The sequence below is a fragment of the Mauremys reevesii genome, linkage group 13 (genome assembly GCF_016161935.1).
Source record: "Mauremys reevesii isolate NIE-2019 linkage group 13, ASM1616193v1, whole genome shotgun sequence".
Taxonomy (NCBI): Eukaryota; Metazoa; Chordata; order Testudines; family Geoemydidae; genus Mauremys; species Mauremys reevesii.
The window spans coordinates 10226882-10298970 of record NC_052635.1 but is presented as its reverse complement, the minus strand read 5'-3'; the positions used below and the strand labels follow the sequence as shown (position 1 = coordinate 10298970).

The following is a 72089-nucleotide window of genomic DNA, read 5'->3' as shown; positions in this document are numbered from 1 at the left end:
TGACCAGAGACAACATATGGCAGCCCCTGCTCTGAGGAGCTTATGAACTAAAACAGAGACGCAGAGTTGACAGGATATACTGGGAAATCTCAAGGAGGGAGGATCTTTTTGGAGTGGGGGGGGTAGGTGTTTTGTTTTCTATCTCCTTATCATCCTCCCCAGGAAACAGAGGATGCTTTTCATAAGAGGCATTTACCTACAGATCTTGTTGCCTGGCTCACCATGTGTACAAACCCAGAGCTTGTGTGGATATTTATTTTCTAACAAATCACTGTCTCAACCAGGAAACCCCACTGGCAGCAAATTCCTCATGCAGTTCATATATGCAGACACATAGACAGTTACCTTAAGGAGCGGTACCTCACCTTGGTGATGTGAAAAACATCAGTGTTCTCCTTATATTGCTCAAGGAGCCATGAGATCGGTTTAAATAGCTGATCTTGATGGCCTTCTTTGTGTAGCAGGAGGCTCATCATGGGACCAAGGGCTTTGATGATAGCCTGCTTGAGCTGCATAGATGAGACACAGAATTTATGTTCCTATGAATTCATTCAATATCATTCAATGGGCACACCTTTCCTACTTCCAATGAGTGCACCTTCCCTTGTTCCACTGTAGGAATGGGCCTATCAATATTTCCTGGTAAGAACCAGGACTCGTAGGGTTGGTTTTCAGGATTATATCCTAATGCACCTCACAACTATACCAGGTAAAATATTCCCCAGATTAATATGCATTCTAGGCCAACTCATCCCTGCTGGAACTCCACTGGGGCTGAATGGAGGAATTAATTTAGCCCACTATCCCGCGTTCATCTGCACGTTAGGTGCATAAAACCAGAATCCATGTACACTGCGTACAGACAGAATTTCCACGTTGTGGTGACATTATAAATGTTTGGATTTTAGATGTTTTACATGACACTCTGTTCCATCCAAAAGGACCTACCATTAAATGTCATCATCACAATGAGTGCCAGACACATAGAATTTAATGTTACAATTTCTGCTAAAGGTTTAGAAAGCCAGCAATTCTCACCTCCGGCTCCTCACAGGTCAGCCAGTTGCTGGTCACATGAGCATAAATAGGAAGAATTGGATCGCAGAATTGCGATGCATCCATTCTGCGGAATGAGCACTTTTCCCAGTTAGTGAAATAGAAATTTACTGCTCTTGACCATTTTTCCAGAACTGCATGGAAGGAGAGAAGACAGGCAATGTGAAAAGGACATATTGGTAACAAGGAGAAGTTGCTTTATCAATGAACACACCCAGGCCTAAAGTTTACTACAATTCCATGGCAGCTACTGCTTAGTTCAGGAATAGACGCTGAAATCCAACATCAATTTTGAGCTATTTCTCTTCCCCCACATTCCGTGTCTTGTTTCTCAAAAGGCTTTTTAATTTGCAGATCTCTCAATCTTATTTCAATTACCATCATTTGAAGACAAATCTTTTCTCCCTTCCTTGTTACCTCTTAATTAGAGCTGGTTGAAAAAGCAGTTTAAATTAAATTAAAAATCTTTACGGATAGTTGTTTTTTTCTTTCAAAATTGCAAAGTGTAAAATCATTTCTATTTTTCAAATATCTGAAAAATTCAGTCACCTCTTTAGATGCTCCAAAACACTGGACGCACACTTCCTAATCAAAATTGTCATGGACATTTTTCAGGTTTGTTTTTCATCAAATTTGGGGGGGAAATTATGGAAAATATAATTAAAAATCAAAATATTTCAGCAAGCGCTCCTGTAAATGACTCGTGTCCTCTGCAGTTATTGTTTATTTAACCCTAACACTGTATGATTTAATCCTGAGTTACAGTTTGTCTGAAAGATGTTGAGTGCCCCTAACTGCCATTGGCTTTACTGGGATTTGAAGGTAGTGGGGAGCACTTTGCCCTAAAGGTAGGTGTATCTAGTGTCCTTGCTAAGAAGAATTAGGGCCCAATCCTGTTCTCTATGAAGTTGATGGCAAAATTCCCATTTACCTCAAAGGCACAGGATTAACCCCTTACTGAGCATCACCTGAAAAGCAAAGGAAGAGAGAAGTGGAGAGGAAGAGAAGACAGAGAAAGAGGGTGAAAGGAGATGATGATAAAGAAACTAAGAGGAGAGAATGGGTGAAGGAGTGGGAAATGGGATTTTTAAATGTACAGTATTGAAATCTGCTCCCTTCACCTCCTCCCCCAGGAGACTGTTGGCAGATGGGCAGCTTCAGCCTTTGTGTCTGTTTATTTTAAATTATATCCATGAGTCATAAAGGGCCTGAACTTACAAATGCTCAGCGCCTCCTGCAAAGTACAGCGCACTCTCAACTTCACTGAGTGCCATGGGAGCCAAGGAACACAGCACCTGGTGCAACCCAGGGCAGGGAGCACAGTGCAGGGCCTGTTTGCAAACTTGGTCAGTCACTTCAATTGTACCAAAACCCCCTAAGTATCCATATTGGGCACCTATAGCAAGTTCTGGCACTTACCACCACAAAATGCTTGTCTCATCCTGCTGTCGTTGACTAATTCCAGCATGCAGTCCATATCATACAGGGTCATTCTCACAAAACGGATACACTTAAGTGCTGCAGAGAAAGGCCAGAAGAGAAGGAAGACAGATAATCAGCTGCTCTCCGCCTTCTTAGAACACACTTAGAAACACTGTGGGGCAGGATGCTATGGGCTCCTGGGCCATTTTGCACTGTGTAAGCAGAGCAGGATGGCTTTACAGCAGCCATTGATACCCAGTGGGGGATTCACCCTGAAGAGGGGAATCCTCCACCAGTGCACAGCTGTGCCTGATGCCCAACTCACTCCCAGCGTAAGGGGAGAGTGCACTGGGGCCGGGTGGGAAGTGGGGTGAAGAAGAGCTCCACTGGACCTGATCTTCCACTCATTCCCATCCTTAAGGAACTTCAGTCAGGGGCAGAAGTTACAGCTTGCACCTCTGTCTGGATAGCTCATGATCTGGAAGCCAGAACTAGCAAGAGCAGTGAATCCTGTGTCTCTCCACACACAAACGCATGCACACACTCAAGCAGAGCTCTGTTTAGCTGTAATATTTTTAGGTAGAGAGAGTAATCCCTGTCCTTAAATGAAAGACAATAACTTTGAAACAAAAGATGAAAGTTACCATACCATAGGCTGATGACAGGTTGCCCAGTGTAACTAAAATAAACTCTTCCGGCAGGTTCAGATGACACCGCAGCTCAGACATCACATCATTGAAATAGCAGCGTGCCAGCGTCACTAAGGTGTTACTAGCTGCCACTTTAAGTTCATTTGTTACTTGCTAAAAAAAAAAAAAAATGAGAGCAAGAGAGACTGAGGTGACTGAAGCCGGCTGCACTAGCCAGAGTTGTTTAGATGAGTCAAGTCCTAATTTCTGTGCATAAGTTGTGAATGAACCCACCCAACTTTATGTGGATAGAGTCATTACTTATAAATATTCATTGAATCAAAACAATCTTCAGCCTTTGAGTTGCTTGCAAGCTGCTTGGTTAGACTATTCACTAGTAGCTCCTTGTGGTGGATGACTGGTCACCATAGTCACATGATATTTTGCCGCCCTTCCCTAAGGAGGTAGTAAGAGACAGACTGGGCAGCTTCAATGATATTCAGAGAGCTTTCCTGGAATAAACTGTCCCCAAAGGAGGCTGCCTTCCTTTGGAACAAGAGAGGGATTTTTCCATGGGTTTTCCTGCTGCCAAACTAGATTCTAAATCCAATGCTGCTGGTTTTGGAGATAGCTCAGATTCTGTCTGTCTTAGGGCTTTATACTGCACTTATCGCTATAGGATCAGAGTACCTCCCACATAACATCAGTATAAAAAATGAAATCCCTAGTAGACTTTGGGAAAGATGTGCTCATTAAGAAACCATAGGCCTGTCTCTGTGTCTGATATCATGTGTCTCGGGTTATGATCCTGCAAAGCACTTAAGCACATGTGTAACTTTCACATGTGAGTTTTCCCATCTTATGCATGTGCACAGGTGCTGTCTAGGACCTGGGCTTTGGTCTGGAGGAAGGTGTGGGCCTCTAACAGAAGAATACATTTTCATTTCAGTATATAGTTTACTCTGCCCCACACCCAAAGAGAGTTTTAATTAGTTAAAGCTTTGGATCCTTTGATTAGTAGCTCAGGAGAACTAACTTACCCGAGTCTCTCTCATCTGCTGTGAGGCTAGGCTTATAATTTTGTACACTAGCCTTCTCTCTAGGCCCCCGGTGTCCTGCTCTAACACATTCTCCAGGATATAGTAAATGTCTATTTTGTTTTGCTGGGGACAAACCAGAAAAGAGAACAAACAATTGGGAAAAGTTTTTCTTGATGACCACACAGTAATTTGACAAATAAGCCCCTGCCCTAAAGAGCTTCCAATCCAAACATGAAATGATTAGCCCAAGTCTTATCAGAACAGAGCAGGTCCATGGCCAGGAAGAGAATCCATGTCTCCTGAGTCATTATCCAGAGTCCTATCCACTAGGCCACACTGACTCCTCAGCCAGCATGCTCACACAACTAATCCCTTGGCTTAACTGGTGTCAAACATGCCATGCCCTCCACAATCACCGCATTAGCAGCACTTCAGAAGCAGCCGAACAATTGACATATTTTAATCTTCCTGCAGAGAAAAAAAGCCAGAAGAAGCCTCCTTCACTGCCCCCTTCTTGAGTTTCATTTATTGAAAACAAACAATAAAAAGGAGCCCCTTGCCCTTGCTCTAGCCACTCCAGACAGAATTGGTAAATGTGTAATTACAAAATACCCAACTCCCGCAGTAAGTCCTCAACAGCTCCTAGGGAAATTAGCTCAGCAGTTAGATCTTCATTGACAGTCGCACACTCAAAGGTGTCTTTTATGAGGCCCATCAGTGTAGAAATTCACAGATGATACTAAATATGGGGGAGTTTAGTATCAGCTGGGACAGAAAAAAATAAAGAGGGAAACAGAGAAATTAAAAACCTGAGCGAAGAACAAGATTCTTTTCAGAAAACTGCAAACTAGCACATCTGGAAAGGAGGTAACTGACATAATGGGAGGAGAAAAGTGGGAAGCAACAAGCGCCCTGGGGTGACAGTGAAAAAGCAAGTCACCGTGTCTATGCAAGGGGTGATGGCTACCACAAAGAGCCATGTGGGTTGGGTCTTTTCCACACAGGGATCATGGCACAAAGCAGGAAGACGACAGTTCCTCTGTTCATCTAAGGTGTGACTGTATCTGGATTATTGCATTTTCTAGCACCACATTCCCAGAGAGATCAACAAATTGGAAGTAATTCGTGGGAGAGCAAAAAAGAATGCAGGGGGGGTGGCAGAATTGACTTCTGAATAGAGCCCTGCAACCTGACCCAAATCCTATGGGACCTGACTACAGGCATCAGGCTCAGGTTGGATGAGAAAACAACTGACTCTCTTGGGCTCAGGTCAGCTCGGCTCTCCTCCTTTAGCCCATGGGATCGGCACAACAGGGGGCAGCGTCAGAGGATGAAGCCATTGCTGAACATTGTTGCCGCTGCACCGGCTCCACGAACAGGATGCGGTGGCAATATCCGGTTTGAGGGGAAGGGTTGGGACCAGGATGGAAAATTATTCAACCCTCTCAAGGTGAGGTGAGTGGGCTTGGGGCTAGTTCAGGTTGGGCTTCAAAACTGGGCCCGAGCAGACCTCTACTTCTGAAGACAGACTGAAAGAACTGTCTACGGCAGATGCGGCCAAAGGATGGCTATGAGGGAGACATGATAATACCATACAACTATGTGAAGCGCGTGAACATCAAGGAGGGAGAGGAATTTTTTAGTATAATACATTTAGGTAAAAGTAGGAGTAATGGGATTAAACTAAAAAAAAGACATACAGTTTAGACTTTAACAACAGGAAAAATGCCTCACCTGTGAGACAGGTCTATAAGGTTATGACATAGTCTTCCTAGGAAAATAGTGGAAGTTCAGTCATTAGGGGCTTTTAAAATTAGTTTAGCCAAACCAGTTGAAAATGGCCATTTGGAATGGTTCTGCATTTGCAGGGAAATGGACTGGATGATCCAATAGGTCTTTTCCATCTCTGTCTCCTGGGAGTCTCTAAATCTAGGTAACCTGCATGCCAAGGTCATAAAGCCCTTTGGAATGTTCAGAGCCAATCAGATCTCTCGATTAGCTAAACATTCCAGGGGTGCTGCTTGAAAAGGAGGCTTCTGCAAACTGCAACCAGAACACACAGCTCCACTGGGGAGAAGCTCCTTCCATTCATTTTTAAATGTCAGGAGGATTTGTTTAATTGAAAATTGTCACTGATAATTTATGAATACATAAGCACTACGTAATACAAGTAGCTCTGGATTAGGCAACAATTTTATTCTTTAAAACCAAGAGATTCATAATTAATCAAGTAATTCAAATAATTAAAGTACTAGGAGGCCAAGACAAGCAGTTCAGTTCTGCTCATAAGGGCTAGTGGGAGAGGACAGACTGGGGGAGGGGCTGAAGGGGAGTGGAGACCCAGGGTTACAGGGCAGGAGGGAGGTTCAGAGACACACAGTGATGGGGGAGGAGGTGCAGAGCTACACAGGGACAGAGGGTGGTTGGGTGGGGCACAGAGCCACATGGGGATGGGAGGAGTGGGTGTCTGAGCAGGGGTGGAGGAACACATGAACAGTGGGTGCAAGCACCCATGGGGGTGCAGGAAGGAACACATGGAGACAGGGGCAGATGTGCCTTACTGAATGGGAGAGGTTAGGAGTCAGCCAGGGTCTGCATGGGGGGAGCTCCCTAACAATTCCTCCCCACCCCTCCCAAAAAAACCATTTCATACTTTTCCCACCCATACCCAGCAACCTCCAAGTTCACACCCAGGCTTCTTCCCAGCAATTTACCTCCCTCCCTCAGCTCCTCCATTACCCTGACTCTACCAAGCCTTTGCACTGCAGCTGAGGGGTGACAGAAATATGGTTCTGTAGTGAGTTTAAATGAATTATTACTCAGAGTTCTGTATTAATATGCACAGTAAGGAATCTATTTGTCAAAAAACATTTCCTCAATCCTTTTTGTTGTCTGTATTGATACAGACATACTTGCTGACAGGGATTTTGAAATACATAATTTGAACTGGTGCAATTATATTGTATATTTGCAGAAATGTTAAAATACTGTGCACATCATTTTTATTTTTTTGTTGCAGAATTCTCCCAGTAGAAAATATATAGATAAGGTCCCTTCAGTGCTATAATCTCAATAATATGTCATCATAAGAAAGGAGTGTTGGTTAGGAATAAGAGCAGGGAATCAGTTCACTTGGGTTTTATTCACATTCTTTTACTAACTTGCTAAGTGGTGTTGAGCAAGTAACTTAATTCCCTGTGACAAATCATCTGTAAATGGGGATCATGCTTACCATTCTCACAAGGGTGCTGTGAGTCTTAATTCACTAGTATTAGGTAAGTGCTTTGAGATTTTTGGATGAAGATGCTAAAGAAGGGCACAGTATTATTAAAAAAGATTATTGCTAGTCCTATAGTGTACTTTTACTATATACAACCCATGTACTCCACTGTGTGTAAAAGGACAATGCTCTCTTTATAGAGCATTATATCATCCTGATCTGTAATAACAGCATTTTGCATGATGAGTTCATGCCTGAGGACAGAAAGATTAATACTGATGGTGCACCAGACCAAGTTCTCTACTGAATTACCCCCATGTATTCCCCCAGGAAGTCAGGCAGAATTTGGTGTGGACACATGGAAAGCAGATTTAATTTCCTGAAACTGCCCTACCTCATCCTGTTGCAGTTTCTCCAGCAGAACTCTCACAACACTAGCCAGCTTGGTCTTAGCTATAGAGGCAATCCTGAGGGCAATTTTGTTCTTATTTTGGTCAGCCATATGTGCCAGGAGGGAAACAACCTCATTATAAACACCTGAAATTAAATAAAAGGATTCAGTTGGTTACCATTGATGGTACAAATTGGTGCTGGCCTCTTTAATTCACTATCCAGTAAAGATACTGCAGGTGCCCAAACACTGTGAGGAGAAGACAACCTGGGAATCATGTAAATCCTCTTCCTTCCTTCTGATGACCAGGTTTGTGTGCTGAAGGACCCAATGTGTTTGGGGGGAAATCATAATGAAGAAAAGTTGCTCCTTTCGAGTAGATCCCCGTGTAAAATAATCTTCCTTTCCCTCTTTACTATCAATTGATGAGGTTTGATAGCATACAGAATAATACTTTATGGCCCAAATTTTCAAAACTGGTTGTCTAAACTTAAGCTCCTAAATCCATATTAAGGCACCTACACCCTGATTCAGCATCCTAATCACATGCTTAACTCTAAGCCAACAAAGAGACCTAAAGTTAAGCACATGCTTTAAGAGTTTTGCTTAGTCAGGGCCTCATTTTCAAAAATCCTGAGCACCCAGATAACAAGTTTTTGGGTTCAGTGTAAGGCTACTAGGTGAAATTTAATGATTTGTGAAATCCAGGAAGTCAGACTAGATGATCTAATGGTCCCTTCTGGCCTTAAACTCTATGAAACTATGAAATAGCTGATGTATTAAAAAAATCAGGATTTTATCTCCCATGTATCTCTTAGCTGTGGGTAGAAATTCTCCAGGAGCCTTAATATTTAACAAGAAATCTGAAATGCCATATGTATCTGTCTCCATGGTAACAGCATTCCAAAGCATGAAGGAGGAACTGACAAGATTTCCCCTTCCCTGGAAAGACTGCTTGAGGTTAGGTGATTGCCCATCCTTTATGCAAATTGCATCCTTCAGTTCTAACACCCAGATGCAAACTGAATCCTAACTGTAACCTACACTGCCCATCTAGCTGCAGTAGTGATAGTGTGGGATTAGGAGCACTAGTGTTGCTAAGAAGTGTGACCCCCATGCTTTCTTATCCTGCATTTAAGATATTAGCAGAGCTTCATTTAGACAGCCAGAAGAGAAGTCCCTCTGCATTTTTTGTTCTAGTTTCCCCCATCTCTGAGGATTCCACAGCTAGATCTTGGCTCCATGGATGCAGAAGACACAAAATGATAATAAACATAAAACATCTGGGACAAAAGTAGGGAGACCTTCCCCATAACATTCAATACAAACTGAGATTCTCAGGAAAGTTTCCAGCTCCAGAGGCTGTAGGCCAAGTCCTGAACTGGTGTAAATCAACACAGCTACAAGGAAGACAACTGGTTTACATCAGCTGAGGTTCTGGTCATAGAAATGGAGAACATTACAACTAATCTATCTGTATGCCTATGCTTTCTGAATGTGTGTGTGAATATAGACTGGATCTAGAAAATACAGTGCTGACCCTTACCTCTCTCGGTTACCTCCTGCTCAGTCACAAATTTATTCATGTTTTAGTCTTTTCAACACTTCCTCCAGTCCTTTCTCCAAAGAGCTCCTGTACTGATAGGCAGCTGGCCTCTCAATCTGTCATGGCCAGGATAGCCAGTTCAGATTATGCAAGCACTATTATGACATCAATGTGACTGTAGCATACCACATAATCTCCTGCTGACCAGGTATGTGCTGTAATTACATGGACAAGATCCTCAAAGGTATTTAGGCTCCTAACTCACACTGAAATCAATAGATGTTAGGAACCTAAATACATTTCAATATCTGGGCCCATACATGTAAGCAGTTCAATAGGAGGCTACATTTGCTCCAGTGTAGAATTTCTCATTCTCTCAACATCATTTTGAATTTTGGTTTGGTCCCTCTCTGTTTACCACACTTTCCAATATTGCTTTTACCTGAAAATCTGCTCCTGGTTGAATTTATATAAAATAAAAGCACCAAACAAAGAAAGAGAAGAAACTGCCTTGGAGAATGCACAGTGACCCTTGAGTGTGGTTGGTTGGTTTCCTTTGCTTTTTAATTTGGTTGATCAAAAAGCCTGATGAAACCTTATTGAACTGTATTACAAATATTGATTTTATATTATTTTACAATGAATTGAAATGTATACTTAATTTCCATGTCCTGCCAAACAAATCAACTACATTAATTTTTATTGTGTTTGATACAGTGTGGTGTCATATGTAGGGCCATATGTAGAGCCAACTCTTGATTTTGGAAGTTATGTTGCCTTTAAAGCATTCAGAGTGATGACACACTTTGCAGTAAACCATATGGAAAAAGAATTCCAATGACATTTGTCCCTTGCTATGTATAACTGATTTTGTGCCTTACCCTTTCTGATTTTATCCTTACACGTATATGCTATTCTTTTCTATTCCTCCTTAGTAAGTCGTCCGTTTCACATTTTGTAGGATTTCTTTTTGATTTTCAGCACATTAAAAAACTTACTATTCTTCCTATCTTTCCTTTGGATTGGCAGTTGTGCCTTTAATATTGTCTCCATGAGAAACTGCCAGCTTCCCTGAACTCCTTTATGCCTTAGATATTTTCCTTATGGGTGGCTACCTACCAATTCTCTGAGTATATTGAAATGTGCTTTTGGTAGTCCTTCTTCAGTCATTCTCACTCCTTCCTTTCCTTAGAATCATGAAATCTATCATTCATGATCACTTTCACCCAAATCACCTTCACATTCACAACCAGCTCCTCCCTGTTGGTCAGAATCAAGTCTAAAATGGTTGTCCCTCAGGTTACTACCTCCATTTTCTGAAACAAAGCATTGTCCCCAGTACATTCCAGGAACTTACTGGATAATTTTGTTTTTTGCCATATTTCTTTCTTAACAGCTGTCTAGGTAGGTAAAATCCCCCATTATTATCATCAGGATTTGTGTTTTGAATATTTCTGGGTTTTGTTCTAGAAATGCTTCATCTCCCTCCTCTTCCTGATTTGGTGGTCTGTAATAGACCCCTACCAGGACATCACCCCTGTTTTTTCCCTCTTATCTTTACTCAGAGACTTTCAACTGGTCTGCTTCTCACCTCCTTCTGGACCTCAGAACAAGTGTACAATGCAATACGTCCTCTCTTTTTTTTCCTGCCTGTCCTTCCTGACTAAGCTATAATGGGAGGAAGGGATAGCTCAGTGGTTTGAGCATTGGCCTGCTAAACCCTAGGGTTGTGAGTTCAATCCTTGAGGGAGCCACTTAAGGATCTGGGGCAACAATTGGTCCTGCTAGTGAAGGCAGGGGGCTGGACTCCATGACCTTTCAAGGTCCCTTCCAGTTCTAGGAGATTGGTATATCTCCAATTATTACCTTTACCCTCTATACCAATATTCCAGTCATGAGATTTAGCCCATCAAGTATCTGTGATGCCAGTTAAGCTCAGTTATGACTTATGTACTAAAACTCCCAGATTTTACTGTTTATTCCTCATTATTATTACTCCTTCCATTTGTGTATAGACAGCTAAGATGTTAAGCAGATACCCCCATGGATTTCCCTTTTGTTACTCCTATAATTCTACTACAATTTTCCACATCTGCTTTCCCCCAAACATCTAGTCCTCTATTAAGGTCACCTTTTTTTACCTGATGCCTTTTTTGACCTGCCCCCTCTGAACTTAGTTTTAAGCTCTTCTCATAAGGTTGGTGGGTCAGTGCACAAACAGGAAGCCATTCTGTAAGAAGCTAAGGGCATGGTCAGCACAGAGAATTTGCCTGTCTCTGTCCTGATGTTATGCACACCTCACTATCTACACCTGGCTCCATAAACTTCGGCCTTTCAATAATGCAGCACTGTGTAGGAGCACGGGTAATTGTAATAACGCTTGTTCATTGCAGCTGTTAACATCAGGGCAAGGCATCCACATATAAATCCACTACACATGGACCAGTGATAGGAAGAGTGTTCATGCATGTAATGCCACAGAACAAATTAAGATCAATAACAGAACAACATTATGTGTGGCAAATCCATGACAAACACTGTGCAGGCATCAAGGAGCTCAGAAATTAGCACATCATCACCCGAACACTGCCTCAGCTTGACTTAGATCTTGGGCAACAGTAGACCCTCAAAAGGAGGCCACAGCTTTACACCCATGGTCACTGTGGTGTTAATTGGCTGCATTTTACAAGAGCTGGATCATAGGTTGACTCTGAGTGTGTTTACAGGGGGCCAGGTTTGAACAACACAAGCCTTGTGTGCGCGCACACACACACACACACACACACACACACACACACACACACACACACACACACACACACACACACACACACACACAGAGTGTTCTGCAGCAGTGCAAGTTGAGCTGCAGCAATGAGCAGTGGGATACTGCCCGTAGCAGGTCTTGGGCTTGTAATTCATATACTTCTCTCACTAATGAGGATCAACAGGTCAATCCATATTGATTGCAGTTTGACAAGACACCATCACTTCAACACATTACAGTCAGAGAGGATGATAAATATTCCATTTATACACATTATGTACAAGGCCCAAAATGTCTGAGGATGCAAGAAAACAAGGGTGGTAAATACAGAAAATGCATTACTGCAAAAATAGCCAGCAGATTAACTCCTGCTAACAAGAAGCTTCTGTACAATGTACAGTAAGATACTGGGCTTAACCCATCTCAGTGCTAGGTTGAATTAAAGTTAGTCAAAGTTTTGTCTGAGTAGGGTATGAGGCCCAGATCCTCAAAGGTAATTAGACTCCTAACTTCTGCTGAAACCAATGGGAGCTAGGAGCCTAAGTACCTCTTAGGATCTGAGCAAGGACTGTAGAATTTACCCAATAACAACAACAATAATAATTTGCATTTCTAGAGAGATTTTCTTCTTCAACACATTTTACAAAAACGTTTTCTAGCTCTCTGCTTCAAATAAAAGCCATTATTAACAGACAATTCTATTTTTCTGTCACAGCACAGACAAATAGGAGAGTGAAGGTAACACAATTTATTAAAGGGAATTTAAGCAGGTTTTTTATGGAAAAAAATTAAAGATCCAGCACTCTATAGATGACTCCGCTTAGCTGTGTGCCTTATGGCTGAAAGCAGAATTCCAAGAACATTACTGCGCTTTTTGAAATAGTTTCTCAATAAATGACAACTCAAAATATCTGCTTCCACCTAGTGGTGTGGATTTGCATAACGTCTTATTTATAGTCCGTTTTTAAAGATATCTTTGCCTAAAGGATAAAATACATCAGAATCTACTGAGACAATTCACGCTTCTGCACAAAGCCGCAACAGCACTAAGAATGTATCTACTTGTTAGCAAATAGGATCACTGGGGAAAAGGATAATCTCAGAAAGAGTCTTTTTCTCCTTCACTGTATTCTATATAGGTTTTTATCCTGTTATCGTCAATGCAGTATCTGAGCAGCTTCCCCTAGTACATTAATGATATGACTAACATCTGTCATGGTAATATCTTTTATTAGACTAACTTCTGTCGGTGAAAGAACTGCAGAGTTCTTCAGGTCCTTGAAGGATTATTTCTTTCACCAACAGAAGTTGGTCCAACAGAAGATATTACCTCAGCTAGAGTGACCAGATGTCCTAATTTTATAGAGACGGTTCAGATATTTGGGGTTTAGGTGCCTATCAATCCCACCCCACTCCCATCCCGATTTTTCATACTTACTATCTGGTCACCCTATACCTCACCCACCTTGCCTCTCTAATATCCTAGGAATGACCCAGCTACAACATGATTGCAAATAACATTTATCATGTCCAGTTCATTCTCTCTCATCCTCTTCTCATGGGGAGAATTGTGTGTGCAGTTTTGTTTTGGTAGGGCTTTGATTTTTGGTTTGTTTGGGGGTCAGGTTATGTGTACACATTTCTCTGTATTTATATTAGGGAAGCCAGGTTGAAGTGGAAAAGAACTGCAAGAGATGCTGTTTTTCGACCTTGTGTTAGCTAAGACTAGAATGCAGACTGTAGCAGAAATTGCTGAGAAAAAGGAAGATCTCAGAAAGGAAGATGTATAAACAAAATGCAGTTGTTGATCATTACTGTATGGAACAAAAGGTATAAATACTTGTCTTCCTTGTTTATCTTTTGGGATCCCTGCCGTTGTGCACTCTCCCACTTGCAATAATGCTTGAGAATGAACTGCCTCTGACATGTTGCAACCAACCTAAGAGTGAAGACTGCGTTATTCTTCCACACCTAAAAACCATGGGCTGAATGAAGATACTGGATTTATGGCTTATTGCAATAATTTATAACCCCCCTCCCCCTCCCTGCCACCTTTCCTCCCTTTGACTAGAGGGGCATTAACAGACCGCTTCACCTTGAATGCTCCCTTGAAATATGTGTTCACTACTTGTGCAACGATCTGTTCCATCCTTTAACAAGAGTGATGTTAGAAGCTGTAATTTACCCTAAATAGCTTTTACCATGACTTTTACACTCTCTGCACAAGTTATGGGTTTACCTTCACCTGGGCTCACAGTAAAAGCATTTACATAAAAGGCGGAAATGTTGGGGTAAATTTGGATACACACAGAGAACTGCTTAGAATCAAACAAAATATCAACATTATTACAAACTGGATAGATTTTATCCCCATCTTTGCTGTTGAGGGGAGCTGGCTGTCCAGGATGATACAGTTCCTGTTGTTCCTTTATTCTCATGAGTTGGAGCTTCAGTCTGTCCACTTTTGCCTTAGCTTCTAGTTCCTGCAATCGAATATCTGCCATTCTTTGTTCATGTTCAAAACACAGGTGTTGTATTTCAGAAGCTTCTCCTTCCATATCAGCTTTTTTTTTTGCTTTTGTTCAAGTTCTAGCTGCTGGTTTCTCACTGCAAGTAGTTTTGCCAGGTGGACCCAGCAGCAATAAGGGCCAGGTTCAGTATCTAGAAGTTCCTTTTCAATAATACAACACAAAACCGGCTCGAGCCCTCACCCAGTGACCTGGGGCAATTACACACCACCCCCTGGGTGCCTCTAAGAGGCAATACTTCCCCTCTCACAAGCACAGAGTCTGAGGGTAACAAAAAGCTTTTAATAAAAGAAGGGAATTAACTCAGCATTAATTTGGGAAAACACCACAACTAGGGTTCATAAACACAAGCCATGAGCAAAAGACCCACCCTCAAGTAAGTTGGGCAGTGGCCTTTTCCCCTCAGGGTCTTAAGTCCAGCAATCCAAAAGTCCCTTTAATGTGCCCATCCCTTCTCCATACCCCATTCATAGTTGCTGTCCTTGGCCAGCGTAGCCCCACAGTTCAGAGGTTCATCCGCAGAGTTAACCTCCCATCCTGTGTGGAAGGCAGGGGTGGGTAAGGAGGCACCTGAAATGCCACACTGCTCCAACACTTGCTCATTGCCCCAATGGTTGATTGCCATGTATCGGCAGGGCTCTGCTCTGACCCTCTCCACCACCAATTATCCTGGCCTCTTGCCACACCTCTCCACCAGCTGCCCTGGTAGCTCCTTGCCATGCTTCTCTGCCAGCTGCCCACTCACCAAGAGGTCTTCAAGCCCCTCTCCCACAGCTCTCAGTGACTTCAGCTGTTAGTGTGAGAGCCTCATTGCTGGTACACACTAGGCAGTCTCTTACAATAGAGATGCTGTTCTAAAGTATGTCTAATGCTTTGAACAAGGTATCAATGACTTCAGCTCTGTAGCATATAACAAAACCCACAATTGAGTCTAAATTAGCTTTTATTACACATGGGTCAAATGACATCTAGAACCCTTAAACACAATAAGCCCATTCACCCTACTCCCATTGGTCTTTGGAACCCATGTCCCCTGCCTAGTGAATGTTATTCAGTTGAGGGTGAGTCCCTCCACTGGGAGATACCAGGTACAGTTTTGCTGCCCTTGGTTCACACAACAAGGGTAACAGCCCTTTATTACTCCTGCCCCAATAACAAGGAGACTGGGGATCCAACACCAGCTAGAAGTGATCATTTGGGCAAGCAATCCCATCACACCGAGCACCTAGGCAGGGTGGGTATGTCCATGCAAACAAGATCAGCTTCTGAAGTCTTTTTCCATGGCTCACCACTAGATGTCAGGGGAGCTCATTCAGACTCTGCTTACATCTGTAAATACATCAAAACACAAACATTATCTCTCCACATGTCTTTGGAGGGTTATTTATTTTGCAGGATGTTTAACCCTTTCTTGGCGTGTATCACAATCCCCACGGCACTTTACCCAGCATGCCTTGTCAGACTCTAACTCCCATGAATCTCTCTAGATTAGAACTCCCAGAATCCCTCTACGCAAGCAGGAATGGGGCAGAGCTGGACCTGAAGCCTCTCTTAAAGGGCCACCCAGCATAACATGAGCTGCTCCCATTTGCAGTAGATTTGCTGGTCATTTGTAGCTGGGAGCTGTGAATCAGTCCTTATGCTGAATCCCATGGCATCTATCTTAGGGTTACCACCTGTCTGGTTTTTACCTGGACAATTTGGTTTTTGGCTTCTCTGTCGGGGGCTATTAAGGGTTGTCAGGTGACTGGTTTTTGGGACCTGGCAACCCTAAATGGCACCCAACCCAAATACCTGGTTACTGCAGGGCAGGGGGAGGCACCAGGTCATTAACTGTGACCAGCCTCTGCTCAGCCAGCACCAGCTCCTGCTCAGCTGGGCAGCCTCCTATCTGCAGACGGGCTCCTTGAGAGGATCCAGCATGCGATGGGGGGCGGGGGAAGGGAGGGAGAGGAGCAAGTGATAGGGATGGGGCCTTGGGGAAGAGGCAGGGCAGGGGGCTTTGCCATAGGGGTTCAGTTATCAGCAATTAGAAAGGTGGCAACCCTAACAGCATCCTTCAGGCTGGAGTGCAACGTCACAACAACACAAAGCTAAACAGTAGAGGGCAAGGAAGATATAAGAATCCCTAGTGCTTCTATAGTGCTGTTCATCCGTGGATCTCAAAACACTTTGCAAGGAGGGCAGTATCATCATCCCCATTTGACAGATGGGTAAACTGAGGCACTGGGAAGTGGAAATGACTTGCCCCAGGTCCCCCAGCAAGTTAGTAACAGAGCTGGGGATCAAACTCAGATGTCCCGAGCCTCAAGCCAGTACTTGGTCCACTAGCCCACCCTGCCTCCTTCACACATTGCTCAGTTCTGTAGGTTTGGTGCCCTCTCCCCTCTGGGGGGTTCTGCTGAGCAGTGGTTGCCCTGAAGCATTTCAGATGAACACTTAGGGGTGAGCTTTGATGGTTTAATTAGCACTGAAGCAATTAAAAACCCTTCAGAGTGATCCATTTTTAAAGAAACACGAACAGAAAACCGTTTTGTTACCAATTCTCAGGTAGCTGGTTTGTCTGCCCAGGCTGTCAAAGCCCTATTTGGGGTCTTTAAGTAGGACATAAGCAGCCTGGTACTGTCCCCCTGCAGTCCTCTAAAGGGACCAATCCGGTGTCACACTGGGCCACACTGGTGGTGTGCAGGGGATGGAAATTGCCCCTGCCCTGGGTAGGGGGAATCACAGATTGGTGTGGAGCTGGCGTCAGAGCCCTGCACCCGCCTGACTTCCAGCCCCTGGTGTAAGGGATGGATCAGGGGCTTGGCTGGAACGTGCTGCACCATGGTTATTCCCTGCTTTCCAGAGTCGGCAGAGAGGACGTTAGAGCAGCCCGAAGGCTGCTCTGACTGTTGCCAGGAGCCCAGGTTCCAGGCATCCCAGGGGAGACTTCGAGCAGGGCCCATGGCGCCTGTAAGCAGCCCAAAATTGTGGGCTGTGCAGGAATCTCTGAGATGACAATGCTGCACTTTGGCTGCTAACCTGCTTTCCTCCACCAGTCCAGACGCTGTCCATCTTTCGGTGTCTGGGGAGCTGGCCGCTGTGAAGGAGTCTCACAGTAAAATGCAAGAGGAGATCACGGTGTTACAGAAAAAAGTAGGTGAGGAGCACAGTGCCAGCTGCCGTGCCCATGCGAGGGCTGCAATTAGAGGGAGGTGGCAGCAGACATGGGCCCACAGGGCCAGATGCTCAAGGGAGCTCAGCACACGGCAGCTCCCATTGCGGGATTCTCTGTTGTTCTCAGTGGGACCTGCAGGGCAGGGGATTCTTTAAGCCAATCTCAGGCCCACCAAGGCTGTTGGCTACAACCATCCCCTGTGGATCGCTCTCCATATGTCTACATGAGACCTTGGAGGGTTTGTAAGAACAGGCTGGACAAACACCCATCAGGGGTGGGTTCAGTTTCCTTGGTCCTGGCACTGGAGGAGGGCTAGGTGACCTCTCGGGTCCCTTCCAGCCCCATATTTCTAGGACTCCTGTGGAGTTTTGCCATTTCTGTTGGGAGGAATTGCTGGGATGTTTTCAAGCGATCAGCCGGACAAACCTACCGTGGCTCCACCCTCAGCCCCTGTATCTTCCCCCACCACTAGGTCATGTTTCCTCCAGGCAACAATCCCCCCCTAATCCCCCACAGGAGCTCAGGCCCCACACACCCCCTTCAGATCTTTTATTGCTCAGGAGTGAGAGCTGGACTGAGACCACCCCACTCATCAGCCAGGAACAGCCTTCAGTTCCTGCTGGATTTGAGATGGTGACACATCTATGGCATTTAAGCTCCTCCCCCAGCATTTCACACTCTTCAATGTTGTTATCCCACTAGCGCCCTCAGGGCTAGGGCTATTGTTCAGTTGGGGGAACTGAGGCATAGAGAAAGATGCAGGGACTTGACCAGGGCCACACAGGGAGTCAGTAGCAGATCTGGGACTTGAACCTGAGTCTTCTGAGTCCTAAGCCAGTGCCCTGCCCACCAGTCCATCCTTCCTGGCACTGGTAGAGTACGTGGCCTGTCCCCCACCCATTCACCCCCTTAGTCTGCTCTTGTCTATTGCAGGCGTTCTTGGTGAAGAACTGCACGGTGTCCTGGTTATCCTGGCTGGGGCTGAGTGACCAGAAAGTGGAAAATCAATGGCTCTGGGTGGATGGCTCCCCTCTGAAACTCAGGTGTGTGGGGTGAAAGGCTCCATGCCCCCCCTACCCACCCCTTGCTCCCCGCTGTGGTCTCCATGGGGTTTTGCTCTTCTTCACAGCTTCTGGAGCACCAGGGAGCCCAATGACTCCAGCAACGAGGACTGTGGCACCATGGCGATCGACGGGTGCTGGAACAACATAAACTGCTACAGGACCGACTACTGGGTCTGCGAAAAGCCCTGATTCTGCTAGAGCCTGGCTCAGCCGCCACCCCGCACCCTTCCTGAACCACAGGCTGACCCGTGGGACCAGGCCCTGCCTCCTCCAGATCAACAGTCTCCCCAAGCTGTGTTCTCTTGGTGATGCTCCCTGTCACACAGCTCTTTCTGGGAGCTAGGAGTTGATATTTCTGCAGTGTGTCCTAGTGGGTAGGGCATCAGGCTGGAGCACAGCAGACCGGGGTTACATTAATAATAATACATGGAGATATACCAATCTCATAGAGCTGGAAGGGACCCTGAAAGGTCATCGAGTCCAGCCCCCTGCCTTCACTAGGAGGACCAAATGCTGGTTTTGCCCCAAATCCCTAAGTGGCTCCCTCAAGGGCTGAACTCACAAGGCTGGGTTTAGCAAGCCAAGGCTCAAACCACTGAGCTATCCCCAACATTTACATTAAATGTAAAATTAATTACATTAAATGTCTTTTAAATTCAAATTAAATGCAGTTTTATTTTTTTAAATAAACCTACTTAAATTTACATTTCAAATTGACAACCTATTGTGACAGTCAGCAGCGACCCCCTAACAGCTAGTAGCCTTATAATAGCTGGCAACCATTAAGGGAAATTGGACATCTCATGGACACAGTAGCCTGAATTTTTGAACTGTCTTCCCTTATCGGTCTTGAGGCAGTTGAAGCTGGTCCTAAGCCGGTTTTTGCAGAGCAGATTGCAGAAGTGCAGGGTTTGCTAACCACCAATCAAATGCTAACACGACCGAAGCCTGTGTGTGAGTGTGTATAAAAGATTCCTAGTTTTTGTATGGAATAGAGTTTTTTTGTACCAAGGTACAAAACTCTCCTTTCTTCTGCAGAATAAAGCAACCTTTCCTTATCCCTGTCTGGCTGCCACTGGCTCTCAGCTAAGCGGACCCGACACTATTATGACATCGATGTGACTGTGACATCACATATGCTGCTGTAATTACATGAACTCTCTTCCTGTGCTGGAAAGGACTATGGTCAAGATCCTCAAAGGTATTTAGGCTCCTAACTCACATTCAAATCAATAGATGTTAGGAACCTAAATACATTTCAATATCTGGGCCCATACATGTAAGCAGTCCAATAGGTGGCTAAATTTGATCCAGTGTAGAATTCTCATTCTCTCTAAATCATTTTCAATTTTGGTTCGGTCCCTCTCTCAGTTTGCCACACTCTTCAATATTGGTTTTATCTGAAAATCTGCTCCTGGTTGAATTTATATAAAATAAAAGCACCGAACAAAGAAAGAGAAGAAACTGACTCGGAGAATGCACAGTGACACTTGAGTGTGGTTGGTTGGTTGGTTTCCTTTGCTTTATAATTCGGTTGATCAAAAAACCTGATGAAACCTTATTGAACTGTATTACAAATATTGATTTTTATATTGTTTTACAATGAATTGAAATTTATACTTCATTTTCCTGTCCTGCCAAACACATCAACTAAATTAATGTTTATTGATGACAGTCTTTGCAGTAAACCATATGGAAAAAGAATTCCAATTACCTTTGTCCCTTGCTATGTATAACTTATTTTGTGCCTTACCCTTTCTGATTTTATCCTTGCACGTATATACTATTCTTTTGTACTCCTCGTTAGTAATTCCATCTTTTGAATGATTTTTCTTTGATTTTCAGGTCATTAAAAAACTTCTGATGGAGTCATATGGGCCTCTTACTATTCTTCCTATCTTCTCTTTGCATTTTATCTTTACTCAGAGACTTTCTGCTGGTCTGCTTCTCACCTCCTTCTGGACCTCAGAACCAATGTACAATGCAATACGTCCTCTCTTTTTTCCTGCCTGTCCTTCCTGAACAAGCTATAGCCCTCTATACCAATATTCCAGTCATGAGATTTAGCTCAGCAAGTATCTGTGATGCCAGTTAAGCTCAGTTATGACTTATGTATTAAAACTCCCAGTTCTTACTGTTTATTCCCCATTATTATTACTCCTCACAGAATATCAGGGTTGGAAGGGACCTCAGGAGGTCATCTAGTCCAACCCCCTGCTCAAAGCAGGACCAACCCCAACTAAATCATCCCAGCCAGGGCTTTGTCAAGCCTGACCTTAAAAACCTCTAAGGAAGGAGATTCCACCACCTCCCTAGGTAACCCATTCCAGAGCTTCACCACTCTCTGAGAGAAAAAGTTTTTCCTAATATCCAACCTATAGACATTGTGAGAAAGTTCCTCCTCTACTTTGGTGGGCCCTGCGCTTATTGGCAGATTTGCTCACCTCAGTGATCTTCCCCACAGTCTGGGTCAACTCCTCCTGTGTCTGATCAGGAGTTGGGAGGTTTGGGGGGAACCCGGGCCCACCCTCTACTCCTGATTCCAGCCCAGGGCCCTGTGGATTGCAGCTGTCTATAGTGCCTCCTGTAACAGCTGCATGACAGCTACAACTCCCTGGGCTACTTCCCCATGGCCTCCTCCAAACACTTTCTTTCTCCTCACCACAGGACCTTCCTCCTGGTGTCTGATAACGCTTGTACTCCTTAGTCCTCCAGCAGCAGCACCCTCTCACTCTCAGCTCCTTGTGCCTCTTGCTCCGAGCTCCTCACACGCACTTCCTCTCCTCTGGCTCCCCCCTGCCTGACTGGAGTGAGCTCCTTTTTAAACCCAGGTGCCCTGATTAGCCTGCCTTGATTGGCTGCAGGTGTTCTAATCAGCCTGTCTGCCTGAATTGGTTCTAGCAGGTTCCTGATTACTGATGGGTTTGCCCAGTTCCCCAGGTTACACGGCATCGGCTCCTCAGCATGGGACACTGTGCAGCTACATGTCCCCACTCCCCGCAGGCATAACATCTGTATGGGGCCTTAGGCATATGCCGGCCTCTTGGTTTGGGCAATCTAACATCATGATCCTCTTCTCTTTCAGTCCTCCAACTCTTTGTGGCTTCTGGTGAGCCTTCAGCCCCTCTCTTTTTCCACCTGGGCCCTCCTGGTGGCCTAGTCACCCGAGCTCTAGAGCTTGGTCCTGCTAGTTTAACCCGGGGTGCCTCTTCCTTAACTGGTCGGGTCAGCTCCCTCGCTGTCCTTTTCCTCTCTACCAGTGTAACAACCTCATGATAGGTGGAGGGTTTGTTCTGGCTTATCCAGGCACGAAGGTCTGGCAGTAGTCCCCTCATGTATCGGTCGATGACCAGAACCTCTAGTATCTCTTCCGGACTCTAGGACTCCGTTCGCAACCACTTTCATGCGAGATGGATGAGGTCATAAAATTGGGACCTCGGGGTTTTGTTTTCCTGGTACCTCCACTCATGATATCGCTGGGCCACTTTGCGGTCATTACCCCAGATCTGGCCAGGATCTCTGGTTTCAATCTCTGCCGCCCGTAGGACTGACTCAGGGTCCCTATCACACACAGCTGCTCTAACATGGTCAGGCACAATGTCTAGGAACTGTTCCAAAGTTATCAAATCCAGCAGTTTTTCAAAACTCCCTTGTGCCTTTGCTCCCATAACCCACTTTTTAACAAAACCCATCAGCTTATGAGCACATTCTACAAAAGTACAATCCTTAGAGATTTTAAACTCTCTAAATTTAACTCTGTAAGATTCAGGAGTAACCTTGAACCGCCTTAACACAGAATCTTTAAACCGCTCATAATCTAAGGCTTCTTGTTCCCTCAATTCATTAAATACCTCCCTGGTTTTTCCAGTCAGTCTGGTCAGCAGGACAGGCATTCGCTGACCTTCTGGGATCTGGTACAGATTGCAGAGGCATTCAAAGGTAGACAAAAACTCCTCTATATCCTCAGTATCACTGTAAATGGGACACATCCCTTCCCAGTTTTTCTCATGGTGGTGGGGAAGTGGAGTACCAGGGGGCGATGATTTTCTCCACTCTTCCATTACTTGGAGCTGAAGTTTGACCGTCTCCTGTTCTATCTTGTGAGTCTCCTGTTCAGCAGCCAGCAGCTCCAGACGCCCCTTACGAGCTCTCTCTTCTCTCTCATCAGCCTCCTTCTTTCTCTCATCAGCCTCCTTCTTTCTTTTATCAGCTTCTTTCTCTCTCTCATCAGCCTCCTTCTTTCTTTTATCAGCTTCTTTCTCTAGTTTAGCTATATTTTGCTTCTCAAGCAATCGAAGATCTGCTAGATTCCGTTCATGCTCAAGTTGCAGTTTACTTGTCGTCTTTTGCCCTCTAATTTTTTCTGCATCTTCTGTATCCTCAGGTAAGGGCTGCGCTCTTGCCCCCTGATCACTGGCCATTAACAGATTTCTGAGTTCTTGATTTGTTGCTTTCTTTCTAAAGCTTATCCCCTTTTCTGAACACAAATTTTCCAGGGCTTTTTTGTCAAGTCCCCCATATGCTCTTTGCTCAGCCATTGCAGCAGCTCTTTAACCAGTCAAACTCTCAAAACCAAAATTCAGATTTGGATAGCGTGGGGTTATGACCCAAAGCTTAATTGACGTGATTCTGTGGATCCAAGCACGACTACGCCACTGTGACAGTGCTGGTTCTGGCGGGACCCCACCGAGAGTGCCAATTCAGGACCAATTGCTTAAACAGGGTAGTTACAGCCCAAGGCTGGGGTTCTTCTACCTCTAAGGCAAACCAAACCAGCCAAACAAAGAGGACTTTGGTCTCACCCCACTGGTTAATCGCAAAGGGAAGGATAACTCAGTGGTTTGAGCATTGATCTGCTAAAGCCAAGCTTGTGAGTTCAATTCTTGAAGGGGCTATTTGGGGAACTGGGGTAAAAAATCCAGGGATTGGTCCTGCTTTGAACAGCAGGTTGGACTAGATGACATCCTGAGGTCCCTTCCAACCCTATGATTCTAAGTCACAAACAATTTCCTTAGACACTCCAGTATCACCACTCATTCTGGGGATGCATGGTTAATGAAAACCAACACCCCAATAAAAGAAAACAGTTCTCTTGATCCCAAAGAATCAAGCCCCAGACCCAAGTCAATATACAAATCATGCTGTTGGCCAATCCTTTAGAATCTAAAGGTTTATTCATACAAGCAAAAAGATAGAGATGAGAGCTAGAATTGGTTAAATGGAATCAATTACATACAGGAATGGAAAAGTTCTTAGTTCAGGCTTGTAGCAGTGATGGAGTAAACTGCAGATTCAAATCAAGTCTCTGGAGTACATCCCCCACAGGGATGGGTCATCAGTCCTTTGTTCAGAGCTTCAGTTTGTAGCAATGCCCCTCCAGAGGTAAGAAGCAGGATTGAAGACAAGATGGAGATGAGGCATCAGCCTTTTATAGGCTTTTCCCAGGTGTAAGAACACTTCTTTGTTCTTACTGTGGAAAATTACAGCAAAATGGAGTCTGGAGTCACATGGGCAAGTTCCTGCATACTTTGCTGAGTTACAAGGCATATCTGCCTTCTCTCAATTGGTCAACTGTATAGCTGATGGTCCTTAATGGGCCATCAAGCAGGCTAGGCAGAGCTAACACCAACTTGTCTGGGATGTTTCCCAGAAGCACAGCACAAATATGAAATACAGACAGTATAGAGCCAATACTCATAACTTCAACTACAAAATGATACATACATATAGACACTATAATGATAACCAGCAACCCATAACCTGGTCTTAGACACCTTATATGACCCCCTTTTACATAAGATTTGGTGCCACAACAGGACCTTGGTTGCAACCATGTTCTATATGGTCCCAGATTATATCAATAATGTCACACCAGGATTTCACTCCAGTTGCCTGGGAGGAATTCTCCATTCTGTGTCCTATGGAGGTTACTCCCTATTCTCTCTTTGCAGCTCACTGTGGTTGTTCTGTGAATTAGCTGCTGGTTGTGTTGTTCTTGTATTGCAGGTGTGGAAGCAGGGAAAGAAAGAGAGTGTTTAAGTGCAGGCATTTAAGTGTCAGAGACCGAACAACTATTGAGCTAAGTCTTAGCCTAATATCGTGAGACCTGTAGAAGCAGGGCTCACGTCAGAAGCGAGTGGAAAACAGCAGAATAGTCAGTGTGACCTAGCCTTGATATAACAATGTTTTGAATAGAGCAAGTGAGAAAATACTGGAATAGATAGCAAATAATGTAAATAAAATTTAAATGTTTTTAATTAATGCACATCACAAAGAGGTATAAATGCTTGTGTGATTTTGCTTGTACTTTGGAGAAACTGAGGCAGAGATGCTCTCTGCCAGCTGTATTCTTCGCCTGCAATTGCTTGAATAAAGCTGTCTCTGATTTGTTGCCTCCAGCCTGAGAGTGGAGTTTTGTTTCTTCCACATGGGATATATGTATTCAAAACCAGTAGAGGGAATTTACAATTCTGTACTTACACACAATAAACACAAACTGAGAATATTCTTAATTTGTTAAAACTTAAGCTCTCTTTCCATGCAGCAGGAAAGTGAACATTTACTTCTCCTAGATGATGCCGGACAGTAGTGCAACTTGTGCATTTTACAGTTGCACCTCTTACTGTAATATAAAATTCACCTGTTATCACTATAGGTCTCAGTGAGAACATGCACAACTGGTAAGTTGTGACTCTTACTGATGCATGTTGTCTCCATGTTTAGCACTTCAACATGCAAGTTTTACACTAAGAGAGCACACTTTTGCTGGAAAAAATACAAGACATGCTTTGCTGCCAACTTCCACCTAGGATATGCAACATCTATACTGGTGCATACCTGTTTAACTGGAATATGCATGCTAATGCAAGCTGATTACTGTAGCATTTAATATTTGCACTAGTACAGATCCTGCTCAGAAATATGCAAAACCTTTCTTGGTCAAATGAGTCCTGTACTAGTTATGAGGTTTTTAGGCTTCCAATTGGATTTCTTAGTTCCACAAATCTTTTAACTAATATAAGAACCTAAATTCAATATTGTCTACTCTTAATCAAAAAGGCAATATCTTCTACTTTATTTAAAAACAAACGCTTGAATGATGTTAATGTTATAAAAGGTGTCTGTCAGGATCTGCTGCATGCTTAAAGTGTTTGAGGAGATGAATATCTAATGAATGAATAACTTACTGTGACTATTAAATCACTGTAGGTGATTGACATCATGAGGGTGAATGTGGACAAGGTTTTGGAACGAGAGCTGAAGCTGTCAGAGTTGGATGATGCACTGCGGGCGGAATTTGAGACCAATGCTGCCAAGCTGAAAAAAAGTATTGGTGGAAGAACTGTAAGGTAACCATGACTCGAGTATTTCCAATGCAAATTAATGTGACTAAGAACTATAAGTTGTTGAATACTCCATAAAGGGGAAGAAATTCAAATAACTTTGGCCAATTTCTGCAGCGTTTACTCATGGTGAATAGTATTTAAGATTACAACATCTGGTCCTTAATGAGCATCTGGATGAGTGAAGTAGATGAACTTTCCAAAAGTTGGGTGTCCTGGCCAAGTTCCTTTACACAAAACATTCTCCAGGACAGAAATGTGGCTAAGGAGAAATGAATGTACTAGTTGAAGGTGTTGGAGATCTAGGAGGAAGAAATTCAGTGGTATGGATTGAATGACGACAACACATACAACAGCACAAAGAACCTTTAGTCTCTGACAGTCACGTGTGCTAATTACAGGAAGGCCTGGAAGCCTACTCTTTATTTGCTGAGAAGCCAAGACAGAGTGGAAAACATTAATTTGTAAGGCAGGGGAGCAGTAGCTGAGTCTAGAGAAGAAGCTTTTGCCCTCTTTTAAAAATATCTAAGTGAGCTGTTTGTACTAAATTATGTGCTTTTTTTAACAGAAATGAGCAGTATTGATAGCATTTGTTCTCATTATCATCATCAGTGGTAAGTGTTTAGCTAAAGCACTATTTTGTCAGTAGGACTAGCGAACACGGGGCATAAGCTGTAAAAAGAAGTTATTAACGTAACACACTCTGGTTGTGACTGCTAGTACGTAGGTCATAATATTCAAAAGTTGAGGTTCACACACCCTAGGGTTGTGAGTTTAATCCTCGAGGAGGCCACTCAGGGATCTGGGGCAAAAATTGGTCCTGCTAGTGAAGGCAGGGGGCTGGACTCAATGAGCAGCACAGACAAGATGGGGAGATGGGGAGGAATGGGAAGCTGGAGGCTCCTTTCCCATGGGGGGGGATAGACAAGCCAAGGGATCCCCCTCCCCAAGGCACTCAGCAGTCAGGCTGCCCCAATGGATCTTGCCTTCAGAATCAGGGGTACAGGGATCCCATGTCAGGCCTAACCCTTCCCCCAGGAGCCAGTGGCCAGCCTCCTCATGAGGGTGCCACTGACCAGCGCTCTCCACGATCCTCCCCCTGCCTCGAGGGGCTTGTAGTGAGGGCTCTGCAAATCTCCCTGAAATTAATGTGGAAATGTTGGTCAGTCAGAGTCTGACTGTGATCTCGTTCACACTGGGCTTACCCCCTTTGATACCTGCCAACTCCAGTAGAGATGTGAATGGTCTACACCAGGGGTTCTCAGCCTTTCTCTTTTGAGGCCTTGCCCCAACATGCTATAAAAACACCATGTCCCACCTGTGCCACAACTGTTTTTCTACATATAAAAGCCAGGGCTGGCTTTAGGGGGTAGCAAGGAGGGCAACTGACCAGGGCCCCACGCCACATGGGGCACCGCAAAGCTAAGTTGCTCAGGCTTCGGCTTCAGCCCTGGGTGGTGGGATTCGGGGCCCCGGGCTGCAGTCCGGCACAAAAGGGCTTTGGTTTTCTGCTCTAGGCCTTAGTGAGACTAACGCCGACCATGCCTGGCACACCCCCTGAAACCTGCCTGCAGCCCCCCAGGGAGCCCAAACCCTAGCTGAGAACCACTGCTGTAGACCAGGAGTTCTCAACCTTTTCCTTTCTGAGGACCCCCCAAACATGCAATGAAAACTCCACGGCCCACCTGTGCCACAACAATTGGTTTTATGCTTATAGAAGCCAGGACTGGCATTAGGGGGTCACAAGCAGGGCCATTGCCTGGGTCCCCATGCCACAGGGGCCCCCAAGAAGCTAAGTTGTTCAAGGCTTTGGCTTCAGCCTCCGGTGGTGGGGCTCAAGGCCCCAGGCTTCAGCCCCATACAGCGGGGCTTCAGCTTTCTGCCCTGGGCCCCAGTGAGTCTGACACTGGCCATGCTTGGCGGACCCCCTGAAACCTCTTTGAGGCTCCCCAGAGGGTCCCAGACCCCTGATAGACAACCACTGGTCTACACCATTGAGGGATCAGTCTTAGGCCTATTCATTGAAGCTTCCCTACAGTTTATTCACCTGATCCTCCTGGGCATGAATGACTTGACTTTAATGGAGTTACTCCTGATTTACACCATATTGGGTGAGAGCAAAATCAAGCTGACTCACTCCCGCTTTCCAGTGTGTTACATATAGCACCCTGCTCAACACACCTTGGGCTTAATTGTTTATTGCCTGGCATCTTGGGCAATTGCTTATATTTGTGCAAAATTGAGTGCAAAGTGGGTGTCAGATGCTACCCTTCTAGTGCAATAGAGTTTCACACCCACTTGGCACAGATGTAAATGGCTTGGATTGAATTGAGCCATTCATAGGAAGTCAAGTATCAGAGGGGTAGCCGTGTTAGTCTGGATCTGTAAAAAGCAACAGAGAGTCCTGTGGCACCTTTAAGACTAACAGATGTATTGGATCATAAGCTTTCGTGGGCATCTGACAAAGTGGGTATTCACCCACGAAAGCTTATGCTCCAATACATCTGTTAGTCTTAAAGGTGCCACAGGACTCTCTGTTGCTTATTCATAGGAAGGGCATTCACATTGTGATCTCTCTCGGTAATTTTATGTAGAGGACAGGAATGATTGTCTTTGCTCTCTCTCTCCCCCATACGGCCTCCAAGGAAAGGCCAGACAATCCAGCCTCTTATGCTGAGTGTTAACAACAAAGAAAAGAACTGAACTCAAATATTCTCTCCAGATAATATTATGAGATGCTTCATGGGACCTACATCCCAAAGGACTGTAATGAAGCATTAATATAGGACCTTGCATAGGAGCAAAGACAATTTATCACTCTTCTCACCTCTGCATCACTCATTGACGTGACTCCATTGTCAGAAGCAAATGAAGGTGCATGTGAATCTGTTCAGGAACTTCATATTTTTTACCTACTTTATAATAATTCATGGGTTGCAAAGCAGGACAGACAACCCGTGATATTCGCAGCAACAGCAAGTCATTTATTTTTCCTGGTATGGTTTCATATTCATTAGGGGCGCTGGGGAATTTTCAAAGAGGTATTGGAGCCCAACTGTCATTGTATATTAACATAGATTGAAGTGATTCTTGTTGATATTCCTGGATTCAGGGTTACTTAATTAAAGGGATAACTAATCACAGAGATTAGGGAGGTCTGATAGATAGATAGATAGATAGATAGATAGATAGATAGATAGATAGATAGATAGATAGATAGATGTGTTGTTTAGAGAGAGAAAACTGAATAAAATCTAGTTTAAAAATGCCATCATTACAATGAATTATATTTGCTAAGATTTTTTTCTTCCTGTACCAGATTCCAGGGTTTTCTTGTTCGTGTGAATAGTTCATTGTGACCTGGCTTTTGCCTCAGCACTTTGCTTCAGTAATCAGTAGAACTCGTAAATATAATGGAAACTTGGGCTGATGCTGAAGTTTTCAAAAGTAGAAGGGAGATACGGAGTCCATTCATCCCAGGGTTTATTGGCAAATTTTGACTTTTTAATGAAAAAAACAAAACTTCAAAATTGTTTGTTCAAAAAAATCAATTGGTCAATAAATCCCTCCCCCCCCACCCCTCGCGCTGGAAAGCAGTCATATGGCACAATAAATATATAATAAATAAACAAATAAAAATAAAATCAATATTTATTCAAAAATCCAGTTTTCCATCAGAACAAAAGTTGTGGTGAGAAATTTTCAACCTTCCCTACCGATCTTCCTGAAATGAAGCTGGATTTTCAGAAGATCTCAGCTCCCATTATAGGTGCCTAAATGAAGTGACCGATCTTTCCAAAGATCAGAGCAGCCAGAACCTCCTCCTGAGAATGGTAAATTCCTTTGATGATCTGGTTTCATTCTTTGTGTGTCTAAACAGGAGTTTTCAGGTGCTGATCTTTTTTGAAAATCAGACTGAGAGTATTTTTTTGTGATCCAGCAGCTCAGCACTTAGAACACTAAGCTTCTAAACCTGAGCTGTGAGCTTGAATCTCAGTTGACCATCATGAGTTATTCTTCTTTTGAGATCTCCCAGAAATGTACAAGAATTACACTTGACCAGAAATTCTGTCAATTTTCTTCTTTTAGCAGAAAATTTTCTATCTAGCAAAACTTTTTGTGGAAACTGTTATCTGTCCCCAAAAATGTTCAGCTTTTGCAAGGGAAAATTGCACAATTTCAGCCAAGAACAGAAAATATTTCAATTGGGAGGGAAGGGTGTCAGAAAAAGCATTTCACTTACAAAAATCAAAATGTTTTGGGACTTTATTGGATGAAATGTCACAAGTTTCCACTGAAAATTTCAAAAAAAACCCAAAAAACAGAAAAGTAAGTTTTTCCCATTAACATTTTTCATGGCAGTAAGAGGAAACATTTTCTGACCAGGTCTAGGAAGAACATGTATGGAACCTGAAAGTTACAATAAAGGATGGCAGAACACATATTAATATAGTTGGGTAATTCTGATGTGTCCTGGGTACTCAGAGGATGAGTAACAACTGGCCAGTGTGGTGTATTAACAGGACAAGCTATCATTCTAAGTTTGTGAGGGGTTTCCTGCTCCTGATAGCAGGCTAGGGGAATCTGTAGGGAATTGTGTGGCTTCGGCATTCAGTTTACATAGAGCCAGACTAGGGTACAATGTGGTGAGTTGTGTTTCTCTCCTTAGGAAGCAGCCTGCTTTGTCTCTCTCTGGTTTTAGGTTCTTGTGTGTTAGTCTCAGAAATGAATGTAGTGTTATATTGCTGCCTTCCAGCAAGAGTATTTTATGTTTTTTATTTAACTTCCCTGTGTATAACAGACAGCAGTGGCACAACCTTCCTCTGCATACAAAAGGTTGTAGGGCATATGCATTGGGAAAAGATGTTTGTTTCAGCTCTCTTCATTCTAACTGAATTTTTCTGATGTTTTTCCGATTCTTGCCAGGTAGGACATGACCAACCAAACCTCTGTGACTGAATTCCGTCTCCTGGGATTTTCTGACATCCACGAGCTGCAGATCTTGCACTTTCTTCTGTTCCTGTTTGCTTATGTGGCCGCCTTATTGGGGAATTTCCTCATCATTGTCCTTGTGACCCTCGACCATCACCTCCACAGCCCCATGTACTTCTTCCTCAAGAACATGTCATTCTTAGACCTCTGCTACATCTCTGCCACCGTCCCCAAATCCATGGTGAATGCCATCATGCACCGCCACTCAATTTCTTTCCACGGCTGCTTCCTGCAGTTGTTTTTCTTCATCACGTTTGGGACAGCAGAGTTGGCCTTGCTGACGGTCATGGCATATGACCGCTACCTGGCCATCTGCAGCCCTCTGAGGTACAGGACAGTCATGAACAGCAAAGCATGTGTCCAGATGGCTGCAGGGTCCTGGCTTAGTGGAGCACTGTATTCACTGTTGCACGTGGGTAACTCATTCAGTTTACCTTTCTGTGGGCCCAACTTTGTCCACCAGTTCTTCTGCGACATCCCACCCCTCCTGCAGCTCTCTTGCTCTGACACGCAGCCCAACAAGGTCCACAACATCGTCTTAGCCCTCTGCTATGGCTTTATCTGCTTCACCTTTATCTTTGTGTCCTACATTCACATTTTCAATACTGTAGTGAGAATCCCCTCTGCAGAGGGCAGGTATAAAGCCTTCTCCACATGCCTGCCCCACCTGATTGTAGTCTCCTTGTTCTTCGCCACTGGATTATTCATGTACATGAAGCCAAGCTCAAGACATGTTGGTGCCTGTGCTCTATGCTGTTGTACCACCGGTACTGAACCCTATTATCTACAGCCTCAGGAATAAGGAGATAAAAGCAGTACTGATAAAAGTGAAAAGGCACTGGTGGCATATGGTCACATATTTCCGATGATCTGCTAAATAAATTCAGAAAAGCATCACAGAAGGTACCCAGATACTATAGCAATGGGTGAAAAAATAAATAGCTGAAGTTGGGATTATTAGATAGATAGATAGATAGATAGATAGATAGATAGATAGATAGATAGATAGATAGATAGATAGATAGAGGGGCTGTATGGGGATAGATAGATAGATAGATAGATAGATAGATAGATAGATAGATAGATAGATAGATTCAGGATGTATCAAAGTTTCTATTTCTCTCCATATGTCAGCAAATATAAGTTTCTTCTATTTTATCTTACTCCTAGCGCTGCTCAGAAAGCCACCTGGAAATATTTTTTCTTATGTAAAAGTTAGACTTTTCTTAGACAATCTCAAAACCAGTGTGTGACCTTCAGTAAGTCATTTGAATCTCCCTATGCCCCAGTTCCCCTTATGTAACATGCAGGTGATTGGGACCAAAGGTCAATATTTCAGAAAAAAAAATGATGGAAGGGAAATGGAGGGGATAATGGAAATGGGGTATTTTGTCTTGATCTGTAGGCAGCCGACTCCCTGACTCTCTAGGCGGCTTCCTTTCAGATCAGTCTGATTTCCCCAGTGTGCAGCCTGGCTCCCAGAAGCCTTCTCCACCTATGCCTCAGATATCAGGCTATATTTTAGTCATGGGTATTTTTAGTAAAAGTGATGGACAAGTCATGGGCAGTAAACAAAAATTCACGGCCCTTGGTCTGTCCATGACTTTTACTATATATCCCTGACTAAAACTTGCAGGGGGCTGCACGGGTGCACCGTGGGTGCTGGGAGAGGGCAGCCTGAGTGCTGGTGGGGGGGAGGTTGGCAGCAGAATGCAGGCCGTGCTGCCACTGGTGCTGAGGGGGTTGGCAGGGCTCCCTACCTGGCTCCATGCCTCTCCCTCCCCTCCCCGGCAGCAGCAGAGTTTGGGCATGGGACGGGGTGAGGCAGGCTCTGGGCGGTGCTTGCCTGGGGGGGTTCCCTCACTCAGCTGCTTGGCAGAGGTGTGGCAGGACTCATTGGACAAGCAGGCCAATCCCAGTCGTGAGCCTAACTGCAGGAAAGTGGATAAAACTTCATAAACAGTTATTATAACCTATAGCAGCAAATGTTGATGGGAAAAGGTATGAAAGGAAGACAGAGAGACTGGATTAGTCTGAAGAAAAAGGCCTCCTGATATAATCAAGGACTGTGTTAAGATCTCATGCCTGGTACACAAGGTAAGTGTGGGACTGGAAATCAATGGACCCAAATTGGTGTGTCGGAAATTAGTTCTAAATGATGGACACAATAATTAGAGGATCTTTTTATCTTTTTATCTCTTTATATCTTCTGGTCCTTAAAAAGAGACTTCAGAGGGAAAATTGAGGGATGGGGACACAGATGTGGACTCTGGCTGACTGAAAGACAAGGAAAGGGGAAGGAGTGAGCTTCACAATCTTGGCTGCCACCTCCACCATCTGCCGGGACCCCAGTGTCCACCGTCACACCATTGGGCCTTTGTCATCCTAATCCTGAGAGATGTTCTCATCAGACCAGGCCAGAGAGAGGGATTTAGATGCTATCGCCCATTCAACTGACTCCAGCTCAAGCTCAGCCACTACCCGAGATGGGAGACTTTGCTGTTCCCCCCCACTCATATGCCCTTTTCCTTCCCCACCTTTTTCCTTCTCTTTTTTCTCCCTCTCCTTTTTCCTTCTGTCTATTAAAAGTCTGGCTTAACTGGCCAAGATGGCATCTTCTGCAACATTTCTGTAAGCCTTTGACCAAAGAGTCAGCTAAAAGCAATGTCCAAAACACCCTAAGAACATAAGAACGGCCATACTGGGTCAGACCAAAGATCCATCTAGCTCACTATCCTGTCTTCTGACACCGGCCAATGCCAGGTGCTTCAAAGGGAATGAACAGAACAGGTAATCGCCAAGCGATCCATCCCCTGCTGCCCACTCCCAGCCTCTGGCAAACAGAGGCTAGGGATATCATCCCTGTCCATCCTGGCTAACAGCCATTGATGGACCTATCCTCCATGAACTTATCTGGTTCTTTTTTGAACCCTGTTATAGTCATGGCCTTCACAACATCCTCTGGCAAAGAGTCGCACAGGTTGACTGATGCTGGTACAATTTGTCAAGTCTCATTGTGACTGGTAAGACCATGTGCTGGACCTGTGTTTTTCCAGCGGTGAGATTGTGAGTAAGAGTCAATGTCAGAGACAAAAGCTGCATTTTCTACCTTGGCTGTTCTTTTCTCTCCCCTCTTGCATGTGCTTGATTTGAAACGGGATCAGACTTTAACGAGAGACGCAACAACCCCAGCACCAGCCCATTTGAACTAATTTCATTTATTTTCCTGAAAAAGAACAGTTATCACCATTTTTGACATCATCTAAAAGACAGTCAGAGAAGTTTGTTTTTGTTTTTCTTTTCCATTCCAAAGACTCTCTCCAGCTAAAGGGAAAATGAACAAGCGATGGTGCTAAATAAAAGCCTTACTTAAGATTTTGCATTTCAAATGCTTTACCTGTTTCCCCTTCTTCTTTGTATCTTTAATAAAAAGTTTAAAGGATTTTTAATAATGAGTTTGCCATGACACTGAGCAGGCTGAGGTCTCTGTATACCAAACCCTGAACCTTGTTTAAAATGGTTTCATACTGGACAGTGACTGGGTCATGTTAACACATTTGACTCTTTGGGCTCATTTCTTCCATCAAAATTAATACAACAGAGTTCCATCTTCATCTACAGCTGACCCAGGAAAAGCCATTCCTTGGCCCTCAACAAAGTGGCCAGGGTCCTAAACACATTGGGAACGCCATTGCAGAACCTGATCATCTGCAGCCTGAGGAACATGAAGGTGAAAGGGGCCTTGGCAGACGCCCTCAGGAGGAAGCTGTATTTCTTCAAGGAACCCCAGGGCACTTGACTGGGTCTCTAAGAGGGGAATTGTGTAAAAGCCAAGAGATAACATTTTCAAAAGCACCTAAGCGACTTAGGAGCCAATGTCCCATTTTCAAAAGTGCCTTAGTCACTCCAGAGCGTAAGTCCCATTCAAAGTCAATAAGACGTAGGACTAGATGGGTAATGGCACTGAGGCCATTTCAAAAGCACACAGGCATGTAAAACTCATTGATTTCAGTGGCATGTAAGTGCTTTTGAAAATCCTACTATGCACCTAAATGGCCCTCTTATGGCCCTATTAAACTCATAAGCACCTAAGTTGTATTTGAAAATGAGACTTAGGTTCTTAAATTAGATGGCTTTGAGAATTTTCCCCGATGAACAGAAGACACTGTCGCTGTGGGTACGTCTACACGACTATTTTTAGCTGACTAGCTCAGTCAAAGCTAGCACAGATATTTCTGCTTGAGCTGGAAATTACACCTGCAGCTGCACAATAGACAAATCCTGACTGTGTGTGTGTAAGAAAGAGAGAGAGAGAGAGAAAGAGGGAGAGCGAAATGACAACTAGACAACTTATAGCCAGGTCAACACTAGAAAAGATTTGCCAATATAGCTATCCTGGCAAACTTTCCTAATGTAAATACAGCTTTTGCCAGCTTTTGTTGCTATAGTTTAGACCAGTTGTCCAAGAGAAATTAGCTATACAGGAAAATGACCTTTACGCCAGTGTAGCCATCTTCACATTATGGCTTTTGCCGGTATCGAAATATCACAGAAGTAACCACAACCCATAAATTACACTCCTATGATGGCAAATGTTTCTAGTGTAGGCCTAGCCAGCCTATGTGTTCCTTTGCAAGGTTACATTATATGTGTATATTTCTGAGACTTTGCTTTGAGTGTGTGTTTCCTAGTGAATAATGTTGCATGAATGTGTCTGTTTTAGTCTGTGTACGTTATTTGGTGTGTAGATAAATGTGCATGTGAGTTTTGACATTCCTCTGTGTGTCCTTCAGAATGTACATACTTAGCAGCTTTGGCAATAGCCAATACTTGGCACTTCACCACAGGTCAGAAAACACCTCGCCCGGTGCTGGGGATGAGATATAGTTTTCCCCTTAGACCACAATTTTCAGAAGAATTCACTTCCCACTCAGGCACCAAATTAAGTGGCCAGATTCTTAAAAGATTCCAGTAGACTAGGGGCTGAGGAGAGCTGTCCAGGAAGTGATTTTTTTCTCCTCTAATTTTTTCTTGGAATTATTTTGAGTTTTCATATATAAATATAAAAAACCAAAGAATAATAATTCCTGAACATTTTCTATGAGAAGTAACTATCAATGGCATTTGGGTGTCTACATCCTTTCAACTCTTGAAAATCCAAGGCTTGGTGACTGGGCAGTGACAGGGGAACTGGGACACACCAAGGTTGTGTAGCTGGTTTAAACTCACACTCACAGCCTGTGTCAGCCGTCGGAACAGAACCTAGATGTCCTGATTTAGGATGAGACTAACAAATTAAAGGGAGCTAGGTGCTGACATACCATTAAATTTCCTTGACAGTTGAGTTTCTTACTGCTTTAAGCTCCACTGAGAATACCACTCAACTTCACTCTTTGAAGACTGCTCAGGGACGAATTTTTTCTGATAGTGAAATCAGCCTCATGATCACCTCTAACTGAGGGAACAATCATAACTCAACCCTAGAGCTGATCACAAAAACAAGTCCCATTAGTCATTGTTTAACCTATTTAAAGTGTTTATATGAAACACTACGACTGCAGTATCTGAGCCAGGAGGGCTAAAAACATTGCCTCAAAACTTTTCCCAACAGAAAATTGCAGGGTTGACAAAATAAAAAAAATATATCAGAGAATGTGTCTATTGTCCTTTTACATTTTCCAATTTTAATTGCAAATAAATAATGACTATCCTCCCAAATTCAATAGCTAGTGGGAATGAATCACTCTGTAACCATTAGAAGTTACACTCTTGTACTGAATCAAATGGGGTAAAGAGCTAAGGAATTGCAGACCAATTTTGAACTTTTTTCTCAACTTCCGCTCAGATTCACACGCAAAGAATATGGATTTGAAACTGTGACAGGCCAACTGGTGTAAATCAGCTGTAGCACTATTGAAATCAAAGGCTAGATCCCCAGTTGATGAAAATCCTCCACAGCTCCTTTGTAGGGCCTGATCCTCTGTTGGCATAAATAGGCTTAGCTACTCTGAAGTCAATTTACATCAGCTCAGGGCCTGGCCCTTAGTTTTCAGTCTTTGCCTTTGGGTACCTCTTAGGGCAAAACCTGCAGCTGGTCTGTGTGATCTGACTAGGGCTCATGGAGCTGAGGCTAGGGGGCTGTTTTACTGTGGTGCAGATGTTTGGGCTCTGGCTGGACCCTGGATTCTAGGATCCTGCGCGGTGGGAGGGTCCCAGGGCTCAGGCTGCAGTCCAAGGCTGAATGTCTACACCACAATTAACAGCCTGAGCTCTGTGAGCTGGAGTCAGCTGGCATGGGCCAGTTGCAGGTTTCTAATGATAATGTGGACGTACCCTTAGTGACCAACTTCAAGCAGCCAGGGCAGCCTGAGCTGTGGGTTCCTCTGGTGGCTGCATCCCAAGAGCTGCTGATGCAATGCAGGTGAAAAAAACAAAATCTCTGCTCATCCAGAGTTAAATATGTGGAACTAATGAAGGAACAGGCTATTCCAGACCAGCTGGGGCTCTGGTGCCACTGGGCTCTGAGCTATTCTAGATCACGTCTCTGCTACAAATACACATTTTATTCTGTAAACACCAGGGGACATCCTGGGGCCTAAGCTCAGCCTAATTTCTAGCCAAGGGTCCTTCCAGGGAAGCTGCCACCATGTGAGATCCAGGGCAGGTGCTGTTCCCCCTCTGTGAGGTTAAGCTCAGCTGGGGCAGGTGATTTGCTCTAGAGGTGAGATCAGAGCTGGGCTCACAGCCCAAGAGACTGGATTCAGCTATTTAGCAACAGAGCAGGGACATCTTGTAGTGACCCTGTCAGAGGCCTGCACAAGCCAGTGTCAGCTCTAGAGCTGCCTGCAGGGAATACATCACATCTCTCTATGTGAGACAGCGGCGTGTATATCTATCATTCTCTATAGAGATAGAAAGATAGTCATGTACCTTTCTTTGCTATTTTTCTCACTGTCTCTGATACTATGGGATAGCATTAAAATGGAAAAAAGTCAATGATGGTTCTGAAGGAGATTATAGAGATACAATGTCAGATAGGAAACAGTCAGTATGAAAGTTTTAGAGTTCACTTAAATAGCTGAAAGCTAAGAAATAAAAATGATGACACAAGATGACAAACCGCCAGGTTTAATTTTTAAAGCAACTTTTACTTAACATTTTCTACTGATGCCCAGGCAAATTTCTGTCTATGCAGAGCCCTTCCCTTCTCATGGCAGTGACCATGAGATGGTCGAGTTCAGGATCCTGACACAAGGAAGAAAGGAGAGCAGTAGAACAGAGACCCTGGACGTCAGAGAAGCAGACTTCTACTCCCTCAGGGAACTGATGGGCAAGGTCCCCTGGGAGAATAACATGACGGGGAAAGGAGTCGAGGAAAGCTGGCTGTATTTTAAAGAATCCTTATTGAGGTTGCAGGAACAAACCATCCCGATGTGTAGGAAGAAAAGTAAATATGGCAGGCGACCAGCTTGGCTTAACAGTGAAATCCTTGCTCATCTTAAACACAAAAAAACAGCTTACAAGAAGTGGAAGATTGGACAAATAACCAGGGAGGAGTATAAAAGTATTGCTCAGGCATGCAGGAGTGAAATTAGGAAGGCCAAATCACACTTGGAGTTGCAGCTAGCTAGAGATGTTAGGAGTAACAAGAAGGGTTTCTTCAGGTATGTTAGCAACAAGAAGAAAGTCAAGGAAAGTGTGGCCCCTTGCTGAATGAGGGAGGGAACATAGTGAGAGAGGATGTGGAAAAAGCTAGTGTACTCAATGCTTTTTTTGCCTCTGTCTTCACGAACAAGGTCAGCTCCCAGACTGCTGCACTGGGCAGCACAGCATGGGGAGGAGGTGACCAGATCCCTGTGGAGAAAGAAGTGGTTCGGGACTATTTAGAAAAGCTGGACGAGCACAAATCCATGGGGCCGGATGCGCTGCATCCGAAGGTGCTAAAGGAGTTGGCAGATGTGATTGCAGAGCCATTGGCCATTATCTTTGAAAAATCATGGTGATCGGGGGAGGTCCCGGATGACTGGAAAAAAGTAATGTAGTGCCCATCTTTAAAAAAGGGAAAGAGGAGGATCCGGGGAACTAGAGGCCAATCAGCCTCACCTCATTCCCTGGAAAAATCATGGGACAGGTCCTCAAGGAATCAATTCTGAACCACTTAAAGGAGGGGAAAGTGATCAGGAACAGTCAGCATGGATTCACCAAGGGCAAGTCATGCCTGACTAACCTAATTGCCTTCTATGATGAGATAACCGGCTCTGTGGATGAGGGGAAAGCAGTGGATGTGCTATTTCTGGACTTTAGCAAAGCTTTTGATACAGTCTCCCACAGTATTCTTGCCAGCAGTATGGGCTGGATGAATGGACGGTAAGGTGGATAGAAAACTGGCTAGATGGTCGGGCTCAATGGGTAGTGATCAATGGTTCCATGTCTAGTTGGCAGCCGGTATCAAGTGGAGTGCCCCAAGGGTCGGTGCTGGGGCCGGTTTTGTTCAATATCTTCATTAACGATCTGGAGGATGGTGTGGACTGCACCCTTAGCAAGTTTGCAGATGACACTAAACTGGGAGGAGTGATTGATATGCTGGAGGGTAGGGATAGGATACAGAGGGACCTAGACATATTAGAGGATTGGGCCAAAAGAAATATGATGAGGTTCAACAAGGACAAGTGCAGAGTCCTGCACATAGGACGGAAGAATCCCATGCACTGCTACAGACTAGGGACCGAATGGATGGGCAGCAGTTCTGCAGAAAAGGACCTAGGGGTTACGGTGGACAAAAAGCTGAATATGAGTCAACAGTGTGCCCTTGTTGCCAAGAAGGCTAATGGCATTTTGGGTTATATAAGTAGGGGCGTTTCCAGCAGATCGAGGGACGTGATCATTCCCCTCTACTCAGCACTGGTGAGGCCTCATCTGGAGTACTGTGTCCAGTTTTGGGCCCCACACTACAAGAAGGATGTGGATAAATTGGAGAGAGTCCAGCGGAGGGCAACAAAAATGATTAGGGGGCTGGAGCACATGACTTATGAGGAGGGCTGTGGAACTGAGATTGTTTAGCCTGCAGAAGAGAAGAATGAGGGGGGATTTGATAGCTGCTTTCAACTACCTGAAAGGGGGTTCCAAAGAGGATGGATCTAGACTGTTCTCAGTGGTAGAAGATGACAGAACAAGGAGTAATGGTCTCAAGTTGCAGAGGGGGAGGTTTTGGTTGGATATTAGGAAAAACTTTTTCACTAGTAGGGTGGTGAAGAACTGGAATGGGTTACCTAGGGAGGTAGTGGAATCTCCTTCCTTAGAGATTTTTAAGGTCAGGCTTGACAAAGCCCTGGCTGGGATGATTTAGTTGGGTTTGGTCCTGCTTTGAGCAGGGGGTTGGACTAGATGACCTCCTGAGGTCCCTTCCAACCCTGAGATTCTATGATTCTATGGTGACACTGAATACAGGATGTCAAGTAACACACAGACTGAAACAATGTTAATGTCAGCTTTTGCCTTTCCCCGCTCCCCCGGCCAGAGCCCCGCAACCCCTTAGCCCCAGCAACGCAACCCCGCATCCCCGCTACCCCGGCTAGAGCCCCGCAACCCCGAAGCCCCAGTCTCCGGGCCGGAACCCGAAACCCAGCGGTACACACGGCCAGAGCCACTCAACCCCACAGCCCCGCTGTCCCGGCCAGAGCCCCGCGGTCCCGCTCCCCCGGCTGGAGCACTACAACCCCGTGGTTCTGCTCCCCTGGACAGGAGTCCCAAAACCCCGCGGCACCGATACCCCAGCCAGAGCCCCGCAACCCCGCTTTCCCGGCTGGAGCCCCAAAACCCTGCAGGCCTGCTCTTCCGGCCGGAACCCGGAGGCCCCGCTACCCCAGCCAGAGCCCCACAACCCTGCAGCCCCGCTACCTCGGCCTGAGCCCCATAACCCTGCGGTCACGGTCTCCCGGCCGGAGCCCCACGGCCCCGCTACCTCGGCCGGAGCCCCGCAACCCCGAATCCCCGCTCCTTCCGCCGGAGCTCCGCAACGCCGCGGTCCTGCTCTCCCGGCCGGAGACCGGAAGCCCCGCTACCCAGGATAGAGCTCCGCGGTCCCGCTACCCCGGCCAGGGCCCCTCAACCGCGCAGCTCCGCTTTCCCGGCCAGAGCCCTGCAACAACGCGGCCTCGCTACCCCGGCCGAGCGTGGCAACTCCTGCGGTCTCGCTACCCCGGCCGGAGCCCCGCAAACCCGAGGCCATGCTCGCCCAGCCAGAGCCCCGCAACCCCGCGGCCCCGCTACCTCGGCCGGAGCTCCGCAACCCCGCAGCTCTTCTCTCCCGGCTGGAGCCCGGAGGCCCAGCTACCCCGGCCAAAGGCCCTCAACCCCGCAGCTATGCTGTCCCGGCGGGAGCCCCACAATCCCGTGGTCCCGCTACCCCGGTGAAAGCGCGGCAGGTCCCGCGGCTCCGCTACACCGACCAGAGCCCCGCAATCCTGCGACCCCGCTCTCCCGGCTGGAGCCCTGAGGTCCCACTACCCCGGCCAGAGCCCCTCAACCCCGCAGCCCCGCTGTCCCAGCCGGAACTCCGTAGCCCCGCTGTCCCTGCCAGAGCCCCGCAAACCCATAGCCCCGCTCGCCCAGCCAGAGCCCCGCAACCCAGCGGTCCCGCTCGCGGCCGGAGCCACACGTCCCCGTTATCCGTGCCCGAGCCACGCAACCCCGCGGCCACGATACCCCGGCCCGAGCCCCGCAACTCCGCAGCCCCGCTCTCCCGGCCGGAGCAACACAACGCCGCATCACCGCTCCCGCGGCTGGAGCCCCGCAACACCGGAGCCTCGCTCTCCCGGCCGGAGCCCTGCAACCCCGCCTTACTGCTACCCCGGTGGCAGCGCGGCAGGTCCCGCGACCCAGCTACAGTGACCAGAGCCCCGCAACTCCGCGACCCCGCTCTTCCGGCCGGAGCCCTGAGGTCCCGCTACCCCCGCCAGAGCCCCTCAACCCCGCAGCCCCGCTCTCCCAGCCGGAACTCCGTAGCCCCGCTGTCCGTGCCAGAGCCCCGCAAACCCGTAGCCCCGCTCTTCTGGCTGAAGCCCCGCAACCCAGCGGTCCCACTCCCCCGGCTGAGCGCACAAGTCCCGCGGCCCCGCTACCCCGGCCAGAGCCACGCAACCTAGCTCTCTCTGCCGGAGCCGCGTGGCCCCGGTACCTCTGCCCGAGCCTTGCAACCCCGCGGCTACGATACCCCGGCCTGAGTCCCGCAACGCCGCAGCCCTGCTCCTTCGGCCGGAGCCCCGCAACCCCGGGGTCCCACTCTCCCGACCGGAGCCCGGAGGCCCCGCTACCCAGGCTAGAGCCCCGCAGCCCCGCTCTCCCGGCCGGAGCAATGCAACCCCGCATCCCCGCATCCCCGCTCCCCCGTCTGGAGCCCCGCAAACCCACAGCCCCGCTCTCCCGGCCAGAGCCCGGAGGCCCCGCTACCCCTGCAACACCGGAGCCTCGCTCTCCCGGCCGGACCCCCGCAAACCCGCAGTCCCACTCCCCCGGCTACATCCCCGCAACCCCGCAGCCTCGCTCTCCCATCCGGAGCCCCGCAACCCCGCGCTCCCGGCTGGAGCCCGGAGGCCCCGCTACCCAGGCTAGAGCCCCGCAACCCCGGTGCCCCGCTACCCGGCCAGAGCCCTGCAACCCAGCGGTCCCACTTCCCTGGCCAGAGCCACACAACCCCGCATCCCCGCTCCTTCGGCCAGAGCTCCGCAATCCCGCGGTCCCGGTCCCCTGGCCCGAGGGTGGCAAGTGGGGCTGGCCCACTCCCGCAGCTGGAGCCCCGCAACCCCGTGGGCCCGCTATGACCACCTGAGCGCGGAAATCCGAAGTGTCGCCTGTAGAGTACATGCCCCACGAATTAGGCCCTGCACTGGCTAAAGCCAACCCTGGGGCTGGGAGGAGGTTTAAGTCCCTGATCCCATTTCGGGCTTCTTTGTAGGAACAATGAGTTCACAGCCAGCTGGTGAGTGAAAGGACCCTGCTCTAACTCACTGCAGACTGTCCCTACGCACCCTGCTGACATGCAGTAATAGTTGGTTACAGCACTTTGATCCAGTGCTCTTTGAAACAGGACAAGATCATCAGGGTCATATGGACAGTTAACCCAGTGGCTAGTGCAGTGTAGATTCACATCCCAGCTTGCCACAAAATAAATGTTCATGTAGACAAGCCCATAGTCCTTTACATCCCAGCCAAGCCTGCCCAAGGAGGGGAGCAGGGAGTGCCCATTTGTGGGTTGGATCCCTGGCTGCTAGAGAGACCCAGCAACTCAGGAAATCCAACAAATGGACATGGAAATGGCCGCTGGATAATACAGTGATTGATTGACAGAGAATGACCCATGATTCCTCAGTTCTGGAGGATCAAAGCCATCACAAGCTGGGAAAAATTCCACAGAAACTGTCACAGTAAGTTTGCTATTTGAGTTACATATGATACAGTTTTAACATATATCACAAATTTAAGAATATATATATATATATATATATATATATATATATATATGAATAACAAGTGAGGCTTCTTAAGACTTTTGCTATCAATCCTCTCAAGCATACTGAGCCTGATAGATTTTTTTTAAGCAGAAAAACAATTGATTTTTCAAGAAGTCCCCAAAATCCCCAAATTGTGGGGTTTTGGCAACCCACAACCAAACCTATTCAGCCACAAATGGCTGAAAACTGAACATTTTCAACGGTCACGCCTCCCAAAAAAAGGAGTTTTCTTTTTTCTGTGTATCTAGAAAAAACAGAAATCCTATTTTTGCTTTGCATATCTAGATCTATAGATATGCGAAAATAGGATATATATGCAAAAATAGATATAGATATAATTGTATATACATATACACAGAGGGGCCTTATTTGGAAAAGTTGTTGGCTTGAAAACTCGATTTTGCTTTCAAATGAATTTAAAGAGAAAATTTCTGGCCACCTCACCCCACATTGGAAACATAGCATTAAGTTCGGTTGGGGAACACTAATATTGTCCAATGACACCATAAATTCAAAACCATTCATTTTATTGCAGCCATTTTCATTTTGATTTCACAGGGAAGAATGGCAGAATGGCAAAGCTGAGTAGCAGCAAAGCTAAGAGCCCACAGAATATGTTCTATACACACTAGCACTTTTACAGTCAAGGTCAGAGTTGAGCCAGGCAGCCAAAGTTTGACCCTGCCTGGGGACATACAAGGGGTAATGAGTCTAGAAACCTGATCTCCTGGTGTAGCTTCATAGCCACTGTACAGCACTGCCACCAGCGGAGTACAAAATGCTGTAAGTGAGTGCACAGAACATACACATGGTAAGACATAGACAATTCCCCACAGAGCTACCAGTCCTTGTGGACCAGGCAGAAAAAGGGAGGGAGGAAACAGAGTCACAGGGAGGGGAAGTGACTGGCCCAAGGTCACACAGCCGGTCAGTTTAAGATTCAAGAAAAGAATCCAAAGAATGTCTTGTAGCATCAATAGCTCTTCTCCTTCCCTGGTGTTTACTCCTTGCTGTATTCACAGAAGGCCTCAACTTTTCCAGGCTAAACAAGCTGAACTCTTTTAGCCACCTCTTGTAAAACAGGCTCCCCATTGCCGCAATAGGACAACTGTCATTTGTAGGAGTCATTAATTTGGGATGTAATTTTATTCCATTTTTATGCTGCATTGTATTGAGCCCCATCTTGGACCAGATCCTCAGATGGTGGGAATGGCCAACGCTCCATTGACTGTAAGAAAACTAGGGCAATTAACGCTCATGTGATAATGCACCTGACAAGTGAGCTGGTTGTCAGAGGTCAGGAGCACTCTAATCCTAACCCTTGTCCGTCCCTCCACAGAGGCAGCACACAATGAACTGAGAAGGAAAATGTCCAACCACACCACCGTGACCAATTTCTGTCTCCTGGGATTCTCTAAAACAAATGTCAACAATTATAAAACCCCAAACTCTTCTTTCCCAGGCAGAGCCTTTTCCCCGCAAAAGGAGAAGAAGCAAAGGTTCCATGAAGTCCATTAGAGACCTTACTATAGCTATTGATTTTGTGTGCAAGGTGCTTAGGTAGCATGATGATGGGTGGCAATATAAAGCCCTAAAATAGATAGATAGCTAGATAGATAGATAGATAGCTAGATAGATAGATGCCAATTTTTCTGTTCATGATTCTCTCTGTCTAGTTGGTCAGATCATGCAGTTTCAACAGAGGTGAAGCTGTTTATGGGAATGTGTCAATTTCCTCAAAACATTCATTGGAAACCAGGTGTAGGAGAAGGAGAAAGCCCTTACACCAGGCTCCATGATTCAGGCTAAGGCCTAAATAAAAGTCATGCCCTGCTGATGTAAAGCCAAGTTAGCAAGAGTCAGGCTCTGAGCAAAAATCAGGCCTTGTTACAAAGCAGAGGCCTGCTTGCAGAGTCACTGTCTGGTACGGGAACTTGGAAAGAATAGGGCTAGTGCTGCAAAAACAGAAACACTCCAAAGAAGTGCTAGGCACAGTACACGCACCCCAGAAGGATGGTATCAATACACCCCGATACCAGGCATGGTATAAACACACTGATTGAAGGCGACACAGGGACACACCAATCCCTCCTAAGGATAAGGTCAGGATGACAGGATGATGGATAGAGATGTTTTGATCGAACCAACAGGTACAAGGTAAAGGGTGGTAACTAAATACGTCAGAAGGGCAACATGTAACTTGTTTGTATCAGTGTATAGAAGAGGGGTCACAGAGGTGGTGTCTTTGTCCGGCTGAGGGGGGAGAAGAAGGCCCATTGTAATGGGCATACGTGTCTTAGTATCCCTGTACAATCTATGGGGTGCTATTATTGTTCTTCGTTGACAATAAATCTAGCCGACTGCCTTGGCCTCTGAACTGAGTCTGTGGTCTTCTTGGGCAGTTCGATCAGAGCCTGCCATACTGGCTACCTGCCCAGAGCCAATGCAGCACGCAGAGAGAAGGAAACACCCCAATGTCCCCCTCCCTCAGGGAGTCCCCTGGGAGGGTAGATCAGCACTGTATATTGCTAACACTGTTGCAAGCATCGCAAAGCATTTTGGGGAGGGTCAAAGGTGTGTGAGTGGAGAGTGGATGTTTCCTTTGCAGAGTCCGAGAGGTCGGGGGAGGGGGAGAAGAAGAGCAGAGAACGGGTTAACTCGACACTGCAGCTAGCAAGCTCAGTCTGAATATAAGAAGCTGACTCCATCCCAAGGCCAGCTGCTACCTGCCAAGACAGAAGGGGGAAGTCCACCCCCCACCCCCAGACTAGCCGTGGGAAGGAGAGTTGTTGAAAGAAATGCAGGGGCCTGGGAAAGGAGCACGATGATGAAGGCCAACCAGGAACAAACAGAACTGTCTCATGGCCCTGAAGCTGATGTATTTTGGAGAAAGCTGAGGAAGCCGCGGAAGGCTGGTTTGAACTGGTACACAGAGCATGGAGAACAAAGGTTCCTGAAGGAGACGCCCCCCAAAAGAACCCAGGACTTAAAAACCCTTCTGAGAGCAGAAGCAAATTGGAGAACACAGCAGATTCTTGGATGACTTGGGCCCAGGACAGCACTCCCTTTCCCCGCTTCTTCTTCTCTTCTTCTTACGTTACACCCAGGCTTGGCCAGCTTTGGGTTGGGCATATGTGAATATGAAAGTGGGTTAGGACTTGGGCCATTAATGTTTTCTTCCTTCCTCTGAGTGATGTGGAAGCATTTCCAGCACTCTCCACTCTTATTTTATTATTTTATCAATGAAGCTTTAAAAATTTAGACACTTGTTGTGTGCTTTGTCATCTCCTCCCCAAAAGATCCTGTGGCCCCAGCCAGATCAACTGTGGGCCCCAGGCAGATTAGTAATGAAAATCTGTCACAAGAACACAGACACAGCCAACAACTGACAACACCAGACAGGAAGTCAGGCTATCTGGCTGGCCAGTGCGTCTCCTCCTGGGGTCCTGTCATTCCAGCTGCCAGCCAACCTGCTCCACAACTGCCTGGCTGCCAGGCTCACGAATCCTCAGCAGTCAACCTCACAGGGCACTTGGTAGGTGGGGCTTGCCAGGCAGCTGCCTCCCCAGGCTAAAGGGGAGAACACGTGACTGCCCCATGTGTCTCCCCAGCCCCGTGACCCCTCCTGCCCCCTGCACCCAGCCCATTTCAATTGTGGGAGGATGAAGGAGGGAAGACTTCTGCCTATGAGAGCCTGGTTGGGACACTCGCTTTCACATACACACACACACACTCACCTCACCAGGGAGAGCAGCCAAATGTTCCAGAGGGAGGCACAGGGAGAGAAGGACAGAGCCCTTCTCCTTCCCTGCCCCTGGCAGGCCAATCTTGGGTGGCACTTGACCCCCATGCCTCCCCTACGCATTGCCTCTGGCAGGATGGAATTTCTGGAGAAAGAGCCAACAGAGCCAACAGCCCAAGTGGTCAGGGCTTGGGCTGCTCTGAATTAGGGAAAACAGGGACTCTCACAGGGCCCCCAGCTGTTGGCTACAGAGTCACTATCATTGTGCCAATGAGGAGTTAATTATTTAGACAAAGTGGAATGGTTCCAACAAGAAAAACGGGGGAAAAGCCCAAGATTTTTCCAACCTGATGTTTAGGACACTTGTCTGGAAGGAGTGAGAGCCAGGTTCAAGCCCCTGCTTCTGACATCTAGAGAAATGTCCCTGCTGGGGAGGCTATAGGCATGTTTCTGGTGAGTGAGGCAAGACTGCACAGCTGCTTCCAGGGGTTCCATATGTTCTATTGAAAAAATTAAGACTTTAGACCCTTGGGCTAATCATTTGGCCACGCAAGCTTAGGGTGAGCAATGAAAAATAAAATACCAAGGGGCTTTTAGAAATCTTTCTGAATGAAGGCTGGGATATTTGAAAGGGTCTCCAGAATCTAGGTGGGTCACATGCATTGTTCAGTCAATGGGCACCTGATTCTTTTAAGCCACTCTGACAACCCCTGTCACAGATCACAGCCTAGACTAAGAATCCACTGTATTGTTCCAGACTTTGAAGCACCCACATTCCCTTTCTTCCCACTCTAATTGCACAAGCTGCAGGTCCCTCCACTGGGCCAACCCCGTTCCTGGTGCCTTTCCATGAAAATCAATGGATATGAACCTAGGATAATTTTGGCCCATCCTGATAAGATGTTTTCCAATAATTCCTCTGCTAATTCCCAGTGGGGATAATCACAGCTCTGCACTCCTCATGGGGATTTCCTAGGGGATTCTCCTCTCAGTCTGATTGCTTTGGTTGCTATCAGTACCTGAATCCTCAGGCTATGTCCCTTGAACACCATTCACAAGCTTAATGCTGTGTCAAGGCCTGAAACTAGATTGTGCCCCAATAAGGAATCATTAGAAAGTTGGACAATCCCTGGCCTTAGCCCCCACTGGACGTGTGAAAGGACATGATGTCTCAGTTCATATCCTATTTCCATGTAACTGCTACAGACATCTCAGAGCAGGAAAGGACAGGCTGGCTTGGGAGATAAGAGATGAAGCAATTGCTTTCATCTCTAATCCAACTGTCCCAACCGAATCCCACTGAGCAGTGGTCAGATCCACAAAAGTCCAAAATTTACATCCTCAAAACCTCTGCTCAACTGCTGCCTAACCCTGTAAGTGCCCACGGTTCCCTGGATAAAGACAATTACAGTCTCACGCTGCATGGGTTTGCAGATGGTGACATAGTGGCCATATAAACCCAAGGTTTGTTCTATTAGGTTCTTTTTGCAAATCACAGGCTTAATATTTCTGAAATTCAGGAGAATCCCAGGCCTTGGAAGTTAAAAAGATAGAGACAGAGCCAGGATTGCAAAAGGACTTAGGCACCTAACTGTTCTAATAGGTGCCCAGTGGGATTTACAATTCACTTAAGAAGACTAGGTGCCTAACTGCGATAGAAAATGAACAGGACTTAGCCACCTAGCTCACATAGGAGCTTTGATAAATCACACTAGGTGCCTGTCTCCATCTTTAGGTGCCTAAATGACTTTGTAAACACAGAAGATGGGCTGGAATCAGGAAACACTGCAGGAGATCCTAAGACTTGTGCTATGCAGGGGTCAGACTATAAGATCATAATGGTCCCTTTTGGCATGGAAATTGATGAATCTGTTAGTATGTAGGCCTGTTAGCCTGAGATAGAATTTTGGGTTTTGTTTGACTTCTGATACTTTTATATTCTTACTAATATGTGTGAACAAAGACACTGTGTGTTGCATTTCCAACAACCAGATGGGGCTTACAGTACAAGGAGAAAAGATAAGGGATATGGTTAAAGTGTTCCTGGGCATGGTGGGAGTGTAATATATGAGCATACTCTGGAAGGCTGCCTGGCTCCTCTCTCAAGCCAAGGTCAAGAAACCAATTAGGAGGGGCAAGAAGGGATGTGGGGGGAGACATAAGAGACACTAAAAGCCAAAGAAATGCCTGTTCCTGACCAAAGCACAACCTACTCCTTACCCTTCCCATGAGATACAAAAGAGGTGAAAAATGCCCCCACACTCAAGACCCTCCAAAATGAAACATGACCATAGATTGTAAGAGGTGGGACTGAGGGTGTGCACTGCAGGCATATTTGGGCCTGCTAAAAAGGAGGGGACCAGGAACATGGGGACAAAGGCTCTGCGGCGTCAGAGCCATGGACATGCTTGCTTGAAACTGACCTCAATAAACATTGGTCTTCTGCTTTCTGTCTGCATGACATGAACCAGGGGAAGGGGTGAAAGGAAATCCCCCAGCAGAATCAATTAATTTTTGCCTCTGGACCTCTGCTTCTGAGCTGTGTAGGGCTCCAGAGAGTGACTCTCACAAGCCCTTCTGAAATAGACACAGGAAAATCCCACATCATAGGTCCTTTAATTCCAGCAAAGCTCAAATCCAGCTACACAGAGCTCGTCTACAGAGAGAAACAAGTTTGGCACTAGTTCTGACAGTTCAGTCTCAGAGTCCGTGTTGGCACTTTGGGAACTTATAGCAGCATAGCCAAGGTTCCATAGATGTGCCAGAGTAACCCTGTAGCATAGACACAACCAATAGTGAGGGATAGGGGGTTAACAGGAAAATCACCTAGCTGAGCAATGGCAGCTAGATTGAAGTATTCTTCCATCGACCTTACTATGTGTACACCTGGGCTTAGCTTGTCATAGCTACATCACTCAGACCTTTTCACACTCCTGAGTGATGTTTATCTAAATTTTAAGTGTAGATCAGACATAGGTGTAATATAGCTGCCAGGGCATGTCTGGGGCACTAGATGCCTATATAAAACTCCAGTTGCCCTAACAACTAATTAATAATATACTAAAACCTCTGAAACATTAAAATAATCATCTACTCAAAATACCCCACCCTTTCAAACCCCTCCCCCCAAAAAACCCCCACCTGGAACAAAGAAACAAATCAACCAACAAACCAATGAAACAAAATAAAAAAAATAGAGATAATCAAGGAAACAAACAAAGCCCCTGATGTCCTAGGTGGAATCCCCCCCCCCTCCAAAAGAGATTCTAGGAAGTCCAACATGATTTAGCTTTGGCTACTGGTTTTATCTGCCAGGCACTCTGATAGCCTGATGGAAGCATAAAACTGATTAGATAGATTCATTCTAATCTTCTTTGCACTGCTATAATTCTAGAGTAACTTCAATAACTTGAGTGCTGTTGGTATAGATTTTACCACTACATAAACTGATTACATGCTGTGTTTTCATGGAAGAAGACATTGTTATCAGTTGACTATATCTTAGAATATCAGGGTTGGAAAGGACCTCAGAAGATCATCTAGTCCAACCCCCTGCTTAAAGCAGGGCCAATATCCAATTTTTGCCCCAGATCCCTAAATGGCCCTCTTAAGGGTTGAACTCACAGTTGTGGGTTTAGCAAGCCAATGCTCAAACCACAGAGCTATCCCTCCCCAACCACTTTGTTGAAACACAGCATGAAAACTTGTTCAAGGGAGAGAGACAGCTGTTTTATTCCTGGTGAATAACCTCCACCTAGTCGCTTTACTCAGGGCAGCTTTGGTGTCTTTGTTCCTCATGCTATAGATTATCAGATTTACCATTGGAGGCACCACAGAACAGAGAACACCCACTACAAGATCCAGTTCTGATGCTGAGCTGGAGGAGGGTTTCAGGTAGGCAAAGGCAGCAGGGAAAAAGAAGGAAATGACAAAGTCTTGTATTATGGGAATAAGTAAATAACTTTTCCTTATCCACTTTCTCAACATCACTCATGATTTTATAAATGAGGTGAGAAAGGCAAGTGAGGAAGGCGTTATGCTGGCCCTTCTCAGAGGGGATTCTCAGCATCATAGTGAAGGCTCAATATACAACACAATTATTAAAGCAAAGCAGATTAGAAATAGGGATACACTAAATAAAATAGCCCCAGTTTTACTAAGGTCTGAGTCAGAGCAGGCAAGCTTGAGTGGGGGATTTCACAGAAGAACTGGTGCATGGCATTGGAGTGGCAGAAGGATAATCTGAGGATGTTCCCGGTGTGCAGTGAAGCATAGACAATACCAGTAATCCAGGCACTGGCTGCCATTTAAACATAAACTCTCCTATACATCACTCACTGCAGTGGTTGGCAGATGGCGACATATCAGTCATATGCCATGATGGTGAATAAGGACATATTGGTCACAGTGAAGAAGCCAAAGAGAAAGACTTGGGCAACACATCCAGAATAAGAAATCAACCTGGTGTTCAGTAGAGAATTGACCATGGACTTGGGGACAGTGACAGAAATGGATCCGAGATCTAGAATGGACAAATTCACCAGGAAAAAGTACATGGGGGTGTGAAGGCTGCAGTTAAGGGCTACAATGGTGATTACAAGAAGATTCCCTGTCAAGGGTGTCAGATACATCACCAGAAACATGACAAAGTGGTTCAGCTGGACATTTTCCTTCTCAGTACATTGTGTGCTGCCTTTGGAGGGCATTATCACACGAGTGTAAATTGATAATCAATAACTGGTAAACATTTCAACTCTGATTATATACTTAGCAAGAGGGCTTTTCTTGTGTTCAGATTAGTTTACTTGTAACAAACCTCGGAAAAGTCAAATTTGATTGGATGTATTGATTATCAGTTAGTAAGGATAGCACACACAGAGAGAGGCATATAGTTACCAAGAACTGGGGAAGAACTTCTCCATAGTTCTCTGCAGATGGGCTCTACCACCTCCTCATTTTTCAGGGCCGTTATACCTTTGTTACCCTCATTGTGTATCATTCTGCTCCTTATCTATTTTCTCTTTTTGGAACACACTTCTTATCTGAGGCTATTTCCAAGGTTCCCTGCTCTATTGGAACTTTCCAACTCTCTCGACATCTGTTGGTGAGTCACTAAGTATGCCCTTCTCAGAGACATGTTGATTCATTTCACATCTAATTCCACTCTCTGGCAATCTGTTTCAAAATATGTTTGATAATATGCAGTATAAATATGGAACAAATTACAACCCCAACCCAACAATCTTAGGAACAATAGTTGTTCTACTGTGATGATAGAGAGCCTATTTTGTGAGAGGAGACTAAAAGAGTTAAGTTTGTTTAGCCTAGCAAAACACAGGCTGAGGCAGGATGTGGTCGCTCTCCCTAAATACTTCAGAGGGACAAACACCATGGAAGGAGAAGGGCTATTGAAGCTAAAGGACAATGTTGGCAGAAGAACAAATGGGGAGAAACTGCCTGTGGGTAAATTCAGGCTGGAGATGAGAAGAGGATTTGCACCCATCAGAGGAGGGAGGGTCCAGAACAGCTTCCCAATGAGAGCAATGGGTCAAACAACCTAAGTAGTTTTAAGATGGAGCTTGATAACTTTATTGTCAGGTTTGTCTGATAGAGTTGCCAGTGATATCAGGGGACTGGATTTGATGGCTCGGGTCATGTCCAGTTGTATGTTCTTATGGTAAATGGCAGGCTCACAACTTGGCTAGGAAACTGAAATTATAAACCACTGGTACAGTCTGATTCCCTCTTCCCATTGAAACAGGACATGGGCGCGCCCAACAGCCGAAGTGGAAGCTTGTCTGTGAAGATTCCACCCAATGTCACGTTGATGGCCTGCTGCTCGGCTGCACACTGATTTATGGCACCTTCCGCTGCACTTCACTATCACTGAAATAATGGGCTGGTACCATCCCTCTACTACCGCTGTGTTGTATTGTTTCCCTCTGTGCTGAGCGGGTCAGTGGCCCTCATGAGACTTGGGTTCTATTCTTGGCTCTGCCACTGAGCTGCTGTGTGACCTTGGGCTAATCACTTCCCCTCCCCATGCCTCTGTTTCCCCTCCCTCCATCCCATTTCTCCACCGTGTCTAGGAGGACTGTGAGCCCTTTGGGGGATGGGCTGTGTCTGATTATGCATATGCTCCATCTTCAGCATTTGTGCTCAGCTAACAGCAGTGCTCTACACAGGATACAGTGTTAGACTAAAGAGCTTAGTTCTAGTTCTGTTAACCCCTTATTTGTCCTTGGGCAGGATACAGTTAGACAGAAATTGTCTGCTTGGTTCAAATCGGTCCCTGACTGTAAAGGTGCCAGCATGTATAGAACATATTCTGTGGGCTCTCGGCTTTGGTGCTTTGCAGTTTTGCCATCCTGCAGCTTCCCTGAGAAACTGAAATTAAAATGGATGCAATAGCATGAATGGGCTTGAAATTATATTATTGGACAATATTAGTGATCCCCAACCTTGTGGAAAGCTAAGCTTCCAATTAGGGGTGATCAGAAAGGTTCCGATTAAGCTGTTTTTAAAGGAAAATGGGGGTTTTGATTACAATTCCAGGTAAAGTCTCAGCTATCCTTCCCCTCCCCCAGCGCTCTGTGTGTGTGTGTGTGTGTGTGTGTGTGTGTGTGTGTGTGTGTGTGTGTGTCAGAAAAATTGAAAACACATTTTGGGGGACATTATGGCTGAAATTTACATTTTCATATGACCCATATTTGGAGTCCTTTAAGCTAGGTGTTTCTGAGATATAAACCATGAAAAAGGTTTCTAAGTGGTGGTGTGGTTTTTTTTTTTTTGGAGGGGGTGGTATTTTTGGTTTTGGTTTTTCGTTTTGGGGGGGGTTTAGTGCAGAGCTAAAGGTCAAATAATTGATGTGATGCAGTTCAAAATGCTCTCGATCTGTTGACTTTTACAAAAGGTAGTTCATAACCTCCATAAAAATCTTTGGGGAGACCAAATTGAGAATGGTATTTGAGAAAATGTCCATTTTTAGTGTGCATGCACCAGTGCAGAAAAATGGCTAGAAAGTTTCCATTCCCAGCAGTTTATACTCTTTAAAGCTCGACTCTTGTAGGTGTTCTAAAATCTGCTTTGCTCTGAAGTTTGGTGAGCCACTTGCAGGCATGGGGTGGCTTTAGTGATCTAAATTTGGGGTCATTTCTCTGCAGGTATCCTGTGTTTCTCCTCCCCTCCCCCCCAAAAACCTTTCCTTCTGCTGTCTTGTATTGTTAAACTGAGCGGTACTAAGGACTGGATGAATCACAGAACATATTGAAATGGATACCTGTGAACTCACTTTTCAATTAACATAACTAAGGGAAAATTAATCACAAGTCCCCACCCACAGCAAAAGGAGTTTTGGACTTAGTGACAGGTAGTTCCTAAATTTGTGAAGCCTGGGTGACAATTTTATTTTAGAGGGAAGGCCATAGAAAGAGAGGGTGCTGGTCTTCAGGGGAAACTGCTGGAGCTTCCATCTCCACCGCCATCCTATCCACCTTCACACACATAAAGGGCTTTCAAAAGGTCCCCCCACTCCCAAATAAATGAAGCAAACTCTGACAGGCCAGAACCTCAGCTGGTGTAAATATACCTATCTCATAGAACTGGAAGGTCATCAAGTCCAGCCCTCTGCCTTCACTAGCAGGACCAAGTACTGATTTTGCCCCAGATCTCAAAGTGGCCCCCTAAGGATTGAATTCATAACCCTGGGTTCAGTAGGTTAATGCTCAAAGCACTGAGCTATCCCTTCCGCAGACCCTGATTGAAATCAAAGGGCCAGGTCATCAATTGCATAAATAGCCCTAGCTACTCTGAAATCAATTGCACTGTATCAATTTACACTATCTCAGGACCTGGTCCTAAGTTTTTAGTCTTTGCCTCTTAGTAACCAACTTCAAACACCCAGGGCAGTCTGAGCTGTGGGTTCTTTTGGTGGCTGCATGCCAAAGGCTGCTGATGCAGTGGAGGACAAAAAATTCTCTTCTCCCCCAGTGGTAATCATGTGGAGTTAATGATGAATCAGGCTGTTCCAGGCCAGATGGGGCTCTGGTGCTGCTAGGCTCTTAGCTATTATAGGTCATATTTCTCTGATGTATATATATATATATATATATATGTATTTGATTTGTCAAATACCTTAGCCAAACCTGCCTTGTTTTTAGCCAAGGGTCCTTCAGGGGATGCTGCCATTGTGCGTGATCCAGGGCAGGTCGTGTTCCCCCTCTGTGGAGTTAGGTTCAGTTAGGGCACGTTGTCAGGGTGGCTTGTTCAGAGGTCACATCAGAGCTGGGCTTACAGCCCTGGAGACCAGATTCAGCTATTTAGCCCCTGAGCAGGGACATACTGGGATGTAGCCGCCTCTGGATGCTGCACAAGCACCTCTCAGCCAAGCCTGCCCAATGAGGGGAGCAGGGAGTGCGCATTTGTGGAGTGAGTCCCTGGCTGCTAGGAACTACAGAGAGACCCAGCAACTCAGGAGAACCAGTGACAGAACATGGAAACTGCTGCTGGATAATGAAGTGATGGCTCCATGAGAGAGATAAGGTGATAGATTGTTGTGCATGGAAATATATAGATACATAGTGGCCAATAGTTTCTAGTACTGGAGGATCAAATGAATCGCAATTTGGGAAAAAATTGTCCAAAGACCATCACAGTAAGTTTGTTATTTCAACTAAATATGTTAGACTATTAATGTACAGGGCAAATTTAAGAACATAAGTGTGAACTGCAATTGAAACTCTTTACGATGTTTGCTATCAGTTCAATCAAACAAATGGAGCTGGTCCGATTTATTTATTTTATTAGAAAATGTTGACTTTTCATTGAAATCCATAAAATCCCTAAATGTTGGGGTTTCGGCAAAAGAGAACCAAACATTTTGTGCTGAAAACTGAAAAATTCCAACCAAAATCCCCCACAAAGAAAAAAAAATCAGTTTTGATAGATAGATAGATAGATAGATAGATAGATAGATAGATAGATAGATGAGACCTTGCATAAAAATTTGTTTAACTGAAAACCCAATTTTTCTTTAAAAAGAGTTAAAGCAGAACATTATTGACCAGGGTAGGAAGTACTAATATTGTCCAATGATACCATAATTTCAAATGCTGTCATTCTGTTACATCCATTTTTATTTCTGTTTCAAAGACATAACTGCAGGATGGCAGAACTAAATAAACAGCAGAGCCGACACCCAGGGAATATGGGCTGTACCTAACAGACATACTAGCAGCTTGAAACTCAGAGTCCGGGTTGAATCAGGCAGTTGTAGCCTGTCTACCTGGACCCTGCCCAAGGACATGGAAGGCACATCTACAGTGCAGCTCGGAGTGAGTTTCCCAACACAGCTAGGCAGACTTCACCAGCTCTGTGTTAAACATAGCAGAGTAGATGAAGGCAGCAGAGGCAGCAGCTCAGTCTCGCCACTTCAGCGGAAACCCGGCTGGAATCTGAGGCTTCGTAGTCAGCTGATGCCCATGCTACCTGTGGCATTTAGGACGCACAGCAATTTTATCCTATTTCCTAGAATGTGAGAACTGGGCTGTCTTGGAGTTCTAGTACTTTTGTTTTGTGCCCAAGTTTTTCCTCTGTTGTTTTACAGAGTTGAGGGGCCATATTTACTCGATCTGTGGGTTTGGGCTGTCATTTATTCCAGTCTTTAATGCCTTTGATCAAGTGACGCCTTGGGCCTCATCCTCAGATGGTGGAAAGTGATGCAGCCCCATGGCTTGTAAGGGCATTATACCAATTGACGCTAGTGGGATAACACACCTGGGTTATGGTCTGATTGCATGCAGTAGTTGTAGCCGTGTTGGTCCCAGTTTATTAGAGAGCCAAGGTGGGTGAGGTAGTCTGTGTGGCTTGAAAGTTTGTCTCTCTCACCCACAGAAGTTGGTACAATAACAGATATTACATCACCCTCCTTGTCTCACCAGTGCTCTGATTGTCAGAGGTGAGGAGCACTCACTGCTCCTAGTCAATTGAAGTGACAAGCGCTGTGCACCTTTGACATTCTGATCATGGGGTATTACTCGGAAGGAAATAAGGGTAATTCCCTCTGTCGCTCTAATCTTGACTGTTGCCCTTCTCCTTCCCTCCACAGCCATCACACAACGTGCTGAGGAAGAAAATGTTCAACCGAACCACTGTGACCGAGTTCCTTCTCCTGGCGTTTTCTGATGTTAGGGAGCTGCAAATTTTGCACTTTGTGGTGTTTCTAATGATTTATCTGGCAGGCCTGATGGGGAATCTTCTCATCATCATAGCCATAGCCTTCGACCACCATCTTCACACTCCTTTGTACTTCTTCCTGGTCAATCTGGCCATCCTAGACCTCGGCTCCATCTCTGTCACCATCCCCAAACCCATGTCCAATTCCCTCATGAACACCAGGGTGATTTCTTACTCTGGATGTGTCACCCAAGTCTTTCTCTTCATGTTCCTTGGTTCAGCTGATCTCGGCATCCTGACTGTCATGGCATATGATCGATATGTCGCCATCTGCCAACCACTGCACTACGAGAGAGTGATGAACAGGAGAGCGTGTGTCCAAATGGCAGCTAGTGCCTGGATCAGTGGTATTCTTTACTCTGCTCTGCACACTGGGAACACATTTGTAATATCCTTCTGTGGAGGTAACAGAGTGGATCAGTTCTTCTGCGACATCCCCCAGCTACTCAAGCTCGCCTGCTCTGACTCAGACCTCAGTGAAAGTGGTGTTATTGCCTTTAGTGCATGTTTAGTCTTAAGCTGCTTTGTTTTAATAATTGTGTCATATGTTCATATCTTCAAAACTGTGCTGAGAATCCCCTCTGAGCAGGGCCGGCATAAAGCCTTCTCCACCTGCCTGCCTCACATTACAGTTGTCTCTTTGTTTATTTTCTCTGGCATCTTTGCCTACCTGAAACCCAACTCCAGCTCAACATCACGTCTGGATCTTGTGGTGGATGTTTTCTATTCTGTGGTGCCTCCAGTGATGAATCCGATCATCTACAGCATGAGGAACAAGGAGATCAAAGCTGCCCTGAGGAAATTGATTAGACAGAGGTTATTCATGATCAATAAAATGTTCATCTTTCTCCTTTGATTTTAATTTCCTTCTGTGCTTCCAGGGGTGCTGGAACAATTTTTATAGTGGGGGTGCTAAGAGTCATTGAACCAAACTTTATAAACCCTGCATATAATAGAAACTATTTCAAGCCAAGGGGTGCTGCAGCACCCCTCACACCCTTAGTTCCACCACCCCTGTTTGTTTCTTTACAAATAAATCAACTGATGACATTTTTGTCTCCATGAGCACATGATTTGCCATCTCTTTATACACAAAGGGGAATTTGCATGGGGAAAAATGAAAACACCACTCGAGTCAGTGGAGCTACCATAAATTTATACCAGTGTGAATAATATCAGCATCTATTTGTCTGTCTGTCTGTTTATCTATCACAGGATTGTATACTGCCACCCATCATCATGCTATCTGAGCACCTTCTATATAAAATCGGCAGCCATATCAAAGTCCTTAGTGGACTTCATGGAGTCCCTGACTCTTCTTTTTGGGGGTACAAAATTGGATTGCAGTATCAGTGCAATAGCTGTTGGTTTTTTGCTTCTGACTCTGATTTTTAGTTTATATTTTTTTTACCTAATCGGTAGGTGGGTTTATTTCTTTCATTGTTCCATTGTTTTTAAGGTGGGACTGACTGGGGAGATGGTAAGTGTTCATTGAGACAGCCTTGTCAATGGTTTGTTACCTATTGGGGGTGCCCCTACTTCACCTCTTGATGGGGTTTTCTGTGCGAGCTGCAAATTTTCTTTCTACAATGATAAAGGTGTGACAAGTGTCTGCATGGTTGCTATTGAAATAATTACATGAATACAGCTGGGGTATTACTGTGTTATTAATGATGTGTTAGGGAACCAAGAGCCTTAGGTAGACATCTTTTTAATTATTGTAATTAAATAAATAAATCCATGCTGTGTCATTCGTGCTATGGTGGGAGAGGGTTGTTTGTTTGTTTGTTTGTTTAAGAGGAAGCGGTGGGGTATTTCTACGCATATCCTCCAGGAGGCTCCCTACTCCCTGAAATTGTTCTACTCTTTATCTCTGGATCAGAGATCACAGCTGGGGATCCCTGGCTTGAATGGGAGCTTCAGATCTCCACTCTGCAGCCTGGAATCCCCAAGAACCCTGGCTCAAGACAGGGCTCTGAGGGCTTCCAGATTCCACGCCATGGAGAAGGGAGCCTGGAATCTCAGTGACCACAGCTCTGGGCTAACCTTGCCATGCAGACTGTCCTGGGCCAGGAACCTAAAGGCTTCCATATTCCCAGGCCAACTGGCTCCTTGGAATCAACCCTGAGATGGGAAGCCTGGGGAGCCAGGGGTCCCAAGAGACTGGAAGCTCTGGGGTACCCAGTCTGGGACGGTTGCATAGCTGGCCAGACCCTGAGCACAGTCCCTAAGCTCATTCCCTAGGCCCATTCCTGCAGCCATTGCTCAGACACCACTGCCAATGACTGTTGCCAGAACCATGATCAATGGCTGCAGGATCTGGCCCTGATATCCAAAATTCAGCCCCAAACAAGCACAGCTTCTCCAAGATGGAGCAACAGTAGGGGTTGAAAAACTATTTCAGATCCCTGAAATAGGCAGAGATAGGGCTCTGGGTCCTCAGTGCAGGACACTGTGTCCCAGATCACATAATCTTTGTCAGCAGGACTCTAGGGGCACAACACAAGCCATGTTAGGCAGAGCTCTGTGCCCTGCAGGAGGGTTTGCTGAACAATGCCCCCCCCCACCCTACGTGTAGCAGCCATTTCAAAGAAGCTGCTTTCCAAATGCTTGAGTTGGATTCTCCAACAGGTCACCAGCCTTGGTGGACATGACCTGTGGAACCTCCAGTGAGATCCTCAGTTTCCTGCCCCAGGCCAGGAGGTGGCAGTGGTGGCTGGTTGTTGTTCAGCTTGGGCCTTAATTTATGGAAGGTTTATCTGGAGCGTGGTCCAAGCACAGGACTTAGAACCAGAACCGAGTTGCAATCAGACTCCTCTCTACCCAGGGCTATAGGCTGTTTCCTGGCCATGTGTGGTGCATCTGCTGTTGGCCATCTCTGAGACATAGGTTCATCACCTACACAACGACATGGCACAGTGAGGACCATCAGTCTCCAACCTGGCCATATCCCCCTCCACACACAAAATGGTCTTTCAAAAGACACCCCCTAATCCCAACTAAACAAACTAAACTCTGACAGGCCAAATCCTCAGCTGATATAAATCGGCCATAGCACAATTGAAATCAAAGCGCCAGGCCATCATTCGGCATAAGTAGCCCTAGATACTCTGAAATCAATGGAACTGTCTTAATTTACACCAGCTCAGGACATGAGGGTTCTTTTTTAGTGTTTGCCTCTGGCTACCTCTTAGTGATCAATTTCAAGCAGCCAGAGCAGCCTGGGCTGTGAGTTCCTCTGGTGGCTGCATTCCAAGAGCTGCTGATCCAATGCAGGGGAAAAAAAACTCTGTTCCCCCAAAAGTAATTATGCGGCATGAATGAAAGAACAGGCTATTCCAGGCCAGGGAAGCTTCTGGTGCTCTTAGCTATTGTAGGTCACCTGTCTGTGCTATAAATATATATTTAATTTTGCAAATACCTTGGGACACTCTTTGGGCCTCAGCCCTGCCTTCTTTTTAGCCAAGGGTTCTTCCAGAGATGTTGCCATTATGTAAGATCCAGGCTGGGTTGTGTTCTCCCTCTGTGGGGTCAGTTAGAGTATATTGTCAGGGTGGTTTGTTCAGAGGTGAGATCATTGCTGGGCTCACAACCCTGGAGACATCACTCAACTATTTAGCCCCAGAACAGGGACTTCCTGGGCTGTAGCCATGTCATTTAGACACCAGGAGAACCATAATCTGCTGAGACAACTGATAAAACCAATGCTGGTTCATTGACAGTGGGAATGCCCTCTGAACACACAGCCCAAGTCTGTGAAACTTCAGGATGTGGCCTATGGCCTACCCATTCTCCAAAGCTTTCCTTGAAGCCATGAACACAGGACATGAAACAACTGGGAAAAATTATATGGAGGTTTTGTTGATTTAGGAGGGAGAATGTTATGGTTGGTGAATGAGGCATGTTCTCATTATCATTGAAAAGGGAAGAAGGCTAGTGTTGGTTGGGGGAATGGTGTAGATTGTAAATGGTGGGGGGGAAAGATAGATGGAGGAGGGAATGTCTGTGATTTTTGGAAGGTGGAGAAGTGTAGGGGTAGTGAAGGGCAGAGAAAACTGTGGCTGGTAGAAGAAGGAAAATGTGCTAGCTCATTGGTGGAGAAAATTTTGCCATTTGCTTAATGGGGGAAAATTACAGTGAGTTAATAGGAAAATTGCTTGCTGAAGGAAGGAGAATGTTATGCTGGATAAATTGCTTAGTATTTGGTGGACAAAGTCAATGTATTTTACATGTGACCTTACCATACTGGGCACAGACCAACAGTTTGGGCTCTCTTATCAGGCAAGATAGATAAGAAATACAAATATTGCGATGACTTGATCCTATGGCTCAGGCCACAAGGCTATATCTGTATAAGAGATTATCCAGTTGGATGGTCCCATTGCTGCAGCCATTGCTCAGACTGCAATGCCACTGACTGCTGCCAGAATGCTGAGTAAGGGCTGAAGGACCTGGCCCTGGCATCCCAAATTCAGCCCCAAACAAGAACACCTTCTCCAATGTAGAGCAACAGCAGGGGTTGAAAAATGCTTCCAAATACCTGAAGTCTGCAGAGAAATCGCTCTGGTTCTTCAGTGCAATACAGTGTGTCCCAGATCACATGGTCTTTGTCAGCAAACGGAACAAAAGCCTCGTTAGGCAGAGCTCTGTGCACTGAACACAAGAACGTAAGAACATAAGAACGGCCATACTTTGTCAGACCAAAGGTTCATCTAGCCCAGTGTCCCGTGTTCCAACAGTGGCCAATACCTAGTGCCCAAGAGGGAATGAACAGAACAGGTCATCATCAAGTGAGCCATCCCCTGTCGCCCGTTCCCAGTTTCTGGCAAACAGAGGCTAGGCACACCATCCCTGCCCATTCTGGCTAACAGCCATTGATGGGCCCATCCTTCTTGAACTTATTTAGCTCTTTTCTGAATCCTGTTATAATTTTGGCCTTCACAACATCCTCTGGCAAGGAGTTCCACAGGTTCACTGTGCATTGTGAGAAAAAATAGTTCCTTTAGTTTGTTTTAAATCTGCTGCCTATTAATTTCATTTTGTGACCCCTAGTTCTTGTTTTATGGGAAGGAGTAAATAACACTTCCTTATTTACTTCCCCCACACCAGTTCTTATTTCATAAACCTCTATCATATTCCCTCCTGAGTCAGTAGAGGGTCATTTGCTGAGCAACCCCCGCCCCGCTCCTTAGTGGAGAAGCCATTCTGGAGAAGCTGCTTCCCAAATGTTTCAGTTGGATTCTCCAACAAGACACCTTGGAAGACAGGGTGATGAGCCCTAGACAGACTTTAGAGGAGAGGGCGGTGGTATTCAGGGGAAACTGTTGGAGCTTCAGTCTATGACAACACCCTATCCCCATCCACACACATAAAGGACTTTCAAGAGATACCCGCAATCCCAAATAAACAAAGTGAACTCTGTCAGGCTAGGCCCTCAGTTGGTGTCAATTGGCCATAGCTCGATTGAAATCAAAGGGCCAGGTCATCTGTTGGTGTAAATAGCCCTGGCTACTTTGAAATCAATGGAACTGCATCAATTTACACCAGCTCAGGACATGACCTTTCATTTTTCATGCTTGCCTCTGGGTTCCTCTTAGTGTCCAACTTTGAGCACCCTCGGTAGCCTGAGTTGTGGGTTCTTCTGGTGGCTGCCTCCCAAGAGCTGCTGATGCAATGCAGGGGAAAAAATTCTCTGCTGCCCCAGTAGTAATCATGCGGAGTTAATGAAGGAACAGGTTATTCCAGGCCAGCTAAGCTTCTGGTGCTGCTAGTCTCTTAGCTATTGTATGTCACATGCCTGTGCTATAAATATACATTTGACTTGTCAAATACCTTAGCCAAATCTGCCTTGTTTTTTTAGCCAAGGGTCCTTTCAGGATGTTGCCATTGTGTGAGATCCAGGGCAGGTGCTGTTTCCCCTCTGTGGGGTTAGAGTTGGCTAGGACAGGTTGTCCAGGTGGTTTGTTCCTGAGGTCACATCTGAGCTGGGCTCACAGCTCTGGAGACTGGATTCAGCTATTTAGAGCAGGGACATACTGAGCTGTGATGGTGTTTGATGCCTGCACAACCCAGGAGCAGTTCTAGATCTTCAGGGGTTTTCAGTCCCTCATTGCATTTAGTCCATCACCTCTTGACCAAGCCTGCCTGAGGAGGGGAGCAGGGAGCACCCATCTGTGGAGTGGCTCCCTGTCTGCTAGGGACTGCTGAGAGACCAGCGACTCAGGAAATCCATCTATGAGACATGGAAACCGCTGCTGGATAATGCAGTGAGGTTTACATGTGAGAGATAAGGTGATAGACTGTTGTGAATGGACATATATAGATAGATAGTGGCCAAATTTTCTACCACCGGAGGATCAAATGCATCACAAATTGGGAAAAATTATCCAAAGACCAACGCAGTAAGTTTGCTATTTCAAATAAATATATTAGAGTCTTAATGTACAGGGCAAATTTAAGAACCTATATCTGACTTCCAATTTTAACTCTTTATGACTTTTGCTATCTATTTAATCAAACAAGTAGGGATAGTCAGATTTTTTTTCTTTCCTTTTTGTTAGTAAATATTGGCTTTTCATACAAGTCCCCCAAATACTCAAATTGGATTTGGCAACAGAGAACCAAATAATTTTCTGCTGAAAACCGCCGAAAACTGGAAAAGTCTAACCAAAACTCCCCGTTCACAAAAGGAAAAAAATGGCCTTTGGATCGATGATAGATAGATAGATAGATAGATAGATAGATAGATAGATAGATAGATAGATAGATAGATTTAACTGAAAACTAATTTTTTTCTTTTAAAACAGTTTAACAAGTACATTTTTCACCAGCTGTATTTGGAAATTATCTTTCCGGCAGGGTAGGAAGCAGTAATATTGTCCAATGATACCATAATTTCAAATACCATCATCCTGTCCTATTCTTTTTTATTTCTATGTCAAAGAATTAGCAGCAGGATGGCAGGACTGAGTAAACAGCAGAGTTGACAGCCCAGGGAATATGGGCTGTACCTAACAGGCATACTAGCACCTTGAAACTCAGAGTCGGGATTCAGTCAAGAGGTTGCAGCCTATCTGTCTGGACCCTGCCCAAGGACATTAAGGGCACATCTACACTGCAGCTAGGAATGTGCTTCCCAACTCAGGTAGGCAGATTTCACTAGCTATGCTGTAAAAATAACAGAGTAAGTGCCGGCGGCAGAGGGAATGGCTCAGTCTAGCCACCTCATAAGAACATAAGAACATAAGAACGGTCATACTGGGTCAGACCAAAGGTCCATCTAGCCCAGTGTCCTGTCTTCCAACAGTGGCCAGTGCCAGGTGCCCCAGAGGGAATGAACAGAACAGGTTACTATCAAGTGATCCATGCCCTATCACCCATTCCCACTTCTGGCAAACAGAGGCTAAGGACACCAACCCTGTCCATCTTGGCTAATAGCCATTGATGGACCTATCCTCCATGAATTTATCTAATTCTTTTTGAACCTCAGTACAAACCCGGCTGAACTCCATGGGTACTTAGACAGATGGAGCCTGAGCTGCTGACCAGGCTACCTCAGGGCTACATGGGTAAGTTTTCTACAGTAACTTCAGCAGAGCTACCCCATGTCTGTTTACTGGAGCTGGGAAGATGCTCCCCACGGCAGCATTGACAGACCCCAGGAGGTCAATGGGACAGGAATCCAGACCTCCTGGTCTATCACCATATCCCGTGTGCAACACTGCTGCCAGCTGACCTAGAAGACTGTAAATGGGTTCACTGAGCATGCATATGATAAGACACAGCCCATCCCCCATAGAGTTCATAAAAAAACAGGCAGACCAAGGGAGTGAGGGGAGGAGAAGTGACCGGCCCAAGGTCACACAGCAAGCCACTGGCAGAGATTATAACACAACTCAGGTCTTTTGACGGTTGCTGCCCCACTCAGGCCAGACATAAAGTCACTGAGCGATTCTACTAGCCCATCAACACCCAGAGATGAGAGTGGAGCTGGGATTGATGCCATCAGTCAATTTGTAACCAGGTATCAGGTCATCTATATACAGAGCTTAGGAAGGAATCAGTATACACAAGCTTACACTTTGGATGCTCAGCGCGTCTGTCATATTTCCCTAGTGGGAATCAGGTGGTCTTGGAGTTCTAGTACTTTAGTTTCATGCCCAAGTTTTTCCTCTGTTGTTTGACAGAGCAGAGGAACCATCTTTGCTATATCTGTGGGCTTGGGTTGTAATTTGTTCCAGTCTTTAATGCATTTGTTCAACTGGCATCTTAGGCCAGACACTCACATGGTGTACACTAGGGTGACCAGATAGCAATTGTGAAAAATTGGGACAGATGGTGTGTAGGGGGGGGGGCGGAGAGGGGTAATAGGAGCCTATATAATACAAAACCTCGAGTATTGGGACTGTCCCTATAAAATCAGGACATCTGGTCATCCTAGTGTAAATAGATGCTGCCCCGTGGACTGTAAGAGAGTTATGTCAATTGACATTAATGGGCTGAGTAGCGGGCTGATTGCAGGCAGTAGTTGTAGCCGCATTGGTCCCCAGTTTATAGATTCATAGATTCTAGGACTGGAAAGGACCTTGAGGGGTCATGGAGTCCAGTCCCCTGCCCTCATGGCAGGACCAAATACTGTCTACACCATCCCGGATAGACATTTATCTAACCAACTCTTAAATATCTCCAGAGATGGAGATTCCAGTGTTGGTTGGTTATTAGAGAGCCAAGGTGGGTGAGGTAGTCTGTGTGGTTTGAAGGTTTGTCTCTCTCATCAAGAGAAGTTGGTCCAATAACAGATATTACTTCACTTAACTTGTCTCTCTAGTGATCTGATTGTCAGAGTTGAGGAGCACTCACTGCTCCTAGTCAATGGAAGGATGGGAGGAGTGTTGTGCACATTTAACAGTAGATCATGGGACATTACTCAGAAGGGAATCAAGGCCATTCTCTCTGACAATCGAATCCTGAGTATGGACCTTCTTCTTCCCTCCACAGCCATCACACAGCGTGCTGAGGAAGAAAATGTCCAACCGAACCACCGTGACCGAGTTCCTTCTCCTGGGATTCTCTGACATTCGGCATCTGCAGATTTTGCACTTTGTGGTGTTTCTAATAATTTATCTGGCAGGCCTGCTGGGGAATCTTCTAATCATCACAGCCATAGCCCACAACCACTATCTTCACACCCCCATGTACTTCTTCCTGGTGAATCTGGCCATCCTAGACCTTGGCTCCATTTCTGTCACCGTCCCAAAATCCATGGTCAATTCCCTAATGAACACCAGGGTGATTTCTTATTCTGGATGTGTCGCCCAAATCTTTCTCTTCATGTTCCTTGGTTCAGCTGATCTCGGCATCTTGACTGTCATGGCATATGATCGATATGTCGCCATCTGCCAACCACTGCACTATGAGAGAGTGATGAACAGGAGAGCTTGTGTCCAAATGGCAGCAAGTGTCTGGATCAGTGGGATTCTTTACTCTGCCCTGCACACTGGAAACACATTTGCATTATCCTTATGTGGAGGAAATGTGGTGGATCAGTTTTTCTGCGCCATCCCCCAGCTACTCAAGCTTGCCTGCTCTGACTCAGACCTCAGTGAAACGGGGGTTATTGTCTTCAGTGCATGCTTAGCTTTAAGCTGTTTTGTTTTAATAATTGTGTCATATGTTCAGATCTTCAGATCAGTGCTAAGAATCCCCACTGCACAGGGCCGGCAAAAAGCCTTCTCCACCTGCCTGCCTCACATCACTGTTGTCTCTTTGTATGTTTCCACTGGCATCATTGCCTACCTGAAACCAAACTCCAGGTCCATATCACATCTGGATCTCGTGGTGGATGTTTTCTATTCCATGGTACCTCCAATGCTGAATCCAATCATCTACAGTATGAGGAACAAGGAGATCAAAGCTGCCCTGAGGAAACTCATTGGACGGAAGTTATTTACAACCAAGAAAATGTCCATTTTTCTCTTTTGATTTTAACTTCCTTCTATCTTTCCTTATAAATATAATCAAATGATGACATAATTGACTCCATGAGAACATGGTTTGTCATCTCTTTATGCAAAATGGGGAATTTTCTGTGGCAAAAATGAAAACACGACTCAAGTCAATGGATATATTGTAAATGCATGCCAATGTAAATAATATCATTGTCAATGTCTTTGCCTGTGTCTCTATCTATCACAGTATTGCGTACTGCCACCCATCACCATGCTATGTTAGCACCTTCTTCACAAAATCATTAGCCATATCAAAGTCCTTAGTGAACCTCAAGGAGTGTCGGGCTCTTCTTTTTTGAAGTAAAAATTGGATTGCAGTATCAGTGCAGTAGTTGTTTGTTTTTTGTCTCCATCTCTGTTTTTCAGTTTTTGATGGGTTGATTTCTTTCTTTGTTCAAAGTGTTTTTAGGGTGGGAATGACTGGGCAGATGGCAAGTGTTCACTTAGACAGCATAGTTGATGTTTTTTTACCTATTGAGGGGTGCCCAAATGTCATCGGTTTGATGGGGTTTTCTGAGCGAGCTGAAAGTTTTCTTTCCACAATGATAAAGGTGTGCACAAGAAGTGTCTGCATGGTTGAGTTTCTGTTGAAATAATTATATGAATAGGACTGGGATATCATCGTACTTGTAATGATGTGTAAGGAAGAGCCTTAGGAAAACATCTTTTTATTATTGAAACCCTAAATAAATAAATCAATGATGTGTCATTTGTGCCATGGTGGGAAAGCGTTGTTTGTTTGTTTGTTGAAGAGGAAATTGTGGAGTATTTCTTAAAGACAATCAGACAGGATAATGAGGCCAGTTTTGATCCTTTTTAAATAACTGGGATTTAGCCACTCACTTCAAATGGATCAGGGTTTGGCCAATGGCCAATACACACAAAGATCCAAGAATGGGTAATGGTGGCCGGGAGAATGTCAGTGCAGCAGAGATGCATGGGTGAATTCCCCGTCTCAGGTTGCAGAGGGGTATCTGTGTTACTCTGTATCATCAAAACCAACAAGGAGTCCTTAGAGACAAACAAATTTATTTGGGCATTAGCTTTCATGGGCTAAAATACACTTAATCAGATGCATGGAATGAAAAATACAGTAGACAGGTATAAATATACAGCCTACTGTATTTTTCACTCCATGCATCTGATGAAGTGGATTATAGCCCACAAAAGCTAATGTCCAAATAAATGTGTTAGTCTCAAAGGTGCCACAAGGACTCCGCTGTGTTTTCCACATCTTAGCTAATCCTTTGCTAATGCAGAGTAGCTCCATCAACATTACTGGTTTGATACTAGCCCAAAAACGCAAGCCTAAATTCAATAGTGACATAAAGACTGGTGTATGCACTGTTGTTGCAGCCATGTTGGTCACCTCATATTTGAGAGACACAGTGGGTGAGGTAATATTTATTTCACCAAGTTCTGCAGGAGAGAGAGACAAGCTTTAAAACGTATACAGAGCTCTTCTTCAGGTCTGGCTATGAGTTCTGCACAAGGTCCACTTTCTCTCTCTAATAAATACTGGTATGAGTAATTTGCCTGATGTCATATGCACTGACCTGGCATTTCATGCATCATCCATTGTAAAACTAGTCACATTAAAGCTAAGAAAGGATCTCACAAGGCAGGCCCATTATTAGTATTAGAATCCCATCTCTGTGCATGGAGATATACAATTCATATATAGGGACAAAAGCATAGTATGTGATTCGAGAGATAGATCAATAGATCAATCACTAGATAGATAACAACAATTATTGTGACTCATTTCATTATTAAACATTATTTACCAAAGGATTTCTATGAGTATCTTACTCCAATGATCATTTACAAACAGCTGATAATAAGTACCTGGTGTTTGAGCCATTTTCACTGGCAACCTTTTTAACATGCCCTGTTTCTCTTCCCTGAGTGGATAAATTAAACTATCACACCAGGGATCATTAAATAGGACGATGCCAGTCATCATCTGGTTTAAATTGATATTGCTCCACTGACATCAACTGAGCATGAGAATTTACACCAGCTGAGAATCTGCTCTGAATGATCATGATTATTAATCCTTATCTCACTTCCTTTGAATGTTTTGCACTAAAGCCCTGATCCAGCAAACCCCTTTAGAAAGTGCTTAACTTTAAACACATGAGTAGTTCCACTGATGATTTATATTTTAAAACTCATCCTTTATTGGATTAGGATTAGGGCTAGGTCTAAACTGGTGTCAGAACTGTCACCGCCTGAATATTTCTCCTTCCCCTGTTAATCCATCTCCTACTATTGATGCATTTGAATTACTCACCCCTTCTGGAGACTGCTTTATTAACACAGAATAAGAGTTGCCTCAAAGCTTGAATCTCCAGGTTGCCTTCACCCAGACTCACCAGGCCGTTATGCCCCTCCTGGGCTCCTAACTCCCTCTGATGGGTTTTGTTCCTGCTCTGCAGTGCAGGTCACTCAAGCCAGACCTCCCCTCTGGCTGCTCTGGAGAGCTTCTTCAAAAGTTCTCTCTGGCCCTGGGTCTCCTCTCTTCGTCTCCTGCAGGAGGCTCCCTACTCCCTGACATTCTTCTACTCTTTATCCCTGGAACAGAGATCACAGTTTGGGGTCCATGGCTAGAATAAGAGCTCGACTCTCAGCTCTTCATCCTAGAAGCCCCAGTAACCCTGGATCAAGACATTTCCAGAAGTTGCGATCGTTAGAAACATGAAAGTGCAGCGTCTCTCCTCTTCTCTCCTCTCCTATCTTCATTTAGACACCAGGAGAACCATAATCTGCTGAGACAATTGATAAAACCAATGCTGGTTCATTGACAGTTGAATGCCTTCTGAACGCACAGCCCAAGTCTGTGAAACTTCAGGATGTGGCCTATGGCCTACCCATTCTCCAAAGCTTTCCTTGAAGCCATGAACACAGGACATGATACGACTGGGAAAAATTATATGGAGGTTTTGTTGATTTAGGAGGGAGATTGTTATGGTTGGTGAATGAGGCATGTTCTCATTATCATTGAAAAGGGAAGAAGGCTAGTGTTCGTAGGGGGAATGGTGTAGATTGTAAATGGTGGGTGGGAAAGATTGATGGAGGAGGGAACGTCTGTGATTTTTGGAAGGTGGAGAAGTGTAGGGGTAGTGAAGGGCAGAGAAAACTGTGGCTGGTTGAAGAAGGAGAATGTGGTAGCTCATTGGTGGAGAAAATTTTGCCATTTGCTCAATGGGGGAAAATTACAGTGAGTTAATAGGAAAATTGTTTGCTGAAGGAAGGAGAATGTTATGCTGGATAAATTGCTTAGTATTTGGTGGACAAAGTCAATGTATTTTACATGTGTTCTTACGGTACTGGGCACAGACCTACAGTTTGGGCTCTCTTATCAGTCAAGATAGATAAGAAATACACATATTGCGGTGACTTGATCCTATGGCTCAGACCACAAGGCTATATCTGTATAAGAGATTATCCAGTTGGATGGTCCCATTCCTTTAGCGGTAGCTCAGACTGCACTGCCACTGACTGCTGCCAGAATGCTGAGTAAGGGCTGAAGGACCTGGCCCTGGCATCCCAAATTCAGCCCCAAACAAGAACACCTTCTCCAATGTAGAGCAACAGCATTTGAAAATGCTTCCAAATACCTGAAGTCTGCCGAGAAAGCGCTCTGGTTCCTCAGTGCAAGACAGTGTGTCCCAGATCACATGGTCTTTGTCAGCAGATGGAACAAAAGCCTCGTTAGGCAGAGCTCTGTGCACTGAACATAAGAACATAAGAACGGCCATACTTTGTCAGACCAAAGGTCCATCTAGCCCAGTGTCCTGTGTTCCAACAGTGGCCAATACCTAGTGCCCAAGAGGGAATGAACAGAACAGGTCATCATCAAGTGAGCCATCCCTTGTCGCCCATTCCCAGCTTCTGGCAAACAGAGGCTAGGCACACCGTCCCTGCCCATTCTGGCTAACAGCCATTGATGGGCCCATCCTTCTTGAACTTATTTAGCTCTTTTTTGAACCCTGTTATAATTTTGGCCTTCACAACATCCTCTGGCAAGGAGTTCCACAGGTTCACTGTGCATATTGTGAAAAAATAGTTCCTTTTGTTTGTTTTAAATCTGCTGCCTATTAATTTCATTTTGTGACTCCTAGTTCTTGTTTTATGGGAAGGAGTAAATAACACTTCCTTATTTACTTTCCCCACACCAGTCCTTATTTTATAAATCTCTATCATATTCCCTCCTGAGTCACTGGAGGGTCATTTGCTGAGCAACCCCCGCCCCGGTCCTTAGTGGAGAAGCCATTCTGGAGAAGCTGCTTCCCAAATGTTTGAGCTGGATTCTCCAACAGGACACCTTGGAAGACAGAGTGATGAGCCCTAGACTGACCTTAGAGGAGAGGGCGATGGTATTCAGGGGAAACTGTTGGAGCTTCAGTCTATGAAAACACTCTATCCCCATCCACA

General features: G+C 45.4%; 2 protein-coding genes, 1 long non-coding RNA gene and 1 pseudogene across 3 annotated transcripts; all 4 read left to right on the top strand.

Annotated features, from left to right (window-relative positions):
* Nucleotides 1-19997: 19997 nt before the first annotated feature.
* Nucleotides 19998-26854, top strand: LOC120379807. The gene is made up of 3 exons (XR_005587601.1): nucleotides 19998-20024; nucleotides 26033-26172; nucleotides 26735-26854. It is a non-coding gene; the product is annotated as an uncharacterized LOC120379807 (long non-coding RNA).
* Nucleotides 26855-28816: 1962 nt separating this feature from the next.
* Nucleotides 28817-32027, top strand: LOC120379967 (annotated as a pseudogene).
* Nucleotides 32028-57444: 25417 nt separating this feature from the next.
* Nucleotides 57445-59110, top strand: LOC120380967 (olfactory receptor 14A16-like). Its single transcript, XM_039498918.1, has one exon. The coding sequence runs from the start codon at nucleotides 57542-57544 to the stop codon at nucleotides 58496-58498; it is 957 nt and encodes a 318-aa protein (XP_039354852.1). The 5' UTR covers nucleotides 57445-57541; the 3' UTR covers nucleotides 58499-59110.
* A 7299-nt stretch (nucleotides 59111-66409) lies between these two features.
* Nucleotides 66410-67655, top strand: LOC120381043 (olfactory receptor 14A16-like). The gene has a single exon (XM_039499072.1). The coding sequence runs from the start codon at nucleotides 66667-66669 to the stop codon at nucleotides 67621-67623; it is 957 nt and encodes a 318-aa protein (XP_039355006.1). The 5' UTR covers nucleotides 66410-66666; the 3' UTR covers nucleotides 67624-67655.
* The last annotated feature ends 4434 nt before the right edge of the window (nucleotides 67656-72089 follow it).

What these genes read in the sequence shown, in the direction of transcription:
- LOC120380967 (XM_039498918.1), top strand. Translation starts at nt 57,542, where the DNA reads ATGTTCAACCGAACCACTGTGACCGAGTTCCTTCTCCTGGCGTTTTCT.
- LOC120381043 (XM_039499072.1), top strand. Translation starts at nt 66,667, where the DNA reads ATGTCCAACCGAACCACCGTGACCGAGTTCCTTCTCCTGGGATTCTCT.